This window comes from Diadema antillarum, unplaced genomic scaffold (assembly GCF_040938485.1).
Source record: "Diadema antillarum isolate AM-2024a unplaced genomic scaffold, OU_Dant_1.0 seq00000303_RagTag, whole genome shotgun sequence".
Classification (NCBI taxonomy): Eukaryota; Metazoa; Echinodermata; class Echinoidea; order Diadematoida; family Diadematidae; genus Diadema; species Diadema antillarum.
This window is the reverse complement of record NW_027271326.1, coordinates 151,840-223,928: the sequence shown is the minus strand read 5'-3', so window position 1 is coordinate 223,928 and position 72,089 is coordinate 151,840. Positions and strand designations below refer to the sequence as shown.

At 37.8% G+C, this 72,089-nt stretch overlaps 1 protein-coding gene across 1 annotated transcript; it reads right to left on the bottom strand.

Annotated features, from left to right (window-relative positions):
• Window positions 1-46,044: 46,044 nt before the first annotated feature.
• LOC139730355 (peroxisome proliferator-activated receptor gamma-like) lies at window positions 46,045-61,151 on the bottom strand. Its single transcript, XM_071641220.1, has 7 exons — window positions 60,916-61,151; window positions 59,521-59,597; window positions 50,384-50,537; window positions 49,252-49,451; window positions 47,946-48,220; window positions 47,265-47,431; window positions 46,045-46,408 (listed from the first exon to the last, which is right to left on the bottom strand). Exons 1-7 carry the CDS (start codon window positions 60,992-60,994, stop codon window positions 46,122-46,124), a joined length of 1,239 nt encoding a protein of 412 aa, XP_071497321.1. The 5' UTR covers window positions 60,995-61,151; the 3' UTR covers window positions 46,045-46,121.
• Window positions 61,152-72,089: the final 10,938 nt, after the last annotated feature.

Here is a 72,089-nt window from a genome sequence, read left to right as displayed (position 1 = left end):
TTGACTCTATCAATTTTAAAGGTCAATCTTTACGTATGCGATGTTTATATAGATATATTGTATGTATATACATATGAATTAATATATTATATGTATACACATATGTGCACACACACACACACATACACACACACACACATATATATATATATATATATATATATTACATATTGTGTATGTGTGTGTGTGTGTGTGTGATATGAGGAAAGAGAAAACGGTGCGTAGCTTCGAAATTATCATTCCTCATATTGTTCCTCTCTTTTTTCTTTAAAGTGTACGAGTTGACAAATTGGTATCCGTCTATATGTATAAATAAATAAATAGATAAATAAATAAATAAATAAATAAGTACAGGGATTATTTATATATATATATATATATATATATATATATATATATATATATGTATATTATCAAATGTCTTAATTCATTGAACCATTATTTTTCACGTCTTTGCCGGTGGTAGAAACATTCGATTAGATTGAAGAAAAGCAGACAATTTATTTGACGTCCGTGCCTCCTGATGTTGTTTTTGTCTGCATTTATAGTATTGGAAATATATCACTGGTGAAAAAACCCACAAAAACGAAAACAAAACATTGGAGAACAATATCATCGGGATAACAATGCTATTCTTTATCTGTAATAACTTGTGCAGTTGCTCTCTCTCTCTCAATGCCATTTCATTATACTGTTTCTGTTGTTCTGTGAATTCTTCCTCTTGATTGATTTGCACTGTAATGAGATTACATTTTCATATTCGCCTGGAAATGTTTGCGATCAGTTCGCAAAATATCATGTGCAATAATCTGCGTAAGGGCGGCAAGAATGATTTTCAATATATAAACCATTAGATGAATAATGACATATGGCAACGTTCAAAGCAAGCACGATTAACGCTAATCAACGGAAAAGGATATACCTAAATAGCTTTTGTCTGTTTTTTTACGCAGTTCGTTTTTCTTGTAAATTGCCTTTGTTGGATTAGTGATTTGCTCTGTGGTTATTTCTTTTATTGCAGACAGGACGATTTGCATTTGCTTATCAAACTATTTTGATGATGCGTGCCAATTTGATCATCGAGCTTCAATCATAATGGCGGGCTGTTGTGTAATAGATTTTATTGTTTGGTTGCGGTACGGCATCTGCTCGCATGAACCTATACTGTCGTGTGAACTGCATTTCTTGTTTGATTGTGCAGGCAACCCCAGCGTCAAGTTGAACTTCGATAAGTAAACCAGTGGAAGCGAGTCCTCCCACGAGACCGACACCCACGAGTGCAACATTGAAAAAGAAAAAAAAAAGGTATATGAGTTGTACAGCTCACGAGTCATGCAGCTCATGAGCTCGACACTAGGCAAATAAGGCCCACAAGTCCGACACTAGGCAAAAAAAAAAGGTCCATGACTCCTACTCTAGGCAAAAAAAAAAAGGTCCATGACTCCTACTCTAGGCAAATAAGGCCCACGACATCGACATTACATCACGGGGCTAAATGTGTCGGTATTGTGGGCCTCTTTTGCTTAGTGTCGAATTCGCGGGCCTTATTTGCCTACTGTCGGATTCATGGGCCTTATTTGCTTTGTGTCAAGCTCATGGACTGTATGACTCGTGGGCTGTATGACTCATGGGATGTATGGCTCGTGGGTGTCGAACCCGTGACGTGCACCCAGTGGAAGTCATCGAACTCATCAACGATTTTCTTTGCATTCAAAGAAGAACGCAGTAGTTTCCTAATCAAGTTCCTGCAAATCTGAAGTATCCTAATTTTGAGAGGTAGATTTCAAACATAGATTTCTTCATCACAGATAGTGTACGCTTGGAGTAATAGAATTCCTAGATGTTTTTATGTCTGTCTTTCGTAAATCGGTCTATAATTTGAAAATAAAAATACTAAAATAAAAATATCGTCAAGATATTCATTTATTCATTTGTTTTATTTCATTCTTCAGGTAAAATAACATCATAACAAACATTCATATAACCTAATTATGTACATCAAATATATAAATACACTATAGGTACAGATATGACAACGTTGACAAATTATTTAATCAAACATATTATACAGTAAAACAATAGTGTGCATTACAATAAAGAAAAGTGGCATAGGATGTATCAGTAAAAGCCTATATGTGGCTTGACAGGTAGATACACCCATTATGGCATAAACATGATTTAAAACATAAATTAACTCATGTGTGTTTGTCTGTGTGCGTGTGTGCGTGTGTGTGTATGTATAAAGGATGTTTAACAGAGGGTTGAGTCAAACATAAACAGACAAAAAAGATAAAACTTATACTTGGTTTTAGATGAGTTCCGGAATCGGATGCTGCGTAACGATGGAGGTAGCGAATTCCACATAATTGGCCCAATACACCGAATTGATTTATAAAGGTAGTGGGAAGTTAATCTAGATTGGTAAAAGAGTTGTCTACATCTGTTATCGTGATTATGTACATCCAGGTTCAAAGAAATCATTTCCATCCATTGGAAAAATAACGTTACATAATCATACAAATGCCTAATTTAGTAATATTATACACATTTAGAGTGTCTAAATTATAGAATAAAGGCAAGAATGGAACATGAAAATTGGTATCTGAACAGATACGCAGGGCCCTTCTTTTTTTCTTTTTTTTTTTGAAGACGATGCAGTTTGGAGAATTTTGACGGATATGTGACAAGACAAAGAAACCATACTCATCCATTAAATCTGAGTTCACCTAGTCAAAAGTTTTGAAATTGAATCATCCAACAGAAAACAAAAAAGACACTGATAAAGTATGTTTTTTTTAATATAAAATCAATATTTACTTACTTTTAAATCAACAAGATTACCATTACAGAAGCTCTGCCTGTAATTTCAAACGGGCGTTTTAAGAAACGAGCCCCGGAGTAAGGAAAAACAGAAGAAAGACCTTTTTCAAGTTTAAGGTAATCTGCTTCGTTTGGTTTGCGGTCTAGTACATGATTTGGAAAAAGTTTTTCTTTTTTTCGATGACATCTTTCAGGTATAAAATCGATGCGTCCTCTGGGTCCTGCATTCGATCACATTCCTCTGACGCAAAGCCGAACGCTGCTAGCCGTCACGTAAGCATTTTGGCAGTAATAGTACCTAGCAGGTGTATGCTTTCAATAATGCTGAAAGCACGGGACGCGCTTTACGCTTCCACATGCACCCACACAGCTGAGACAAAGACGTACAGAATTAGAGAAATTATGAAATTCTCCGCTCTTATTTGCAACTTTCATTACCGATGGTGTGCGGTTACGTGCGGGCAAGCCTCCTGGGTTCGATGCTAGAGGTTTCTTGCGTCGTCTTTGAAGTTGATGATTAAGACGTGCGTTTACCTGCGAAACGATTCGGCACCTATGTTGTGTTTCGAAAGCAAAGAACTCAGCTTTTCCTATTTTCTTTTTTTTTTCCTTTCTCTATCTCTTCCTTTTTCCTTTCTTATTGTTTTTGTTTTTTTACTAGGCGCGGTTTTTGCATTGTTATACTATACAGTACTTACAGCTGACTATTGTGAATTTACAGCAGTAAGGACACTCTAATTATACTTTTTATTGTAAGTGTGTCACAGATGAAAATATTTTCAAGCAACATTTTTTTATTTCTTTGAATTGAATTCATTTCATTTCCCTGAATAAATACATCTTGCCTCACAGACATGTATAGCAAAATGATATGCACAAGATAACAAAGTACAGTGTGTGTTGTTTTTTTTCCATGAACTGAAAAAAAATAAAAGATACGGATTTGTAAAGTAGGTAATAAAACAAATATAAAGCTTAGCTATAACGAAGAATAAACAATGCAATACTAATGTTATGTTTGTGACGACCAATGGAAAAAAGAGGATGTCAGAAGAAAAGTGGATAGACTTGAAGAGGCATAATGTATGAAGTGTGCATTTTGTTAACGATTTTTCCCTAGATCATATCGTTTGGAGTGTTTACAGTCAAACTTCTCCTGATAGGCGGATGGTAACAGCCACTCAAACAGATTGCATATTTTCAAATGAAGCGTTTTTACGCGTGCAAGCTGGATTCGTATATCTTTTCGAAGTTGTGCCTGCTTCTTTTGTTTTGTTTTTGTATACTCTAGGGCTCTGTGTTGGTAATGAAGGATCATATTTTGTGAGCAGGTCCTTTGTAGTGTTGTCCTTGAAAATGCATTTACAAGATTGAGTGATGATGTGGAGATTTTATTTCATTCCTGTCCAAGGCGTGATAAGAATTTAGAATTTAGAATTTTGAAGAGAATTGACTGATATCCTTCCTCCCCCCCCCCCCCCCTCCCCGCACCCGGTATCATTTCGTATTCTGTCATTACAAAGAAGAGTATGGAACGTCCTACTTGATACTAAATAATACTTGGTGTTCCAAAAAACATTTCCCACTTTTGATTCTTAATAACTCAAAACCCATAAATCAGATAATACTGTCATTAATATGAGTGATAGCTGGATAGTGTACAATTTTGTTGAAGGTGGTTTAAATATGAAAGCATAAATCAGTTTCATGAAATCCATAATTAATTTCACAGTTAGGTTCCAGATTTTGCTCTATTTTCAACCCTCTGTACAAAACCTTCACTTTGCACAGGGGTCAATGGGTGTGTATGGGAGTGTGTGGTTAACACCCTGACAATGGTCCTGAAGAATGGCTAGGGTTTGAATGCTTAATTATTTATTCATGAGAAATTCCACTGTCACAACTAGTCTTTATTCAGCCTCTGGCAGTATCTGTGTAAAGTCAAACGCCTGCTGATACTGTCGTTGAGTCGCGACAGTGCTCTTCCTACTTCTGAGAAACGAAAATACAATGAATACCTTCTGTTCTGTTGTGTTAACATGGAGACAGGAAGCAAAGAAAATCAATTAGTGCATACATTTGTGTATATGGAGCCTTAAATAAATCTACTGTAAAACAAATCGCCCCAATAAAAAAAAAATGCTGCTGAACTCTTTACCAAAAATGATCTCTTTTTATCAAAAAAGCGACAAATTTGTCAGACGATTAGTATATAGGCATGTGTATTAAAATTAAGAACTTTAGATCATTCATGCTTATTTATATGTGAAGCAAAATTTGAAAATGATTGCCAGCTCGAATGAAATGTGGTGTTTGCAAACACATGGAAACATGCGCTTACATTTTCCATGTGCATGCATTTTACTCTTTACCGTGCATGAATTCAAACTAGCAGGGCAATCCACATGAATTAATTATTATTGATTAAGCATTCATGTGAATGGGAGCACGAGACTGACGCCTAGTCAACAGGTGGTTCAGGCATGTCCATTGTTCAGGGCCATTGTCAGCACACACTCACATACACATCATTGGTTCCTGTGCAAAGTTCAATTGTTGTACAGAGGGTTAAAATTTGACCAAAATCTGAAACCCTACTTCAAAATCAATCTTAGATTTAATGAAACTGATTTATGCTTTCACATTCAAATTACCTTCAACAAAATTGTACACTATTCAGCTATTACTCATATCCATGACAGTTTTATCGAATGAATAGTTTTTGAAATATTAATGATCAAAAGTGGAAAATGTTTTTTGAAACACCTAGTATCTATAAGATTATCTTAAATTGTTTTACGAAATTGGAGATGAAGGTCGAAGGCAATAGTAGTTCTCATTAGTAAAGGTATATTTTAATCTTAGATTCTTAGATTGCTTCTGTATTTTTGAACAGAATCAAAAATTTCGGCCAGAGAGGAAATCGTCATTGATGTGAAATTATGGGATAGGTAAAGCCAAATATCTTTTGGTATAGGAGACATTTCACGCATCGCATATAATAACTTATGTATTTATAGTTTTCGTTTCTTTGTTCCTATCAACTCTGACAATGTTTTTACCGATCAAGGCAACGGGTGCACGTCACGAAGACCGACATCCATGAGTCATACAGCCCATGAGTTCGACACTATATAAGGTAACAAGTCCAACGAGACTGGCACATTAAGCCCCGTGTTGTATCTGTCGAACTCGTGGGCTGTTTTTACCTAGTGTTGAACTCGTGGGCTGTATGACCCGTTGGTGTCGGTCTTGTGGGATGACCCCGTTTTCCTATAGCACACTAAAATCTCTTAAATAAATCATGTCTGGAATACTTCTTGCTGTTTTGTTGACATTTCCGATATGTCCTATTTCGAATGAATTCAGAAATTCATTGTTTAGGTTGTGTTATTTTGTTTCTCATTGAACCTGTTGCTTCTTTAAGAAGCAGAAAGTCGACCATTGCCTTCAGAGGCTCTATGGCAGCCTAAATGTTATCAAAGAGAGAACATTACACAGGTGGTCTTTAATACTTTACGTGTGTCCTTGCCTCATAACAGTGGGTCCAATTGTATACTTGTTTATTATATGAAATGAAATGCATTAATTGATTGAACTATGTACAAGAAAAATACTTTACTGTCATTACATTTTTGTTGGACACTAAATAAATGAAATGAATGAATGAATAGTAGAATTGTATCGTCAACAGTAACCTCCCGACCGCCTAATAAAGATTAACAAGATATACGAATTGTAAATCATTGTTATTTAGCAAGAATACAGATATGACTCCGGGTGCATGTCACAGGACCGACACCCTTGAGTCTAACAGCCCACGAGTCATACAGCTCACAAGTCATGCAGCCCATGAATTATACAGCTCACGAGTCATACAGCCCATCAGTTCGACACTAAGCTTACAAGGCCCACGAGACCGACACATGAAGCGCCGTGTTGTATCTGTCGAACTCGTGGGCTGTTTTTACCTAGTGTCGAACTCATGGGCTTTATTTGCCTAGTGTCGAACTGATGGGCTGTATGACTCGTGAGTTGTATGACTCGTGGATGTTGGTCTAGTGGGATGACCCCATAACTCCGATCCTTGGTAGTCTTCATTGGTTGCCGATAAGGTCTCATATCATGTTTAAGGTTCTGACCTTTGTATTCAAATGTTTTTCATGGAAATGCCCCTGCATACCTCAGCGGACTCATCAAGTCATAATTATCCTGATCGTAATTTACGTTCAAAATCAACGAATCTCCTCCCGAACGAATGCCAGACATTTGGTGACAGGGCATACGGAAAATGGCACCATCATTATGGAACAATCTCCCCCTCAGCATCAGATGTATTACAGATTTTGATAAATTCCAATTTGTGTTAAAAACTCATCTTTTTGATAATTGTTAAATATATGTGAATATAGAACTGTTTGGATGATTTTGTTTCCATGTGTATACGCATAAGCACTATTCTATGGTATTATTGATTGTACGTTCTAAGAACTGATGATGATGATGATGATGATGATGATGATGATGGTGACGAGGATTATCATCATTAATATAATTGTTTATAGCGTGTTCACATTGCTTGTACATTATGTGACTTTATGTAAAACCAGATTTGTTTTGGTGCACAATCTGCTACCGTACAGCGCTGTATGAAACTGTCTCGCCGATGTCCATTATTTAAATCACATGGAAGTTGGTTTACAACATCTCGTTGGCAATGGTTGCTTTTCAAGGGCATTTGTGTGTAATAATGATGATGATGATGATGATGATGATGATGATGATAATGATAATAATGATAACAATAACAATAATAATAACAATGATACATTTATATGGTACAGTTTTCCATATCTCTATATTTATGTACAAGTTCAAATGCTCTTTACTATTTGATTCATAATGAAACTAGTGAGTTTTTAGATGTTTCTTAAAGATGATGAGAGATTGCTGGTTGCGGAAAGTTTGGGGTAGTTGATTCCACAGTTTGGGAGCAGCAGATGAAAATACTTTATCACCAATTTAGTGTGGCCATCCAGATCCTGGAAGTGGGATGGTTCAGTGTGATACCTTGTGAGGAGCGAAGGGTGTATTGGGATGGATGACGGATGGTTTTGGGTTAGGATAAGTAAGGAGATATACGCATAAATAGGGAGATATAAGCATAGCTCTCGACTCTTTCATTGAAAAGTAGTAAACGTCACAAACGAAGTCGCACTCGATACTCTGGCTTTATTTTGTTGTACGTCTATCTTAATGAACGGCTGTGTTGAGGGTGCTGAAGGGGAACTTGATTCGCACTCTAACAGCATGATCAGACTCGTGTAATGTTCACTGCTTAAATGCTAAAGAACATGACACCGCCTATGGTTTAAGGCGTAATTATATCGGCTGATTGACATTTTTTATTCTTCAAACTCAATCTTTCAGCAAGAGCAGAAACAAGAGCAACAAACACACCCAATACGCACATACATGCACACAAATTAACAATTTCTGCATAGTAAGAGGAAACTCACTTCAGAGAGACGCACGCTTACGTGCACACAGAGATGCATTGCGTGACAGTTTCCGTGATTTTTCGTTACCGCTAAAACTTCTGATGTACGCCCACTTCAGTTATACTGTTGTAGTATCACCTGTCAGTTGTAATGTAGTCGCCTGCCGTGTGTGGTGGTGACGGTTTGTGTTTTAATACCGGTAAGAACGAACTGAGGTTTTGCGTGCCAGCGGTTGGTATGCTTAAAGGAAAAGTTTTAGTGTTGGAACCGCTGGATGAGGAGACTACTAGAGTTTATAACGTCATATTATGTATCACATAATATATGGTAACAATAATATAAAGAAGATATAAAGGGAATTCCACAAAAATGTGTCTTTTCATGAAAATTACGCATTCCATCAAGTTGATACTGACATGTTTTACGGGTAATAATTATTCCCCCTGCTCTCTGAAAGCGGTTAGGCAAGCGTTCTTTCGTTATGTTAGGAGAGTGAAAGCATGCTGAATTTTCTTTATATTTTCTTTAATACGGTTAATTGTTGTCCACACAAGTAGTCTCCTCATCCAGCGGTTCCAACACAAAAACTGTAAAAATTCATAACTTTTGCATCGATTGTCCTATTTTCCTCAAACTCACTGGCGTAGCCAGGGGGGGGGGGGGGCGATGGGGGCGGTCGCCCCCCCCCCCCCCCCTAAGATTTTGACCGGGGATTTTGGGAGGCGGAAAAAAATGCGTGTATACCGTATGCATGCACATGAAGCGGGTCTCCTTTGCAACCTTTCATCAAATAAGATATATTTTTTTTTAATATTTCACTCAAAGTGTGCACCAGATCGTTGAATTTCAATTCAAAATATGCAAAATCTCTCGTGCTTGGGAGGGGGTATCCCCCTCCCAAACCCTCCCCCTCTGTGCCTCTTTCCCTAGCCAAGTACACTTTTTAGATTTACAAAAAATTCTGAATAATTCTGAGTGCACAAGACTTATCACTTATATTCCGAAAACTGAAAAACTGAAGGTTCCCTCATGTATCTTAAGGGGAATTTCCCCTTTTAATCGACCCTTTCCTCCCTCAGCCCCCCCCCCCCCCAAAAAAAAAAATCAGTTTTTTTTTTCTTTTGGTGATTTCTCAAATGTTGATTCCATCAAATATGCGTATACGAGATATCTCAATTTCAACCTTAAAAAGATAAAAGCTCCATCGGAAGGGAAGGGCGGAGATAACACTCGCCCACGCCTTCTCCCTGCTCGCCTCCCCCCCCCCCCCCCCCGGCCATGCAAAGAAGTAGACTGTGGCTATACCCAGATCGCTTTATTTCAATTCTAAAAACGCAAAAGCTCCGCGAGCGGGAAGGGGAATCCCCCTTCTAGACTTTATACATACGCACAGATGGTGCACATTCGGAATAAGAGCTAAATTCCGTGATTTTAACACTTCGATGAAAAAGTATTGCACCAAAAATTATTTGATCGCTGAATTTCAGGTCTGAAAACGCAAAATCACCTTCGTGTGGGAGGGGATATGCCCCTATCTACACCCTCGTGTGCATGCTTTTTCTGTTTGATTGCTGAACAGACAGCGTTCATGATATTCAGTGTAAGAATTAATGCAAGAAGACTAGTGTATCTAAATTATACCATTTTATAGGCAAATTGTTCAATAATAATCTACACTAAAATATACTGCAACCTTAAACAAATGGGACTGTTTCAACTCGTTAAAACACGCAAAAACATGCATCAAATTGCACCATTTGCAACATCAAAATGCAAAAAGTTCTCGCCGTGGGAGGGGGGACACCCCCTCCCACACCCTCCCCTACCCCCTCGCTCGCTCCGCTCGCTCGGGTTCAGTCGCGTTCATGATATTCAGTGAAGAGAATTAATACAACAAGTGTATCTAAATTATACCATTTTATAGGCAAATTGTTCAATAATAATCTACACTAAAATATACTGCTACCTTAAACAAGTGGGACTGTTTCACGTCGATAAAACGCACAAAAACATGCATCAAATTGCACCATTTGCAACATCAAAATGCAAAAAGTTCTTACTGTGGGAGGGGGACACCCCCCTCCCACACCCTCCCCTACCCCCTCGCTCGCTCCGCTCGCTCGGGTTCAGTCGCGTTCATGATATTCAGTGAAAAGAATCAATACAAGAAGTGTATCTAAATCATACCATTTTATCGGCAATTGTTCAATAATAATCTACATCAAAATAAACTGCTACCATAAACAAGTGCGACTGTTTCACGTCGATAAAACGCGCAAAAACATGCATCAAATTGCATCATTTACAACATCAAAATGCAAAAAGTTCTTACTGTGGGAGGGGGGACACCCCCCTCCCACACCCTCCCCTACCCCCTCGCTCGCTCCGCTCGCTCGGGTTCAGTCGCGTTCATGATACAGTGAAAGGAATCAATACAAGAAGTGTATCTAAATTATACCATTTTATAGGCAAATTGTTCAATAATAATCGACATCAAAATAAATTGCTACCATAAACATGTGGGACTGTTTCACGTCGATAAAACGCGCAAAAACATGCATCAAATTGCACCATTTACAACATCCAAATGCAAAAAGTTCTTACCGTGGGAGGGGGGACACCCCCCTCCCACACCCTCCCCCCCCCCCCCTCGCTCGCTCCGCTCGCTCGGGCTCGGTCGCTTCGCTCCCTCGCAGACTAACCGCCCCCCCTAAGATGAAATCCTGGCTACGCCGCTGCCAAACTTTCACTAATGTGTCCTACTAATGTTGCTGCTTTCACTCAATCCACATTTCCCTTTGGGTTTAGGTTTCCTTTAATGAATAATATCCCTACATATTAATGCAGTACGTTAATAGTAGAATGTCACATGATACAAAGACATGTAAACAAGCAACGCATTCACCAACGTGCAATATAAATTGTGTTTATGATAATTTGACAGAAGAAATGGAGACAAAATGTGTCATGGAAGAAAAATACACGCACACACACAAACACACACACACACACACACACACACACACACACACACACACACACAGCAGACATTGACACGTTGATAATGTTTCACTGTTACAACATTAAACCAACTCATGTCAGATACGTGCTATGTGCACAGGCCGATTTCTATATATAGCACACAACCCAAGACCAATGTCCTAGCTTTCTTAATGGATACGAGTACTGTTTTTAGCATTACCTATACTAGATATCCTTTGCTCTGTGACGATACAACCGCATCTTAATAGGACCTACGTGCGTACGTCAATTGCTCATATGTAAAATATCCCGAACCCCCTCTCACGCCCCCTTCTCGAACCAATGGGGCACTGACCGCCAAAAGAAAACCCTCAAAAGGTAGATGTCTTCAAACATGAAGAATGATGAAATCAAATCAAAATTCTATACTCTGATTTCTGGAAAGTTTGTTGAATCATATTCTAAACTAAAGTTGTATGCAAGATGACATTAGGTGGGGTGGTACCATTCATTATTGCATACAAAAATGAAGCCGTAACTATCTTTTTAAGCTCGTTCATGATATTTTCTCTCATCACCACCCCTCCCCAACCCCACTCCCCCCCCCCCAAAAAAAAAAGTATCGAAGTACGCCTAAGATTGCCAGAGGAACATTACTTCATTAACCATATAGGAGAGTGAAGGCTGTTATATTTGATTAGATTCGCCGTTCTGGGCTTTATCTCATTTTGGAAAATACATCAGCACTGTTGTAAAACAAGAAACATCCTTGAAAATATTTTTTGGCAGCTACTACAATAGAAATTTTCGAATAGAAATAATAATAAAGTTACGAGAATGCTTTCGTAAAATATGCCTCAGGCAATCAGGGTATGAAGTAGTAATCGGCTGATGATGAACAGCAGGAAAAAGGGCGTGAGGATACTACAATGCAATACAAACGTAATCAGTATTGAGCCTCGGCGCATTTTACTGTTTTATGTGCATGCAATGAAAGCATAGATTGGCGGGGAAAAAAGACACACAACTCCGTGTCTACACACATGAAAGGCGAGCAGAACATCTCAGGAGAGACAAAAAGAACAAAATTATCCGGTTTATTGTATAGCAAGATTTTTTTTTCCGTTTCTTTTTAGTCTAGCCTGAATCGTGAAACGCATTATGAATAATATGAAGAGTTTATTAATTTTGCAAAAGGAGTTAGATCCACTTTTAGTACTTTAGAGAAAAATAGGTTTATTTGTGAGAATTTGTACACAAGTGTATGGAAAATCTACATCTAATTTTGCAATAATTTCTATTCAAATGGTCGTATGCAGTTGAAATTTTCACTGTAGCTAACTCAAATGGAATTCTGTGCAGTGATGGTAATAACTCAATTTTCATCAAAAATGGATCTAACCCCTTTTGCAAATGAGCTCTTCATATATCTATTTTCTTGCATGTTGAAAGTCGATTGATCTACGTATGAAGACATCGGGTAGTAAGCAGACCAAGAAAAGAAACTACACTTTTGCTTGCTTACGTGTTTTCGTTGTGACAGTGATAATTGCATGTTTTGTGTGTCATGTGCCAAAGCATAGTACGTACATAGTACGGCTAGTATACGTCTTGTTAATTCATTTTATTTCTCATTCCCTGCCCACACGACACCCTCAAGATGGCATGTGCTACAAAAGTACAAGTTTTTGTCACATCTATAAACAGAGCACAAATCACACGTCTACTAAATTATTAACGGATCGTGAAACAAGTTTCTCATGAATATGAGAACTTTGAGGAATGTTTGGTTACACAAATACTTACAACAAGATGTCAAATCTTCAGATGAACATGATATTGTATGCAACGCTTACAATGGAGGTCCTCTGCGTTATAGAATTTATTTATGTATATTTATATTCATATTTGATTTTAGGTACATATCATAAAAGCATTCGAGTTAGTTTTTATAACGATTATATTATGGGGTATGTGCAACATAACAAGCCTATTCTGGCTTTCTACGCGCATACCATTTTCTGGTTAACCACATACACAGTGTCAACGAGCTTTTGTTTTTATTGTACCTATATTCTATCTGTTTTCCTTTTTTTTCGTTTGTATTTCTGCACCTTTGCACAATGTGCTCATATTTACATGTATTTTTTATCTATACTGTATATTGATTCGGAAATAAAGATTGAATTGATTTACATTTACACTTATATGTTCTATATAATAGTTACGTAGTATGTAAACATCACAAATCAAAGACACGGAAAATAAAATACCTTGATGTTTCTTCGTAATGACGACGGTGTCTACATCCCCAAGATGAAGAAATATTGATTTCTATCCCTCGACGTTTCGAAAACTGTCCTGTTAACGAGTCATCCATCCGAGGTTAATAAACGGTGACGTGACTACAGCGGAGGGATGTTGGTAGAATTTCGCACATTATTTCTGTCCAAAAGAGGTGTGTATTTAGTGCATCTCTCCCCATTTGTGAGATTCCATTAAAAAGTACGACTGCTTCTTCTGCGATTCTCCCAGAAATTCATATCATCCAAGGAAACCGCGTTCAACATCCGTTCACCTCCTAGGTAACAGCAGCCGTAAAAGTGTCGATACAAAGATGCTGGAATGGGCGAGAAATTAGAGGCAGGAAGTTCGCAAAGATGGCTGCGAACCTGTGTGTGTCTAATTCTACTCCCAAAACTTCTCAGCTTTAGCCACCTAATTACTTTACAAAGCCGGTACTTTCTTTTTCACAGAAACTAACGCTGAAGTACGCCGTAACTATCGCAAGTGATGCTCAGGTTACACGTTTGCACATGAAGCTGCTAACATTCAGTGTGACCGAATGTCTTATACGTCTCTACTACTTAGATTCCCGAGAAAATTGGCGAAAAACTAATGTTTAATATCTTTCATACCGAGAAAACGGTTCAGGTTCAGGTCAATCGTGCCCCAGACCCAGACCAGAAGCAAGGCCGCTTGTGGTTCGAAACATCACACGCTGGGCGAAATGTCTTCTAGAATTTGATACGTTCTTCTGTTCTGTCACTTGTGATTATATTTGAATCGCCATTTTGTTTTCATGCGCCAAAAATAAACTGTCATCTCTTTTTTTTTTAAAGGAAGAGGAGGAAAAGGGAAGCCTGACCGGAATGTTTGTGAGGTTGCGACAGGACACCTCAAGAGAACTATGAGGTTGGTCCACAATTTGACACCTTTGGGGGAGAGAGGGTGGGATGTTCAGCCACTTCTCACGTTCTCCATGTTTCAAAGCTGAAAAGCTGAGCACAGAAGAGGTTGCTGGTTCAAGGTAACGTGGTTTGTCCTTCGGCGATCCAAGAATATACATTGTCACCAAAGAGTTATTTGAGTAATGTCTCACAGAAAACATTCCAAAAACATTCAAGTGACATATCATAAACTTATTGCAACCAATACTTCTTTCTGACACTGCATTTTGCCGAACGTTAATGTGCGATGGAAGATCATTCAAAAAAGGTCCGGTGGACGGAACTTTGTACCTCCCATCGCAGTAGAATAGTTTAACACATTATGTATCATGATGATAGTGTTACAAGTTCATGTAAAGGGGTCGTCCCACGAGCCCGACGCCCACGAGTCATACGGTCCACAAGTTCGTCATTGAAAACAAAAATGTCATTCAGTCATACAACCCACGAGTCACACAGCCCATGAGCTTGACACTGGTGAAATAAGGTCCACGAGTCTATAACAGAGGCAAACAATTATGCCCACCAATCCGACACCCCCCCCCCCCCCCGACACTGCGTACATTAAGTCCCATGATATAATGAGTTTTGGACTCGTGAGCCTTGTTTGCATAGCATTGGACTCATAGGCCTTTTATGCCAAGTGGCGCGCTCACGGGCCTTGCTTGCTTATTGACCCTTATTTTCCCTAGTGTAGAGCTCATGAGCTGTGTGACTCGTGGGCTTTATGACTCGTGGACGTTGGTCTCGTGGGAGTCGGACTCGTGACGTGCTCCACTTGTAACACCATGGAGTGATTTTTTTTTATGTACTCTATTTCTTAAAGCCTACTTGCATCTGAACGGGTAATGCACTTTAGCTAGGTTATCATTTAAGTAAATGAACTAATGTGCCACCAAAATAAACGACTGAGCGTCCATTAAAAGAAAGAAATCCCTCTGAAAGCACTGGTTCATTCTGTCATATTCCAATATTTGCAGAGTACCAGGTGTGGGAATAATATATCTCAGTCATGTGTGACAAAAATACAAATAACTCTTCTCGTTTCCGTTGTAGGAAAATGATCATCATAGATCTTCCTTAAGCGTTCCACTGTCCTCCGGGAGATGCAAGTCTCGTCAAGACAAAAGACAAAAGTTGAAGAATGGAATCAGAATAGCAGGTGATTAAATGTCAACTAAAAACACAACTGTCGTATCAGACCGCAGTGCTTCTCGTGGAGAGCCCCCCCCCCCCCCCCCATCACCCTCCGCTATCTCCTCTCCGACATTTGGAAGAAAAGAGTGATTATGCCCATACGACTGAATGCTACACCATTCTTTTATCTTCTTCTCCTACAGGGAAGGGGAGTGATTATTTGATACTAACATGGTATCCGGTTGCCAAATGTCAGATCATATCCGGTTACACTTTGAGTGAACTAACCAGGGAGTATGCGTCTTTCTACAGCAGCTTCGAAAGAAACGTGTATTAAAGACCACTACTCGGACCAAGATATGAACCAAACTGAATGTAATTGGTATACTAGTGGTTGACTGTTATGCATTCTCACTTCAGAAATTGCATGTTGTGGGGCTTATACAGGGATAATAATAGTTTACGAAACAGGTGCAATGATCGGGTGATGTTCGTTATTCAGAAACACGCAAATTATGAGGCCTCCATCCATTTCAAGCTTAATCGCTTATGATGGTGGTCTCCTGCATTCAATGATCTCCGTTGCTTACTGAAAAATACTGTATATCTTATTTTATGTTTCTGTGTATCTACATTGCTCAATGCAATCACCTATGTGTATCTATTTAATAATAATAATAATAATAATAATAATAATTGTTTTGGATATAAACTCCAAATTTTATTGTCCAAGAATGGAAATTCATTTTGCCCAATTGATCGTGGGCCCGGCAGCCACTGAGCAGCGCCAGATCGACGTTGCTCTAACCTTTTCAACTGTTGAACGGCAAACAAGGTAGCAGCAACTCCCATCTTTTAACGTCTTTTGGTATGACGCGGCCGGGGTTTGAACCCACGACCTCCCGATTGTGAGGGCAGCCGCTCTACTCACTGAGCCAACACATCTGTTATCGATTTATTTCACTGCACTTGTTATTCTTTGTCTTTGTACTTTTTGAAGTTTGCATTCAAATTCCATCTGATTGAATGCAGAAATAAAAGCAAACAAACAAACAAACAAATTACCTTATATCAAGATGTTCGTTAATCCAAACTTGAAAAAAGTGCGTTAATTTGAACACTTATGGCGTTATTCCAGAGGTTAATCTAATATCATTATTTCGAAGGTACTCCATTCCGAATATGAAATACGGTTCGTTATTCCGAAGACTCCTTAATTCGAAAATAAAACAAGGTTTGTTATCCCAAAGGTTAGTTAATCCCAAAAAGAAAAAATGGGGTTCATATAAATATTCCGGAGGTTCGTTTATCCGAAAATGAAAAGAAGGTGCGTGCTAATTAATCTTTTAAATTACACACCTTACTTCATTTTCGAAATTACGAACCTTTGAAATAAGGGATCTTCGGATTAACGGACCTTCGGATAACGAACTGTAACCCGATAATCTTTGTCTTTCCTTCTGCTAGAATTCCTTTGGCTTGAGCAATTGTTGCTGCATTTCATCATTCGAGGTTATAAACGTAGCCCCACTCATGGAACTAGCACGACAGTATGTGGGGGCGCTATGGCATAGTGGATAAGACTCCCGACTCCCAATCGGAGGACCCGAGTTCGAATCCCGCCCAGTGCTTACGTCCTTGGACAAGATGTTTTTATCCACTATGTCCCTCTCAACCCAGGTGTATAAATGGGTACCTGGCAAGGACGAGGGTAATAATGATAGCAGGGCCCTCTGGAGAGCAGTGGCAACCATAAATAGTTTCGCCTTGGTAAATAAGACACTATTTTATTATTATTATTATTATTATTATTATTATTATTATTATTATTATTATTATTATTATTATTATTATTGTTTTTACTATTACTATTATCATTACTACGCAGTAAAGTACATAGTGCGTACACATTAAGCATGTTAAACATCTCATTTTGTCACCATTTTTAATCATACAACGACTGTTTGTGTTTTAACGGGATGGTATAGTTTTGGTCGAGACCTATCGTTAGGTTTACAGTTGGCAGCAGAATTATTCAACCCCTTGCATTATGGACACTCTGGCAAATTGAATAACATTACAATAACTAAATCATATGAAGTGGTAAACAGATAGTTTATTATAAATGCTTACCCGATCAATAGTCTTTGATTTGCATATCAGAAACTTGGATCATTCAGGCATGAAGAGATACGGTCCAGTGAGCACATCATAGTCATTTCAGACCTTTCTGTGATCACTGAAGCATGACTCGTTATGGTCTGATAATCACGATTAATTTGTTTTGATTTTATGGAATTTTGAATAATATCTTGCCATTCTATACACAACTCTTAGCATTTCAATGGGTTATATTCATTTTGACATGACTTAAACTTTGAATTATTAATATCATGGCTCAACCTCTGTACAAACTCTATGGTGGCAACTTTCACTAGCAATTAGTTCATTGAAATATCTTTGTACAATGAAAAATACCAATTGAAATATTAAGAATCCTACATCAAATTCAGTCATATTGTGTCACCTATCAAAACATTGAGTGAACAAACCATGTTCAACGAAGCATTTCACGTTACGCTTCAGTGATCACCGAAAGGACTGAAAATGACCATAATGTGCTCACTGGACCATATCTCTTTATGCGTAAATGATCAAAGTGTGTATTTATACGCAAATCAAAGGCTACTGATTTGTTATTTACTTGTAACAAACTATCTGATCACCACTTGTATGATTTAGTAATAATCTGCAGTTATAATGTAATTCATTATGCCAGTGTCCAAAATGCAAGAGAGGGGTTGAGTAATATTGCTGCCAACTGTATAACATTTTTTTGTGTGTGTGTGTGTGAGATAATGAGAAACTTCTTATGAAATATGAAAGAGCATGTAATTTCAAAAAGGATTCAGCGTTTATTTCATGAAAATTGGTCTTGAAATGGCTGAGATATCCAAAAAAGCGATCCTAATGAAATTGATAGGCCACGACTTTTATTAGCATCTCTTTGTTTTACGTTGTTTTTAGATATCTTAGTCATTTCAAAACCAATTTCATCAAATAAACGTTTGATTCCCCTTAAAATTGTATGCTCTTTAACATTTTCATAGAGTGGTTTCTGAACATCTCGCAAAACGTTACAAGCTAAATCCTCACCTTAACCAGTACTGTACAGTCCCTTTCGAATGTTAATCGTACTGAAATGGCCACGATACAAAGGTATTGAAAAGCAGTGTCGCTTTATAAGCTATTTGAAAATTTGACAAAGAGTGTCGTACTCAGTCGTTTTATTTGGAGTTTAAAGAACGAGAAATAAACAACAACAGTATGAGAGTCTCAGTGGACAATGGTAATGTGTTAAGGTGTGGTGGGAAAAGGAAATGAACGTCGCTGAATGTTGAGTTAACAACATTTTTATGTTGTTAGGGAAGATCATGAAGCTTTTATGCTTCATTCCCTCCTCTGGCTCACGTTGTTTTCCGCTCCATTTGCACACGAATCCTAAATGCATTTCAGGGCAAGTACGGGGGTATAAATACGACTTGGATTACACAGAAAGGTAGATTTTTTCACTGACCCTGTGAATTTGAGGTTGAACTTCATTGCGAAAGAAGTCCTCTCCCTTTTCCAGAGATTCTTTAATGGACGTGTGCATATTGCATGTCCTCTTCCCTTTCCTCGTTAAGTTGATTCGGTAAATGTTCACGTTAAAACAGTTGATCCAAGAGCGACAAACATTAGGCGAGCGTTACCCAAAGGAATTATGTGGTTGGATGTTTACTCGCTTACAGGGGACGTGCAATGTCTCCTCTTCCTCTCCGTTGCGTCACGGAGAGTGATGTCGATGTCCTTTCTTATAAAACGCGTGCGTGTGTGTGCGTGTGTGTGCGTTTGTGTGTGTGTTTGCCTGCGTGTGTCTGTCTGTGTGTGAAAAACAAACACAAATATTGAGAAGGCTCGGTGCACAAATACTAGCCACGAACTAATGCACAAAATTGCCGGAAGAAGTGGAAGAGATGGGAAGTATATAGGACGAACGCTAGCGAGGAAGTACGTACAGACACGCGCGCACACACACACATGCACACACACACACATACGCATACTCACGCGCACACATTTTGTTTTGTTTTGGTTTTTTTTTTGCCTTTTTCCCCTTTCTAACAATTTTTCATCTATCCTCTATTGCGAAAGATAGATACCCAGACTGTTCAAGCATATAGATGAAGGTCTAGAATAGACAAGAAATCATTCATGCTTTTGATAATTTCAATTCAAAACCAGGTGGATAGAATAAGCTCTGAAAAAAAAAATAAATCTGCCTCTTACCATGACATTGTGTTTTCCTACAACTTTAGGAACGTTTGCACTAGTAGGCGATAATACTTGTGTGTCTGAAATTATTCTATGCAAGGATTCAGAATTAGCCCCCCCCCCCCCCAAAAAAAAAAAAAAAATGATTATAACAACACGCTCACATATGCATCATTTGAATCATAACATTTTTTTAGCAATGCGTTCAGCCCCTTGCGTAATTCATGTTGCAATTCGATTATCAAGTGCCATTGTAGTGCACAAATCTATAGAGCAAATACTCCGTATACACCGTCTTATCTACTGGATGCTTTGTCATCGCCTAAATATTCAATTCAATTCAATTCAATTTATTGATTTCATAAAAGCAATACAGCTAATATTTTGTACAATAGTCAAATATCGAGGAACCACGAAAAAGCCAGTGGCTTGAAGATTGTGATATTCTATACAAAAGTACATTAAAAAACAGATTGACATGAAAATACAAAAATGTCACATGATAACACTGGATACTTAACGAAAGATAAAAAAATACACATAAAAACAAACAGAACATACATAAACAATGATGAATGCAACACAAATCAGAATGTCATGAATGTATAATTCTCCAATACCTCAATGAAACATAATTAATCATTAGATTCAAAGAGATATTGTTTTAATTTCAACTTAAAAAGGTTGAAACTCATAATGCACTTAAGGTTATATTCCAATGAATTCCATATTTTTGCACTTTTATATTGCAGTGAATTCCTATATTCATCTTAAATCGGCATAATGGCAAAACAAATTTTTTGTTTATAACGTGTATTAAAATTATGACTCATAGAATGCGTTTTAAAATAAACATTAAAAGATACACGGCACTATCGATTGTTCATTTTGTTTCCCCCATTTTATAAGTATACATATTCCCTTCTCTATATTCATGATATATATTGACATTTTTACTCTCAGAAGAATATTAAGTGATATTGCATGCTTTCTTATTGTACCCTTCCCTTGTTTTGTTCATTTTATTTTGTTTTGGTTTTACTTTTCCCGTTGATTGCTTAAATTTTTGCATAAAAATCCATACTCATTAGAAATCAAAAACCTCCACAAACACTCAAAAATTCCCAATTTATCGTCAGACTGGTCTAACAAATTTGAAACCAATCATTAGTATACTTATAGTGCAACCGCATCTTGATTCATTTTATTTTGTTTTTCTCCAATCTCAATTTGATTATATATAGGCTCAGTATACTCTTTTGATCTTTGTTTTGGTTCAACATTATCCAAACTTTTGGCATCAAACATAATGGTTGATATTACTCACCATGTGTAGCAGAGGGAGACTATTAATAATATCGACTCAGATTGGACTTCAACAACAATTCACGCACTCACGCCACTATGATTACGTCAGTGCTTTGGTCTCCGCGTTGTGAGAGGCACGCGTATTCTCCAGTGTGTGCGATCGCAAACGAGATATTTCGAGATCTCGGGCAAGGTTTACATCCTCAGGACTACCTTTAGATTCAGCCACAAAGCTAAAACTGACCATATGCTCATTTACATATGTCTGTCATTTCTCATGTTTTCATTTATTTTCATTTATTCATACATTTTTTTCTATTTAATGATTTATCTTTCTATTTAATCATGTACTTGCTAAAGGCGGTTGGTAATGCTACTGGGTGCTAGCTTTGCTGCAGTATACATCGCACGCGACATTTTCGACATCGTCAGTATTCGCGCATCATCAGTTCGTGAATCAGACATCGGTGACAATGTGCCGAAATTATGGGTGAAAAATCATATCTGTTTTTTTCCCGGTCTTTTCCAACTGGGTATTACATCACCATATCATTAATTATTGAACGAATAACAACAGCAAAAACGAAAGCAACACCTAAATCAATTTTGTGAGGTGAAAACAGCAATGTTGTACAATTGCCAATATCCTCTCAGCTGATTTAATTCAAAGATTTAAGAACAAACCAGATATGCATCATTTCAAGAATAATTTCATGCTCATGCCGAAATCAAAATGTTAATGCTATAATGGCTAGAGGTGAACAGAGACTTGAATTTAATTCCACTAAGTGGATTCAATCAAATAGATTGTCTCTCAATTTAGATGAAAACCAGTTTTATATCATTTCGTTATTCTGTGGAATACTTGTCTGGTGGTATAAACATGAAATATGATTCTTTGACACAAGTGTTATCGTGATAATTCTCAGGTTTTTATATTTGCCATTCTAATTGATACATTCTAGTTTTATCGGAAACATCCCATCTTATCTTGTTTTTAAAATTTTCAGCAGTCTTCCTGTTCATTTAAGAATCATCAGCGACGTTTAAGATTTCACGAAAGACATTATTGGGTTTTTAATAGCGCAAATTCTTTAGAGTGTTTGTATTTATGTGTACACGAATCTGCTGCTTTCTTTATTCTATGTTTGCAAATATTTGTAACTATTTTGGTTGCATTGATTTTTCTAAATGTTTTGGAATTTATCTAGTAACTTATTCAGTGGATGTTGTATGCTTGTCAATTTGAGATAATTTTCCAATTTCGCTATGTGATTACATTCTTTTGTTCAATGTGAATCACAGTCTTGTTGCTATACAGCTGTCCAGCTGAAATCAGGCTCTTGCTATATTATGAAAAGTTTGAATTCCAAGCTTATTTTCCCTTATTTGAATTACAGTAGACTCGCCTGTGGTAAAATCACAAGTGAATTCCACTTTAAAACTACAAAAACTGGCAGTCCGTTTATACAATCAATCATGCGGGTTTTTTTATTCTATGCGAACGATTTTTCCTCGAAAATAGATCCCTGTAGCTTGCTGACTTTCTGTCAAATAACCAAGCCACATTCATATATCAATCATCCGCTAACGATTTGCCAAACACATCTGTGCCTATGTTTCAGAAGAGAAATAAACAAACATGTGCAATACAGGCTCATCCCACGAGACAAAAAGATTAATTCTATCTTTCATATATTCGAACACTTTTAGCCCCCCCCCCCCCCCCGAAAAAAAAAAACATTTATTATGTTTAGCGGACCGAACCTTTTAAGCTGGCATTTCCGTTGATATATCTGAAATCTCTCCCCCCCCCCCCCCCGTTCATATTTAGCAAAAATATTCACATCCTTTATTTTCTCACTGGAACCCGCAGTTCCAAGCTCTGTTTCTATGGTTCCTGCATATTTCATATCTTGTTTAGATTATTCTCACGCGGACCTCGTAAGGTAGACACATTTTCAATGATCATAATCTATTGCATATTTATGTTTTGTTTATTGTTCGTTTCATCATTCTACTACTTCAATATATGAAAAAATATGTAAATATGTAAATTGTTTAATAAGTAGACACATTCTCTAAATTATTGCAATCTATTGCATATTTTTACACTTTTGTCGTAGTTTTAATTGCTTTATAATTGTACTACAGTCAAGCCTGCATTAGCGGCCATCTCTATATAACGGCCACCTAGAAATAATCCTCTCCGAGAGAAAAACCACGTTAACGACCTTGTCTTTTGCGGCCACCTGTCTGTAACTGCCACTTTTTTGTCTCCCTTGGTGGCCGTTGTATAGACAAGACCGGTTAGTTTGTCTGTATTTAAACGTATGGTGAAATCTGTATATAAAAAGGTGGCATATCTGTCCATCACGTCTTGGGAAAAAGATTGTTGCAGTTTCAGTAATCAAAGCAATTCCTGAAAAAAGAAATAATAAAGGAAACAATAATAGCACGTTGGCTAATAGAAGTTGACCTCGCTGTGCCATTCAAATTCTCCGTAGAGAGCATTCGACAAAAAACAGACAAGGAAGAATCGCATTGACAGTTTAAAAACTCACATCGATAGAAAGTTGCTTCAATGCCAACCTCAGACAATAAACATCAGTAAACACAGATGACCAAGACCATGATAAAGCAAGGACAGCAAGAGAGAAGAGAGAGAGAGAGAGAGAAAGGGATAGAGTAAACTGGAGAGGGAGACGGAGAGAGAGAGGGGGTGAGGAGATTATCCGGAAGTCATCACAGCATGCCTCTTCACTTTTGCCGCCATTTTGTTTTTGCTGCGCCGGCCGCCCACCTCTTTCTCTCGTCGAGGATTCTTGGGTGGACAGGCGACTAGTAAAACAGCTCGCCTTTCCTTGACCCGGTTTGCGAGACAACAAGACGGGGGCCACGTGTTCGAAAGCATTTTATCCCAAAGTCTGTGCGTACGTAATAAAGAAAAAGAAAAAGAAAGTTATGCTGGAGCAAACAGCACACAACTGTTGGCAAGGCCCCTTGAAACCCAGTTCATACCTAAAACTTTACTTCATGAAAACAACACATTACTAATACTTTTTTTGTTTCAAAGAATATTTTATTCTTCATCATTGGGAAACATAGTATACAAACAAGTTTATACAAAATTCTCTGGACTAATTTCATAATCATTTTCATCAATGGATACAAAATTTATACCGAAACTTAATATCAATGTAATACCTTTTGATACACTCTGATACATTATTTTCACAATCCATATACACAATCCATATACACATCTCTTCTTTTCTATTTTTACACTACTAATCCCTCGTTCCCTTTTTGATTTTATTCCTTCATTACATGAATACACCAATGATATCGATTGATATCATATTTTCTTCATCATTATTGTGTCAATCATTTACATGTATATGTGTGTATAACTATTTTTGTATTTCATAATTCACTTTTCTTACTGCGCCTTGAGCACATTCGTCATGTGGAATTGGCGCATTAAAAGTACCGTATATTATCGATCGTTATTATTATCATTATTATTATTAGTAGTAGTAGTACTATCATTATCATTTTTATTAGTAGTAGTATCATGATTACTATTATTATCACTATCACTATTACTATTACTCAATTCTACCGTTATCATTTTCTTTAATGAAAAATCAGGGAATGAGCAACAAATCTAATTAAAATAAAGAAAATCTTGTCACGCATCTGTGTAGATGTCATTAAGCTCATTAGACGTCATTCCTTACTACCACAAAGCAGTATTAAAAATTGTTATGAACTATGATTATCATTCACAAAAAACCACAGACAAAAGATAACACAAATATTTCAGGTGAGATATCAGTTATCTTTTGCACTTTGTCAGATATTCAATTCAATTCAAGTCAATTCAATTCATTTGTTTTCATTCTTCTTTTTCCAACAAAACATAACACATGATAAATCTGGAATTATATCATAAACATAAACATTCGACTTTGCAAAAGATAAATGATATTCTTTCCATAATTTACAGTTGCGTCGAATTCTAGCTCGTCATTTTCATATATACGCAAAATATAACTTCCAAGAGGCTTTGTAGATCTAGGTTTACGTGTATTTTGATTGGTATTCCTGGAGGATTCGAAACACCTTAATCAACGCACCTGTCAAATGTGAGCTTATTGCAGTCTGATTTGCGCTCTATGGGGAAAGAAAGGAATATCAAAGGAGCTTGCTTACAATTCACCTGGCACTTTGCTTCTTCTTTCGTCAAAACACGTTAATCAATGCAGCTGTCAAAATGAGCTTATTTTGCACATGAAAATATTTTCACACTAATGCATACGTACAGCATGTATACGTGTGTGATTATCCCTGCAGGTTTATAAAGTAAGCATTTTATATTCCATGATATGAGTTCTAAACGTATTATCTTTATTTCCTTGTCCATAAGTGTAGATTAGTTTAGAAACCTTGTTCTGGTCTTACTGAGTCATTTCCCCAAGACGAAGACACTTCAAACTCACCTAGCAGAGTTCCAAGTAAGGAAGACGAGTATAACAGGAAACGGGAGCTGTTCGTTATTCCGAAGGTTCGCTATTCCGAAGGTTCGTTATTCCGAAGGGTCGTTAATCCGAAACACGGAAATTCCCTAATACCTACAGGTTCGTTAATCCGAAAATGAAAAAGGGTTCGTTAATCCGAAAATTTGTGGCATAACTCCGAAGGTTCGTTATTCCGAAGATTGGTTAGTTCGAAAATGAAATTCGGAACAATGAACCTTCGGAATAACGAATCTTAGGAATAAAGAGCCTTCGGAATAACGACCCTTCGGAATAACGAGCTGTAACCAGAGGAAACAGGCAAATTCATGTCATTAACTATTGTATGTGAATGGGTGCCTGAGCCTCGGATTCTATCGATTTGCTGCATCCCGGTGGGAGCATCAGGCAATAGGATTTTCTTATTGACTTTGAAGTTCGAGCTGGCCCATCGCAGATGACGACTTGAGCGGATGGGGAGTTCCAATAAATGCCAAAAGTGAGTGCGGCTGGATTCAATTTTTTTTTCGCCCCCTTTAAAACCCCCCTCGCATTGTCGCGAAGCCGACTGTACGGTCTTCGCTAAAACAGGTGTGTTTCTTTCCCCCACCCCCCTTTTTTTTCATGAAAGACAAACTCTATCGGTGAGGACGGAGAAATATTACAGCGAGCTGTGTGATTCGGCTAAAAGGATAAGGACAATCCGGATTGGAGCTTGAAGGGAGGGATGGAGAGAGGAAAGTGTCAGTGATAAGAGAGTGATAGGTGATGGAACTGAGCCAAAACGAAAACACGACAGGTAACAAGATGATGCCTAAAAACTGATTGGACCGTCAAACAGGGGGATGAGCGCCCGGGGAACGTGGACGCCTGGCCTGGCGGACGTCGAGACGTGATGAAATGGCGTCAGTTTGGGCGCCACCAGTATCAAAATTTGATTTCCGTTTATTGGATCTATAATTACATGAAATGGGTTTGGGGAGAGAAAAGTAGCATTTAGGTAGTGAGTGAAAAGACCACACAGCTCAGAATCAAGAAGAGGTATTGTGCATATCTTTCTTTGATATTATGTACACACACACACACACACACACACACACACACACACATATACACACACACACACACACACACACACACATACATATATACATATTTATATATATATATATATATATATATATGTGTATAAATATATATATATATATATATATATATATGTATAAATATATATATATATATATATATATATATATATACACACATAAATATATATACACGCAATTGTCAACAGCATTCTCACCGAAGTGTGAATTTTCTTCAATTTGTCTCCCTCAACAAATAAAATCTGTAAGATCGCAAACTACTGATCTGTAATTTAACAAACATGTTTAAAAAAAAAGGAAACACGGAAGAAATTCACTGACAAACAAATCACACCTCAGCCTTCACCCCTCTGATTAATATTCTCTTGCCAGCATTCCCATTGTCACTTAAAATGTCGTCAATCCAAAGTCAGCATTCTAATTTCATGCTTAAGATTGAGCATTACCGGGTATGTTTCATTCGAGATGCAAGGAATATGTATTCTTTCACACCTATGCCTATAATCATGTCGTATACTTTATATATTATATACATTTACATATGTATATATATATATATATATATATATATATATATATATATACATATCATATGTATTATACATATATATATATATACCTCTTGCACTTTTCCGAAAAGGAGGAACAGTGAGAGGAATAATGATGTCGAAGCTACGCACCGTTTTCTCCTTCCTTTCTCATATGTATATATATATATATATATATATATATATATATGAAGAGTTTGTTTGCAAAAACCGATAAGTCCATTTTTGAAGATTTTGAAGAAGGGTCTCTGTCATAAAGTACAATTTAATACCTTTTAAATGATATATTGGTCACTACATATGGCGGTACATTTTTAAAGTTATGGTCAAAAGAAGCAAACATTTTCTTATTATTCTCTATTTTTCTTGACCTTTAATCGCAAATATCTCCATTTGGCAAATATGGACTTATCGGTTTTTGCGAACAAACCCTTCATATATGTATATAATATATACATATATATATATATACATATATATATATATATATAATATATATATATATATATATATATATATATATATGCCTATACATATAAATGGATTTATATATATGTATAATGCAAATCTCTTTGGGAAAAATTATGTTTATGATAAAATACAGCATCAGCAAAATCTTTCAGGTGAGCAATTTGTAAATTCTTTGAAGTAGCAAGAAATCGATTGACATTTGGTAAATGTTGTTGTTGAGGAATGCGTTCTAGCATCAACTACTAAAAAAAACAGACATTCATAATGATTATAACCTGAAATGGTTGAGATAATGAGCTTTGAAAACTGGTTGGCACTGAAAGTAATACATGATTTATATACGACAACGTCCGAACAAAGGGGAAATAAATGTTGCTGTTGCCGTTGTTGTTTTTAGTTCCGTATAGAATATAACATTTATAAAATCATACAAAGGCCAATACTCATATAGTAGGAAGAAACGAAGGATTTTCCATCCAGCCGTATTGATAATTACAGAATATTAGAACCAAAGATACAAAGTGATACACTGTTTATGCGGTCTGCAAACATGAAAAAGAAAATCCTCAGTGAAAGCAGTTACAGATACAATACAAACGTCTGCAAGAATATAACACATTAGAGGAATAGGAAAAGAAAACCAAATAAAACACGAAAAAAGCAGAAGAAAAGGAGGACAAAAAAAAATCGATTCTACGTTTATTACAACATTGTCTGGTTTTTTTTTTAAAGGTTCTATCTAGATAATCAGATAATAGAATCTAAAAGGGTCTTAAAGGGATGGTATGATATTGGTCGAGATGAGGATTGGGCTTTTAACTTTTTGCGAAATACCAACAAACCACTTGATAGTACAGAACATGTTCTAAGTTCTAAGTTGAATTCGAAGTTTATTTGATGAAAATCGGTTTTGGAATGCCTGAGACATGTAAGAACAAAGTAAAACATAGCAATCGTAATAAAAGTTGGGTCCCACCTTTTATTAGAATTCCTCCGGTTTGGATACCTCAGCCATTTCAAAACCAATTTTCATCAAGTAAACGTTGAACTGCTCTTGGAATTACATGATATTTCATATTTCAAAAGAAGTTTCTCATTATCTCAACAAAAATATCAGAAACCTGAAATTAGGTCTCAACCAAAACTATACAATCCTTTTAAAGTTGGTACATCACAAATTGCATTTATAACCAAGGGGGAGTATTTACTGCGCATACTCTTTGTCTATAATGAATATGCAAATGCACGCGCAATGGACGCGCTAGACAAAAGTGCAACAGGTCGTAAAGATAGTTGAACGTTTCGCACAATTGAAGTACAGTTAGAAGAAGAAGCGACATTATATCAACGCCAAAAAAAAAAAAAAATAGATCAAGAGAGCTGGAGAGAAACGGGACTGAGGCAGAAAGGCTCGGAGATAAAGATGCACGATGTAGGTCTGACAATAACAGAGGGACACCACACTCATTTCCCCCGAACTTCTCGGTTGCGCAGTAGGACGAACTTTGTCTAATAGGTCGTGGGATCGTTTAATTAAACCGACACGCGGCGCAAAGTATCGCGTGGTCTCCCGGAGGGTGTGGCCCCTTCCGTTGGAGAGCGGGATCGAAGTCGATGCTGGGATTTCCAAGGCAGAAAAAGGAGAAAGGAGACTGTCTTTTTTCGTTTAATTGGCTTCGAAGTTCAGGAATATGTGAACGGTCACTCGATGTGACCTCCTTGCAGCCGCTTTTTCATTTCTTGTCCTTCTTTTCATTGCTTGAAAAGAAGTGATATATCTATTAAACTTCACGTTTAGCATAAAAAGCGCATTAGATAAAAGATCACTGGATGTTCGAATTTCTGTCAAATCATTTTCGTTTTTAGCATGACTTTGATTTGGTCATGACATGATGCTCATACTTTCCTCTCCTGCGCGGGTATATCATCCATGACTAGTCCAGTTGTCTAGTTGTACATTTATAGTTGTTTCGTCAGCAGGTTGCCGTTGTTGTCAGGAGTAATGTTGTAAAAGTCATGTGCGAAGGAGGCTGATTTGCAATGTCAAGTACTACCGCAAGCCAGCATAAAACACCACAATGCGTCGACAAACCGACAACTCTGTAATATTATGTGATGGCACGTCGCAAGACATTAGCTCACTCTAGATCTGTTTTTCAAGAAGTGTTTGCTTGGTGGGTTTTTTTTGTCTATGTAACAGGTCAACTCAAAACAACAGTTTAAATCCAGAATATCACACAAAAGAGGGGTCTTCGCGAAAACATTGATATCAGCTTGTAAAGAGGAATATTTTGTTAGGGAAGCATGGTTCGCTGGCAAGATGCATGGCAGTTCGTTACGCGAAATACTTGCTTCATCCCAGTGGGAAATTAAATGCAAACATGTCGAAATTATAACAATACTGAGCTCGTTCTTGGTTTTTTTTTTTCTATCTCAAGTTCTTCTCAGGGTTATTGATGTAAGTGCCTCAAGAGAGTAGAACCCATGATGATATGCACCCCTACGTGTTCTCTACACCAAGCTCAGCATAGCTCGTGAAGAAAAAAAAAATCGTGACCCAAGAGCAACGTAAAATGGCTGCCAATCATTTCCCTACAACCGAGGGATCCGACAGAGAAGAAAAAACCGCGAATTTTGGCTCCAACTCGCTGGAGAGCTGCTGCTTGCAGTTTGATTGCTTTAACGAAGAATTCAAGCGCATCCTTTTGACAGTGAGAAGGGAGAGATATGACAGAATGAGAATATGGATAAAAGAATGAGAAAAGCTTGTCACTATGTGTTGGGTGTGTTTCTTCCTCGTCTACGCCATAATCATACTGACACCTACGGTATCTGACGGCTGGGTGTCTGCACGACGACGAGGTAACAGTGAAAAACACGCGACAACTTTGCAATTTTGATTCGTAGGCTGATACGGAGTGCCTGGGGCTCGTATTCACTGCAATAAGACAAAAAGACAAGACAAATCCTTTGCTTTAAATCAAACACTTAGCCCAAACGACACTCAAGGGAACATATATGTCCAAGTATTTGGCTATATTGAAGTATTAGTAAACTAATTACTTTGATTAAGTACACACTTAAGTAATTCTGGCACTTTGCTGCAGGGTAGGCGCAACCGGGGGAGGGGCCTACTTTTTGGCAGAAAACATAGGGTTTTACCACTTGCCCCCCCCCCCCCCCCCCTACACACACACACCTTCTTCTTTTTTTTTTGCAGAAAATATAGGGTTCAACTTTTTGTTGATTATCTTTGCTTGTCAGCAGCCGGCGTTGTTAGAGGAGTGACATTAAAAACTGTGAAGCTTGTCAGCCCTCCGTTGGATGGCCGCCTTGGACAAGTTTGACTGTATTAAATTGAATACCGGCCAGGTATCCATAGTATCACTACTGTCATATAAATAGATCCATTGTGTTGTTCTGTGAAATTTGAAGCAACGCAAAGTGATACTTGCGTGTTGGGTAAAAATCAATACCTCAAAGAGGAGAAAAAAAATCAATAAATAATAATATCATAATGATAGATAGAATGCACACACACACACACACACACACACACACGCACACACACACACACACACACACACAAACACATGAATATTTACATGGTTTTTTTTTCTTTCTATTTAAATGTAATTTAGCTAAACTGTATTGACACAACATCCTGGTATTGACGTGCGGAAAGTATAATCGTAAATCAGATTGCTATGTAACAGAATACATATGAGATGGTACAATGGATGAATGATAATTATCAGGTACATGTACGTATATGAAATATGAAAATATATGAAATAATTACGTGCTCTGCTGTACATTACCTAAAGAGTAAACTACAAGTAATAAATGAGAATAGTAAGAGATTCAATGTCGATTACTACATAATTGGGCCCGTGGAGTCCGTTCATTGTTTGACATGAACATTTCGTTCGGATTTTGTTATCATACATGTCATTATATATTTTGTGTGGATCGTCATAAGGTATGAAAAGCTTGACTGGGACGTCCTGTAGTGATAACTTACACATCATTATGTAAATAAACATCATTTAAAAAAGTATATTATACACATTCAATGGATTCATAGATAGGGAAATGAGAGGAGAGAGAAAGAAAGAAAGATAGAGTGGAAAAATAAGAAGAGGGGCACTCTATACATCATGGTGGTTAAAGGTATACGAGATAGATAATTCTGGCGACATGGAAAGAATTGCTAGTACACTATACTATGGGTGCTGTTCGTTATTCCGAAGGTTCGCTATTCCGAAGGTTCGTTATTCCGAAGGGTCGTTAATCCGAAACACACAAATTCCCTATACCTAGAGGTTCGTTAATCCGAAAATGAAAAGGGTTCGTTAATCCGAACATTTGTGGCGTTATTCCGAAGGTTCCTTATTCCGAAGAATCGTTAATCCGAAAATGAAATTCGGAACAATGAACCTTCGGAATAACGAATCTTCGGACTAAAGAGCCTTCGGAATAACGAACCTTCGGAATAACGAACCTTCGGAATAACGAGCTGTAACCCTATACTATGTGGGTGATGTACCTATAGCAAAATAAACCTGTGAACCTGGGGGTGCAGGTAAGAACCATGCAAATGGTATTGCTTAAACATAGGCGTGGGATTTAGGAAGCCTTTTACAGTATTTTTTTTTTTTTGTAGTTTATCTGTCTTGTACCATCTACTCAGTGTCAGTCAGTGAACTTCCGGGGAAATCCACTAATTGACGATAGTGTCCAAGGGGAGACTCTTGATTTATAACTTCCTTTCCATCCCTTAACAAAACCCGATTGATCGTGACCCCAAACTTGCGACCCCTAGATTTGCACACGCCAGTGTTTGCTTCCCGCTCCCTCCTGTTTTCATTATACATATTATGTGCTCTGCACCTCTTCTTCCGACGTTTAGCATGACTGTACACATTTTTTTCTCACTCCCTAATTCTGCGTATTTATTTATTTTGTGCATCTATATAGGGGTAATGCAATCTCTCTGCCTTCCTCTAAATTCCTTGAAATTTGTATCGAGAGATACGCGAGTTGATTCGTCCTGGCTTCCAAGAAACCAAGCAACCTCTCTATCTCTCGAGGGTATGTGATTATTTAGCATACATGCAAAACAACCCGTAATTAATTCGCTGCTTCCGCTCTCTCTCTCTTGCGTGGGTCAAGAATGGCCCTGCCGTGCATGGTTATCATCTCTAGAGAGCGAAACCAACGGTGATCATGCTTCTTTTTTTTTCTTTTTTTTTTGAGAGAGAGAGAGAGCGAGACCCAGCCACCATGGATCACCGCTGAGAACCGCAAACTCCCAACTTCTATATGCAACCACTCTGAATACATTACAAACCATTATTTCTTTCGAATTGAAGATACTGCATCTTAAAACCACTGTTTTAAATCTGTAAGAGTTTGGACTATCAAGTACAAGTTTCTCATCTGTTGAAATTCTTCATTTCATTATAACGTCTACATAAATTTGTATCAAATTTTGATTGACTCATGTTCACCAAAGCAAAGCGTTGTCTCAGACGCTAAAAGCCTGATTAGCTGTTTTGATAATATGTATCTCTTTTCTGACAGTGCAAACAAGACATGAATCCTTCGTTATTCGTCATGTGTAAGCCGAATATGTCAACATCATCCTTTAAAACAAAATATACAGAATAATCTGCTTTATTGGGCATGTTGAAAGATAAATGTTCCACGGTTTGTATGCTACTTGCAAATAGAGAGGAAAAGGGATTCCAGCCTGTGTTTGAATATTTTAACTATAGAATAATTTGAAATAATTTTCTTGATGCCTATAGTGTATTCGTGATCATTCAGAGACCTTTATTCATCAAAATCTCACACAGTAAAATGGTTGATTGGGAGGTTTTTGAATTATGATACTATCTGTGACCCATTTCACGTCTTTACAGCATATCAGATCACTGAAAGTTCCGTTTTGGTGTTTCTTTCCCTTAGGCGTATGCACAAACAAGGGGGCACAAACAAGGGAGCTAAAATCACGGCGACATCTAATTCTTTGACTGCCGAAACTATCAGAAATTCAAGAAACTAATCAAATTTCTCAAATCCTTCTGGGTCTTCCAATTGTTTTTTTTTCTCTTTCTATCTCTCTGATTTTTCCCCTTTCTTTTATATCTTTGATTTCTTTACTGTTAGGAAAATCTCCTCCCCTGCTTGCAAATCGGAACACCTGCTGCTTAATTACTGGGGGCGAGGCTGCGGTCCTTTCCCGATCGAATTGTCATTTTACCCCTCACTAGCTTCTCATCTCGCCTTGGGTTCGGGGCTTCTTCTTGTCTTCCAGCCGAGGATGAAATCCGTTTCCTCCTAATAACAAAGCTGAGAGAAAGTTCCGCCGTCTCCAATTCCTGTTGGAGGTTACTACGGGTTAATATTACCCGCGTCGGATAGTGTAGTAGGGTTTTTCCTCGTGGCATTTCGTCCCAAGACTGGTATTCGCTGTCTTTCATACGTCAAACAGTGGTTTCCTTGTTGGTTTGAATTATCTATCCCATCAACACTGTAGTTCTGACTGCGTCAAACATTATCAGATATATATATATATATATATATATATATATATATATATATATAGATATAGATATTTATCATAGGTATTCACCTTTGTTCATTATGCGATATATTCCTCTTACACTATTAAGAAAGAGTTTATTGAGATTTTTTTCTTAAAGGTAGATATTAGACCACGACGGTCACATAATTCTCATGAGGGTAGTATGTTGTCATTACCATCATTTCATTCCAATGCATGCAGACTACTGAATACACCTTTTTCATCCGCGATACAAAGTCATGACACTTTACTACAATCCCGAGAAATATTCCTGTGCATGGACCAAAATACTTGCACTTGACAACCCGTTTTCCTGAAGCGATATTGCGTAGAAAATCTCAAGACAGCACAGAACTGAGTATTACTAGAGAAAGCTGAGAAATGTGCCGAAACATATAGCAAAATGATAAGTATACCCCACTCACGGGATCTCGATATACAAATTCAATATCTACGATAATTTTATACCTCGCTCACGGAATCTTGGTGTACGAATTTCAAATCTAAAATTTAGTTCGTAATTCGGCGACAAATAGGCCAACTGACACAAAATACCCGGTGTATCACTCAACTCACTTCGACTCTTTGAAAACACATTTATCTTATACTGTATTTTGTTGCCACATCCTGTATCTGTAGTCTACAGAAACATAACAAAGGAGATTGAAACTCAAATATATCTATTGATTGAGAGAATTGCAGCAACGTTACAGAACATACCAGTGAAAGTTTGAAGAAGATCGGACAATCCTTTAAAAAGGGATTTTTTTTTTTTTTTTAGTTTTGGTACAGTCATTTGCTGGATGAGAAGACTACTACAGTTTGTAACGTCACATACACTTGTATGAGGAACGATATAAAGGAATTAATGATAAAGAAAATTCAAAATATTTTCACTTTTTAGCAGAAAGAAAAAGCGTACTTGCCTTATTTCCGGGGAAATTATATTACATTTAACTAATATGTTAGTATAATATGTTGAGGGAATATTTACTTTAGGTTAAAGAAAAATGAAATTTTATTGATTTTTCTTTATCTTCCTTACATCGTTCTTCATATATGACGTCACGAACTGTAGTAGTTTATCATCCAGTGATGGCTGTACTAAAATTGCAAAAATTCATAACTTTTGAACGGATTGTCCGATTTTCCTCAAACTTTCACTTATGTGTTCTACTAATATTGCTGCATTCACTCAATCCACGTGTATATAATTTGGGTTCGTTTCCCTTTAAAGTTCGCTATAATGTCTGTCAGTCTCCCCCCGCCTCCCTCCCCCCCCCCCCCCATCACCCTCTCCCATTCTCTGTCCTACTCCCCAACCCTCTGAATTTTACCCCTCCCCCCCCAAAAAAAAAAAAAAATAAATAAATAAATAAATAATAAAAAAATAAAAAAATAATAATAATGATAATAATAAATGAATGAATAAAGAAATGCATAAATGAATAAAAAATTTAAAAAAATAAAAATGAATAAAAAATAAAAAATAAAAAATGAAAATAAAAATAACAAAATAAAAAAAATAATAAAAATCGTGTTCGCACGCACTTGTCTTTCTGCTTCGAGGATCTGTTAGATTGTTGCTCAGGAAATAAAACCCTAGACTATCAGTCCAAATCCTAAGGTCCTTGGTCTTTAGTTTGGTTGCGACATATAGCTATACAATACTAGAAGGCATTTTTTTTTAAGTTTAGTACCTATACCAGTTTACCTAGGAGGATAATGAACGTCCTCCGTCCAATCTGCGGTTGCTTGCATCTAGAAAGCATTAAGATGTTTCCTTATAGTGGCAACGTAACACACAGGATTCCAGTAGCTGAGCTGATCATGTAGAAGGTGATCTGAAGATGTTTTACAAGCATCTTCAGATAGATGATACGTAATATACATCCATACATTTATGGGGGTCATCCTACGAGCTCGACATCCACGAGTCATACAGCCCGCGAGCAAGATATTTAAAAAAATGTCCATGAGTCATACAGCTCACTAGTTATACAGCCCAAGAGCTCGACACTAGGCAAAAAAAAGGCCCACTAGCTCGACATAAGGTCAACGAGCTCCATACAGGGAAAATAAGGCCCATGAGACTGATACTATGCAAATAAGGCCCACAACCTCGACACTAGGCGAAAAGGGCCCACGAGACCGACACTGCGTGTACGTAAAGCCCGTGAAGTAATGTTGGTCTCTGGGGCATTTTTTCCTAGTGTTGAGCTCGCGTGCTTCATTTGCATCGTGTCGAGCTCATGGGCCTTGTTCACTCAGTGTCTAGCTCGTGGGCTATATGACTCCTTAGCTGTATGACTCGTGAGCTGTATGACTCGTGAGCTGTATGACTCGTGGGCTGTATGACTCGTGGGCTGTATGACTCGTGGGCTGTATGACTCGTGAGCTGTATGACTCGTGGGCTGTATGACTCGTGAGCTGTATGATTCGTGAGCTGTATGACTCTAGCTAGGGTGTCTAGCTCACGGCCTATGTGCACCCCATTTATCCACATAAAATAGGCCTATGCAAATTATTTAAGAAGACAAATTCTGCGCGTGAGATTCTAAATGAGATCCAGTAACACAAAAACAATGTTGACATTCAAATTCAGATATCCAATGTCTGTTTGTTTGTTTCTGTCTGTCTGTCTGTCTGTCTTTCTTTCTTTCTTTGTTTTAGCTTATGTCTTCGCTCTGTCTGTGTGGGTGGGATGTTTGTATTTGCGTTAGAATGCTTCGGTTAGCGGGATGACATTAACAGCCAATCGCCTGCATGAGAGAAGCATAGCACACATCATTCCAACAGGTGTGCTGAAATGTCAACTATCCATAGCCCATCATCAACCCACTGGGTGCCACATCATATTGCTTGCTCATTAGGTTTGTGTGTGAAGTTCGTTCACATCAAGGCTGCGTTTATCAACTCTCCCCTGTTTAAACGGCTTTCAAAAGCCGTTTCCAAAGCCCTTTTGAAAGCCGTTTCCAAAGCCCTTTTGACTGCGTTTATCAACTTTCCCCTGTTTAAACGGCTTTCGAAAGCCATTTCCAAAACCCTGTACTATTAATGCGCCGCTTGTTTTCTAAGAAGGGACGGCGAAAAGCAATTACCATCATAAAGACATATCTTCCTTTGAGAGTGACGAGTCATGATGCAATGCCACATGAATCAATTGTCTTCCTATCTGTGAGGCAACTCCAGTTTAGCACATTCTTCAAATATTTCTGAGTGGCGGCATGAGACTTTGGCTGCGTTTATCAACTTTCCCCTGTTTAAACGGCTTCAAAAGCCGTTTCCAAAGCCCTTTCGAAAGCCGTTTCCAAAGCCCTTTAGAAACGGCTTCCAAAATAGTTGCTTTTATCAACTCTTCGCGAACACGATAACTGGCCTGTCACTGCACAGCTGCATTGCCCAATTCGACCCGAGGAGAAGAGGTCATATAAGGCGTGTATTGTTCGTAACTGCAGTACAATACTACAAATCCGTTTCAAAACAGCTTTGCGTTTATCAACTTCAAACGGCTTTTACAATCAGGTTTTTGAAAACCTGTTTAGGAAACCTGTTCAGAAAGCCTCAAATTTGCGGCTTTCGAAAAGGTTTCCGAAAGGGCTTTCAAAACAGCTTTGCGTTTATCAACTCGTAAAAATTCCTTGAAAGCTGTTTGAAAAACCTGTTTCTTCCGAGAAAAGGAGAGTTGATAAACGCACCCTTTCGAAAAGGCTTTCCGAAAGGGCTTTCAAAACAGCTTTGCATTTATCAACTCTTAAAAATTCCTTGAAAGCTGTTTGGAAAACCTGTTTCTGCCGAGAAAAGGAGTTGATAAACGCACCCTTTGACTCATTGGCGCAGGAAGGCGTAAAGAACTTGAACAGTTTCGCCAGATAAGCGTTTTTCCCGTCTCGCCTTTGAGGTAAATCTCAAAGACTTTAGCATTCTTCTCTTGCTCAATATGTAAAAGTACCCGTCCAGGCAGGATCATACAAATAACGCACATTGTACAATTGTATAGACAGTTTTGGTATAGAATATAATCGAGAATATAATCGACTCGATAGTAACTCTGGAATACTCTGAATTGGGTCTAGGGCAATTACCCCCTGGGCAATTACCCCGGACCCTGACCCTGACCCTGAACCTCACCCTAACCCTAATCCTAATCCTGCGCTTAATGCCAACCCTATTAAAGACTAACCCTATAACACTATAATCTTTACTCTAACCTTATCACTAACTAATATTTAGCCAAGGGGTAATTGCTCCCTGGGGGTAATTGCCCTGATATACGGTCTGAAACAAAAGAGGCGATAATATCGGTCATTATAGTACCGGTCACCAGCACAATTTTATGCCCGTTAGGCATGTTAGGCGAAATGAAAGACTGGTCACGTGATTGTTCTCAGCAAATTCATCTTTCGATTAGCATCCATATCACCATTTCAGTTTTTATTAAGGGTATTATACACATCGATATGTATAATGTCTATATGTATGTAGACCCCAATATGATTATTACCTTCACCATGTACACAGACACAGCAGCTGAAACGTACGTCACCGCATTCACTTTTCCCCACCTTGCAGACATACTGACAGTATAATTCAGCCAGCTGATACGTGTGAATATATATGCTTACACTTTTGCATATCAATAAAAGATACATTTTTATATCATAGGAGTACAATAAGGCACGTTCTGCGAGTGAGTTTTTAGCAGAAGATTCTGCATTATTGTATAAACGCGTTGATTTTCGCTATACGAGCCCTTCCCCTCCTTCGTATCAAAAGTCTATAGTTCGCTACAAAGTTGATGAAATTATGAATTTCTTCTCGAATGCGTCGGAGGTGATATGAATTAGCCAGGGGTTCGTTTGCGCACTGCCGGAGCATCGCTGTTATATAGAAATGAATGTGATGAGCGCAACTCATATCCGTGTGACGAGCGCAACTCATATCCGTGGCAGTGCCCAGGGGTGAGATGGAAAATTGCATTACGGGAACTCGGGTGTAGGTCATGTGATTCAACGGTAGTGTCAGGTGACAAACCTCTAGTGTCACCTGACTGAGTAACAAAGCGCTCCAGTCCTACGGCATACTGTAGTCTAGTTATAAAAACCACACCACATAACGCTACCATTGCTGCCACGTGTCCCTGTTGTGTTGAAGTTCGCAAAATCACGACTACTGCTCGTTACCTAGGAGGCTGTCAAATTATGATTGATCGCAGAAAGCTCATGTGCCATATCAAGTGTCTGCAACGAAACACTGTCATGCAACTATTTAGAATATTCAGACCTATTGCAACTGCGAGTGTTGTATTCCATTGAAGCTCTATTACCGTAAGAAAAAGGGAAGTCCCCAAATGGAGCATAATTTCCTATTTCTTGAGTGTTATAATAACATAGAATCCTAAGCATTGGGTAGCGACTGAGACCTACAGGTGAAAACACTAATCAGATCAACTGCTCCATTACCACAGTCTGCACATTCAAGAGTTGCTCTCGAGTATGTGACCGATTTTTCAGGATATCGTCCCTGTAGGTACGTCTCCCCATGCATACGATTACATCTTTAGTAGGCCTACATTGTGTCACCAGCACTGCTCTCTATGACAGCTCGAAACAGTGATGATAATAATTATGTATAAATTGAATCAGATTTCTCAGTTCAAAAGAAATGAGTGTTAATGTGTTGATTTTCCTAAATATCGAGGAAGATTGTTTTGAATAAGAAAACAAAGACACATACAAAATCACATACGACTATGACCTATTTTTTTTTTGTGTGTGTGTGTGTGTCTATGTGTTTTGTTCGTTGATCGTGTTTAGTTTTGTTTTAGTTCTTTATTTTCTTTTACCACCAAAAAAATTCGTTATATTGACTGGGAGGTAGGTTGGAGTTTATTCGCTACGTTCAGCCGAACACTAGAAAATAATACCATGAATACCGAAAGTCTCTTCCCAACTCCCTAATTATTCAGTATTCATGCACTTAATACACATGTGTCAGGAAATACGCTTTAAAGGAGACCTCCAGAGGATTTTCAGATTTTTAAATTTTAACAAATATAAATTAGTTATACTGAGTACAGAACGAGTGTAAGAATTTATGATGATTGGGATGAAGAATACGAATGTTTTCGAAATTTGATGACAAATTGCAATGAACAAGGATGATGACATGGCAGCCTCACCATAAGAATGCATGAGTTGGGGCTCAAGGAAGCAGAATAAAAGAAGAAGGCATGCGTAGATTATGCACAAATGAACGTGCAAGCAAGAAGCAAGCGGAATTGTAATGGAATTGCTCTGCTACATTATTGAAATATGTGAGCCTCCTATGTCATCATCATTGTTCAGTGTAATTTGTTAAAGGTTTTTAGAAATATTGTTTCTCCGCTCAAGAACCACAGGAAATTCCATTAATCTAAACATGAAGCTGTCGATTTATGTACTACATGATGTCAAACTATGAAAATCGTCTGGAATGCCCCTTATTACCGAAGGGAGGGAAATACTGGTGGCCGGACAACATGTCACACATTCTGACAACAAAACAAATCACCACCACCAATGATATCAAACTTAAAGTAACATGAACTTTATTCTTCCCTCGCCTCAAACAGCATCGTCCCAGTCTCGATCCATCTTTTCTCCAACATTATAATTATTTGCTGAACAGGCCACACCCACTTTGTACAAATGCTATTCATGACACCCTCTAATGTAATTATGACGTCGCTATTGCCATGTCAGCGTGACCTATTGATGAGACCTTTGCCATGACCCGTTATGCCAGAGCTTAAAACTCTACCAGGTAGCCCACACACGCAGGCTCCCTCCAGCCAACTGCCAGTATTTGATCTATTCCTGTAAATGACATGTGACATTGAACCCGAGAAATTCAACTTGAATCTGCTACAGCCTCCAGTAAACCATAACCATACAAAATTGGGGGGGGGGGCACTTTGACATGCCCATACCCGTTGAGGACGAGTTCCGAGAATACTCGAGCAGGTGTCAATGGAAAATGTGTTTTATAACAAAATCAGTCCGTCCTCAACGCATAATATAGTATGCATATAATTTGCAATTCCATTTCATTTCATATTTTCCATTTCATCGTTTGAATGAAAATGTGTCGCTTTAATTATTTAAACCAACATGCAAAATTTCGCCTGTACCGGACAATCGGTCTCTGAGATGTTTGGGGGGAGGGGGGGGGGGAGGAATCAAATTAACCCCCTCCCCCAGGGGCGGATCCAGGAATTCCGTAAAGAGGGGGCGTGTTTACAAAATTAAAGGGGGAGCGCACGCATCCCTCCTCCATTTTTTTTCTTTTTATTTATTTTGTTTCAACAAAAAATAAAGGGGGGGGGCGTGCGTCGGTTGCGGTCCTCCCTGGATCCGCCCCTGCCCCCCCCCCCCGTAAAAATATGGTCTGAAATAGCCCTGAATGATGGTTAAGGACAATTGAAAAACGCCCTCTTGAACCCTTTCTGTGCCAATGAATGAAATATGCGCACGTTTCACACACATACAGTATCTATGGAAAATTAATAAGAAATTAATGTGACGCGCAGATGGTTAAGGCCCTAGGGGTACTCTAGAGGTATATAATGCATCTGCCCGTTCTGCACATTTAAATGGGATGGCTGGTAACTGATCAGTGGGAATCAGTGGGAATGCAGCTGGGGGATGATTGTTCGAATCCTTGTGGGATTCATTTAAGAGTACATTATATATCTATTGTTGTGTTAAAATTATTTGCTTCAGAATGGTGTCATATTCAAGTAATGTGCGGTTCAATGTTTCCAGGTTAGCATGCCTGTACAGTGTCGGGGCATTAAAACTGCACAATACTTGAATATGAGACCATTCTGAAGCAAATGATTTTCACACAACAATAGATATATAATGTACTCTTAAATGAATCCCACAAGGATTGGAACAATCATTCCCCAGCATTCCCACTGATTCCCACTGATCAGTTACTAGCCATCCCCAAAGTTCAAGACCTAGATATAAAATCATGCATCTTCTAGTTGTTGGTCACTTAGTTTGTTTGTTTGGCTGATTCCACCATTCCCGCTTTACTTGCAGCATATTTCTTTATTCCTTTAGTTTAATAGTTCCTACCATTTTCCTTGTTTGTCTTTAAAAAAAATTGAAAATTAAGTAACACGTTGGATTTTTGGCTATCATTGGGAGTTGCACCTTACGACTCTGTAGTAGTATTGCATAGTATAGATGTGCAAATTATAACTCGCGTGGGACAGATCTATTGAGAGTGATTCATTCAAACTTCCTAAGGGTATGAAATACTTTGAAAGAAATGTTATCATTTTGATTAAAGCTCCCGGACACAGCAATTCAACAGCTGTTACATTCTCTTTAAAAAAAGCACAAAAAAGTGTGTCAGGTTCAAATGAGAACTTACTTCAGCTTTATCACTACATAGTGGGAATCTTTGAGTTTCTTTTTTTTTTTAATAGTTATGCAAGTCCTACATTGCAGAACGATTCTAAAATATTGAGAGAAGTTTTGTATAAAGCGGTTGGTTGTGACTGAGGTCATTATAGAAAGAGCGCCCTCTATGTTAGGAGTTCCTTCCGCAACGCCAGTTAATAAACAAATCAAGCTCACTGGACCCACCCCCCCCCCCCCCCACACACACACACATACAAACTCACTTACTATTTCGTTTTTGTCAGAGAGGTTGCCGCGCTATCCTTTCTTGTCAAAAATTCTGCATCCCAATGCCACTCAGAAACCCCCAGCGGCAAAAAACACTGTCAAACATTTAATAATAATAATAATAATAAGGTCTTATTTACCCAGGGTAGCCTCTTCAGTGTTGCCACTGCTCTACCAGAGGGCCCTGCTATTATTATTACCCTAGCGTTGCCAGGTACCCATTTATACACCTGGGTCAAGAGGGACATTGTGGGTAAAAACACCTTGTCCAAGGATGTAAGCACTGGGCGGGATTCGAACTTACGGTCCTCCGTTCGGGAGTCGGGAGTCTTATCCACTATCAACACATTTCCAATTCATGTAAAGTTTACAAAATTACACCTTTATAATTTATGTGTTTGAGCTCATTGTTTATTTCTCTCACTCTCGGACTAACCTCCCCCCCCCCCCTTCCTCTCTCTCTCTCTCTCTCTCTCTTCACCTCCTCCTCCTCCTTTATGCTGTGTAACGATGCGTATTGTCCATGTCGGATTTTGTCTGTGTGTGTCCCTTTTGTTTTGTTGCTTTTCTTTTCCTTTTCTGCTTCTCTGCCTGATGTACGTCAGATTTGTTTGTTTTCTGTTGTTGCTGCTGCTATTTGTTTTTATTTTTGTTTCTTTCTTCTTATTCTTCTTCTTTATTTTTATCTTTATTTTTGTTATTATTATTATTATTTATTCATTTTTTTATTTATTTTTTATTTATTTTTTTTTTTTGGGGGGGGGGGGTCTGTTTATCAGTCTGTATACAAGCGTGTGCATTAGTTACTAGATTTCTGTTCAGATTCTCCTCTCCTTTGTCAGTAGGGAGTCTGATAAAGGAATGAATTCCGAAGAAGTTTTTTATCGGATTTTCAGAATTTATCTGAAATTTGCAGAACACACAAGACTTCATTAACTATGTTTGCAAGTGATGTGTATATATTTGAAGAGTTTAAAGGCAAAACAAAATAATTATATCTATTTTCATCAAGTGGGTGTATTTTATATCGAAGCCGCTGAAAACCAGAGAAAATATTTAAAATATTTGTGATAATTCTGATATCTTCAAAAATATTTTTCTATGTAAAGACCACAGTATAATTGTAATGATTGACTTTTTTCTCTATCAATGACAATGACCTTACATTTGCTGTAAAAGAGCCTTGAAAATGGCGTTTATCTGTTTTTGCATTCAAACCCATTTCTTATTTTTGGTCTCGTTTTCATATTATTCTTTCACGCATTACAGAGATAATCATCAAACACAAAACGCACTTTGTAAAAGCAATATTGTTTGCTGTTTATACAATGTATGTGTGTTATTTGTATTTCTTGTATGTGTCTGTGAATATCTACGTGTTATTAGAAAATAGAGACTTCCGTATTCGATCTGGATAACGCTGGATTTTCTTTAACATAAACTTTCGAAAACAACATGAGTCGCTTTTGAAGGAGGATTTGACATTCAACGCAACAATAAACAACGCAATCAAAGACATGCTGGCTGACGTTTACAAGTAACTTTTATTAGGAGCATATTCCTTGAAAAATTAGCAAACAGTTCAAGTACGTTGGCCTTTAATAGTCATTACTATATAGACCTATTCGGTTTGGGTGTTGTAGTTGTTTTTCACGTTAATGTCTATTTCAGCTTTAAATGGGGACTTCAGAATGCCTATCAACAGATGATCAATGCACTGACATGCCAATGCACCTGACTCATTGCATAACCCATTGGAAGCCTCCCAGTTATCGTGACCAACATAAGTTTCAAAGTCAAAAAACCCCTCATAGGTCTATATCAAAGCACGGCAGAACATTCACTCAACTTCGTCGAGTGCTGGCGGGCTTCTAACACCCCTTTGCTTTGATCTTGCTTCTCTTGGACTACCCGAACTTGGTAGTTTTCACTCAGCCTGTATACCGTAATAACAGCAGGAAAAAAAATCAATTCACTTTCCATTACTAGTACAGCGAAGAAAGAACAGTTTGACAGAACATTCCCATTAATGAAAAAAGATGTTCCCTTTAACATAGTTGACATGAGTTGGTCATCATTGTAGCATGTAACTGCAGAAAATCATGAAGAACAAAATATCGTGAAATGGATGAAGATCACGACCTCTGTCTAGGCTAATATTGTTGTAGCATTATAAACCCATCTTGTACGTGATCCTCGATAGGCTATTAACCTTCAACTGGATCCACAAGATTTTCAGATGGTTGATCTTGCATTAGATATTGCATTGATAATAATGATATGAATAATGATAATGATAATAATGATAATAATAATAATAATAATAATAATAATAATAATAATAATGATAATAATAATAACAACGGTAATAATAATAATAATGATAATAACAATAATAACAATAATAATTACAATGCCAACAACAGTTATGATAATAAAATTTACGATAGTATTTAACCACATTTCGATAGCTGCGCGTATCGCCACAGATGCAGTTCCTGTGCACTTCGCAAATAGAAAAACAGATAAAAGAGAAATACACCCAAAGTGAACACAAAACCATATGTCAGTGCAACGCAGACTTGAAATAAATGTATTATTCACTTCTTTCAAAACCAGAATGAAATCAGGGATGGACTGTCTGATGTTTCTACGAAAGGAAAATAAACTGCTCTTCCCAAGGGCAGTCTAAATAATGAAGAAATTTAGAATTATCCCATCTTAAAGTGCTTTCCTTGCAACAGTCTTTAATTTGAATGTCCTGGCCTCGGCCTTCTCTCTTCCTCAGTCTATATATTTCTCTCTCTCTCTCCCTCTCTCTCTCATATTCGTCATCTATCTCCCTCTCTCTCTCCCTCTCTCTCTATCTTTCTCATTCACTCTCAATATCTGTCTTATTCTCTTTGCATCACGCTCTTTCTTGGTCGTCATCCGGGAGCAAAATTGGCCTGCCGTAGACCTCTCCTAACAGTGGGCTGATGTCCGCCGGGAGATGACCGTGACAACACACCTTGATGTGCTTCAGTCGCTCCACGTGGTCGGGGACGAGGCTGCGCAAGTGGACGGTAACGTCCATGACTTTGGAGAAGAGGTTGTGTCGCTCGGGGTGGTTACGCCGCAGCTCCCTGTAGAGGAGGTTGGCCAATTTCTCCTGATGTTGCTCTACAGTCTCTTTCTCTATCAGACCTTCGCGGTCTGAGAAAAGTAAAAAAAAAGAAAGAAAACAAGTAAAACTAACAAAAATCGGCAATTTACAGTCAAACTTGTCTATTGCGGCCACCCAGGGAGACGAAAAAAAAGAAGTGGTCGGTATAGACAGGTGGCCGCTATAGACAGGGTCGTTAACATGGCTTTCCTCTTGGAGGAGGATAGTTAGTAGCCGTAGGCCTACACGGCAGGTGGCCGCTATAGACATGTGACCGCGAAGGCAGGTTTGACTGTATTTTAAACAGCGTTAAACGATTTGACCGCATAATGATCGTATGAGGATTGCTAGATAACGACTATCGCAATTAGAGTTTGTTTTCCTGGAAACAACTTCATTTCCATCGAGCAGAATCAAAAGAGAAAGAAAGATACATGAAAAAAAGAGATGAATAATTGTTAATAATGATATTGTAAAAAAGAATCACGAAGCAGTGAGTACTCTGTTTACCAAAGGTCTTGTCTAGGAGTTTTTATCACGCATATCTTATGTCTAAGCGTCAAGCTGTTAAAAATGCAACTCTCTTTATAGTCAACGATCGAGGTCCCTGCTACTTGATATAGTTTTCATCTTTCCTGAATGAGGTTCATCTGATTGGTGATTTCATAGAAACATGTTCTTCTTTCACGATCACGAAAATTATTTTGTACCTTAGTGTGTAGGAGGCGAAAGTTCTCACTAAGGTACAAAATAATTATCGTGATTGTGAAAGAAGAACGTAATCTGTACCTTAGTGCGTAGGAGGCGAAAGCACTCACTAAGGAGCAAAGTAATTTTCGTGATTGCGAAAGAAGAATATATTTCTATATTTTTCATCTTTATGTGCCATTAATCGATAATACCCACCTGCTGAGTAGAGCAAGAAAGTGCAGTAAATTGCAATTTCACGTTCAGTCATCCTGAGGTCGTTGAAGATCTCGTAGAACATGAATTCGGCTTTGTACGTGGTCAGGTCACCGAATGGCGAATTCTCTGCCACGTCACGCCTCATGTACGTGTTGATTTCCGGAAATCTGAAATGTTGAGGATATCCGAGAAAAAAGCGAAAGTAAAGGCATTCTTCTACGAGTAGATCTAAGAGGAATGTTAAGGTTCTATTCCTGAAATAATGTTTTATTTTTTATGTGTTGATATTGTTTGTAAATCATGACCCTAAAATACATATTCTCGGGGTATTTCCGATCGTATTATGTAGACGTCCTTCGACTGCTTACGAGGATTTAACAGGCAGCAGCGACATTATGTAACACAGTAATACATGTATAATACATGCGATATTAGTTCACTCGCAGTTTAGCGGCTTAGTCGTGGTTGGTTTTGTGTTTTTTTTTATTGTTGTTTGTTTGTTGTTTGTACGGTGTGGTACTGTAGTCGAAGTTGAAGCGAAGCATGATTGACAATCAATAAAAGAGATTTTGAGTGAAAGTTAAGCATATAAAATATCGAAGAAGTGTATATAAAGTCCCGGCCTTTCGATTTGAGTGTAAAGAATTTTAAAAGAATTTGGAATGACAAACGGAGTCGTGCCTGAAAACCCCGTGGTAGTAACGTCCGGAGCACAGGGCTGCACACACTTCCAGAGCGGCCCCCTTGAACAGCGTCAGCTGGTCGGCTGAACGCAGCTGGCGGAACACGTCCCGCTGCTTTGCGAACGTGGCGAACTTCTCGATGGTGATCTCCATGTTGGTGAAGCACATGTGGGCCATCTCCGCCCGGTTGGTGATCTCGCGGGGCGGAGCTGCCAGATCCAGCTGCATCCCGTTCACCACAAAAGTTCCCTCAGGCATATAACCTTTGAATGGCTGATACACAAATTCAAATATTAGAACCTAGTTAGGTTGTCGGGGATATCCTTGGGCGATTAGCACAAAATGGTCACAGTTCGTTATTACTGAGGTTCGTCATTCCGAACGTTCCTTATTCCGAAGGCTTTACTTTTTATTCCGACGATTCGTTATTCAAGGGAGGCTTACCTCCCAGGTAAATATTCCGAAGGTTCGATAATTCGAAAAATGGGGAAAATGGTCCGTTTATTATATCCAAGGTTCCTTGATCCCGAAGCGTGATAAAGGTCGTACTTCGGAGAGATCGTTAGTTCGCACCTGGTTTTCATTTTCGGAACAACGAACCTCTGAAATAACGCCACAAATGTTCAAATTAACGAAATCTGTTTCATTTTCGGATTAACAAACATCGAGGTTATTATCATACATGAATGTGAAACGCGTGTTTCATAATTATGATTGCTTTGAAAAAAACGCAAACACATATCCAGAGTGTATAATAATGCTGTGCGACTTTGATCTATTCACATCAGCTGAAGTCATGGTCTCATGGAAGACCAAAAGTATGATAAAACAATAATCATCATTAAAATTCTGATGATGGGCTATATTCGCCATTATAAGTTGTCTGTGTTCTTTCGATGTGAAATATCTTAGATCATTTGTATTCAAATCTGATGATTTTTAACACTGAAATAAAAACAATCAAACAGGCATCAATGAATTGAAATTCGAAGGATCGGAAGTTGATATCAGGGGACGTATCAGGGCAATTACCCGCGACTAGGGCCCCAACTAAATACTTGTTATAGTGATAAAGTTAGAGCAAAGATTAAGGTTAGGGTTAGGTTTTAGGGTTTGAGTTTGGGTTAGGGTTAGGATTAAGTTAAGGATAAGGATTAGGATTAGGGTAAGGGTTAGGATTAGGTTGAGGATTAGGATTAGGTTAAGGATTAGGATTAGGATTAGGGTTAGGGTCAGGGGGAGGTTCCGGGGTAATTGACCAGGGGGTAACTGCCCTAGACCCAGGTTGAGATCGTACAACTCACTCTTGTGCACCGCTGCCAGAACTTGTCACGGTCCGCCTTCTGTGAGACGAGGACGAGATTGTTGAACTCGTCAGCCAGGCGATCAACGAAGAGACGATGTTGTCGGTCCTCCTCCGACTCGTCGGGGATGTGTTCCTTCTGATCCAGCTCGTCCTTCAGTTTTTGCACCTCGACCTTAGGAACTCGGCCCATACGGACAGCTGTTTGCCGTCCGAGAAACAGAAAGGAAGAAGACACTTACTGTATGTATATAGCTGAAATATCCTTTTCTCTCTAATAGAAAACGTCTAAATCGAGTACAGTGTATATGTATTATCAAAATATCTGTCAGAAATAATTCCATTATTTTTTTTTTCCTTGGCTTTACATTGTTTACAAAAAAAAACACAAAAAAACTTAGGTTGTAATCATAGACCTCTTGAGTATGAACTATGAAAAGCTGCCTTATTTCTGGGCTAGCATGCATTCCTTTAGCCTACATTACAGTCAGTGCTGTTAATGAATTAAAGCAGTGGTTCTCAAACTTGAATGAAAATTAAAACAGAGAAACTGAAAAAGACTTAATTTCCTTAGGAATACAAAATCAAGATGAAGATATGCCCTTGATCCTTGTTTCTTCTTTTTTTTCATTATTTCTTTATTTATTTTCAATTCTGTTCAGGCAATACAATTGTATGACAACGAAATTGGTGATCATTACAGTGAAAAAGACATTCATATACAACGACAACAAGTGAATGAAACTGATGATATGATCCTGAAGTAGTGTTGGCGTAAATTTCGCATTCTGTAGAAATTTGCAATTTAAACCATGGGGTGTACTTGAGCTTCTTGAAACAAATACAGATCGATGTTATAGGCCTACTGACCCTTCTACAGATCTCAACGCTTTGTATCGTGTTTTTCAAGTTTCTTTTTGTTGTGATTTAGAAAAATTCTCTCACAATGATTTTCAACAACCTCTGCCAGTATATCTTCTATATATTTTGATTTACCTGTTGGATTTCCCACCCCATCCTCAAATTAAGGATTGGAGCCCAACAGAACTATTTTTATTCATTAATGATGAGGGAAAGTCTTCTATGCATTGAGGAGAATTAGGGCGAGGTGTCTATTCAAAAGCGGATCAGACCTCCCGAGGACATCCCCAAAGCAAGGCACTTGTGGTATCTGCAGTACTGGCACTTGTTCCTGGACTCGATGTTGATGATACAGCCGTCATCCTGACCCCAGTATGGACAGGGCTTGTATTCAATCTTCAGGCGCTGTGTTCTCCGGAAAAATCCCTGTTTTAAGAACACACACATACACACACAAATCAAAAACACCAAGCAAATTATTCATTGAGTTAAAGTAAAACGTTTGCATTGAGTTAAAGTAAAACGTTTGCATTTCACCCTTCGTGATATTCGCCCCTGCAATGAATTAAAATTCGCTCTCAGTTCTGACTTTCTTACGAGGAAATTACTCTCACAAGCATCTGCTTCTATGTAGGTTCCCACCACACACAATTCTATATACCAGTATCCGTCATGAATGTCATGTACTTTCAATCGATTTTGTGCCATGTAAATGCTATTTGTACACACAGGACTTATAATTAATACTAATAATAATACTAATACTAATAATTAATACTTATAATTAATGTTACTTTACATTGTCATGGATGGATTTTTTTAAACACAACACTGTATGATTTGTGTGGAAACTTAATAAATGAAATGAAATGAAGTTAATTTGAGTCCATAATATCGAATCTACGGTGGCACAGGTCTGCAAAGACAGTTGTAAATGTGTACCAAAACATCAGTGATAATGGTAAATAACGAGCACATGTCAAAATAATTATATACAATGATATGACGGCCAGAAGTGTGACAAATATTGAAGAAAAGTATATATAATGTACATAACATTACAAAAACTTTAGTATTCTGAAGGCAGCTTTCAGAGAACATTCCCTTGATCTTGATTCAGTATAAATGCATTCATGCTGTCCACAAATATAAGAAATAATTTGTTTGTTGTGTTGGTTGTGTATTTCTTATCTCATTCTTAGGAAAGTCTAATCTCTTCCTCAAGAGATGTTTGGCTGTGTGCGAAAGCGCCGGAGTTTTTCAAATTAAGTTCACTGCTGATATTCTTCTTTTACGAACCCTGACGAAACCGAAAATTTGCTAAAAATTCGTTACGTTCGCAAACATTCGTCGCTCAGTGACCTACCCCCTAGGATGTTTCATAGGTCCAACCAATGAAATTATGGGTGACATCTTGGTGAACGTTTAACCTTACTATTATGAGACCACGAGCATGTTCATTGTCACTGTTATGCTTTCGTCTCGTAGTGAACATTCCTGGTGTACGATATGTTATTGACAGGGAAATCAATAAGACACCAGCTGGGATCAGTTTACACACCTTCACGCACATTGCAATAATAGAATGCACACCCGATATTCCACCACCTACTCACATGCATTCCGATCACAGTAAATTATATTATGTGTTGTCTTTATATTCTTTAAACATAATCTCATCGTAAAATGCTTACGGACAGTTGTCATTCCCATTAAACGAAGGAGTGGTAGGAAGTACACTGAAAGGTCCAGTGCTATAATTATATGCACACAACCTAATTTCTAAACTGTAGATATTAGTAGAGATGTAAAGGTATATTGTGGTTTGCTGTTTACTGTAATATCACCGCAATTATCTGTTGTCAGGTTGTGCAGCCATCTCCATTAGGCACGGAATACTTGCTTATCACCCATCTTCTTTTATACATTAACTAACAAATGCCATTCTCTGCGTTTGACTGTTATCAGCAATTTGTATGTCATGGACGCCATGTGCCACACTGATAAGAAAGGAATGCGTTCATCTCAGAACGTATCTATTATAAATGTGTCTTGTGTTTACGCAGATGTCCGTGCTCTTCTCGTCTAATAGCTAATGTGAGGTTTTCTCTCTGAATCCTAGATTCAGAGAGAAAACCTAATATTTTGTGCCTCTGTGTTTAAGTTTAAAAACAAAAATGGTTTTTTTGGTATCTGAAATGAAAATTATTAACAGAAATGTATTTCTTTTTTTTATTTGTTTTGGAAATATCCTGTGATCCGTCACAGCATATTGGAAAAAGACACATTTGATTCATAATGATGTAAATGTATGTATGGATTCTTTTTTTTTGTATGTTAATGTGCAATAGTTGTTTGATTGTGCACATCAGGCGTGTCAGGGCATCAGTGAAAGGAAGCAGATTTTAGCTGTGTGTATGTGGGGAGAAGTACAATGAGGATATATCCTCTGCCCGTCGGGAACAAGGAAAAGCTTTCAGACCGTACTCCTAAGTCTGCTTTTGGAATCATTAATTCTCTCCTCAACCGCAAGGACACTGTTTTACCAGCTCATGATTCACCAGTAGATTTGAGCAACCAGTTTGCATCCTTCTCTGCTGATAAGGTCAAAGATATTAGCTGTGACCTGAGTAACCAATGCAGTAACTTGGTCTTGAACCCCATGTACGCAGATCAGCAAACTCAACATGAATTTGATTTTTCTGAGGTAACTGCTATTGAACTTACACGGATAATCATGAAGAGTCCTTCTAAGACTTGCTGTCTTGATCCTTTACCTACATGGTTGCTGAAGAAGCATCTTCCGATTCTTGCTCCTTCTCTCACTGCTTTGGTAAATGTCTCTCTATCAACAGGAACCTTCCCAGACTCACTGAAGCAAGCTATTGTGATTCCAGTGATAAAGAAATCCTCATGTGACAAGGACATTCTCAAGAACTACAGACCAGTTTCCAATATCGAGTTCAGATCCAAGATCATCGAACGTGTAGTCACATCTCAGCTTGTTCAGTACATGGACGAGTCTCATCCCGCCGAGTCTTTTCAGTCGGCCTATAAGAGTAACCATAGCTGCGAGACAGCCCTCCTTAAAGTCCAAGATGATATCCATCGCAGCATTGACAAAAGGAAAGGGGTTATGCTGGTAATGCTTGACCTGTCAGCTGCGTTCGACACAATCGATCATGAAATTCTGCTCGATCGCTTACACAACACCTTTGGTATCAAAGGTTCAGCTCTACAGTGGATGGCTTCTTACCTCACAAACCGAAGGAGTCGTGTCTGCGTGTCTGGTCACTTATCTAGGGAGTGTACCTCAGTAGTTGGCATTCCACAAGGATCTGTAATTGGACCCCTATTGTTCACCATGTATACCAGTCCTCTTGGAAATCTTCTTCGTGCTGATTATGTATGCAGATGACGTGCAAGTCTATCTTGAGTTTGACCCCAGTGACCCTTCCAGTGTTAAACTCACTCTGAATGCACTGTCCAGATATCTGGGTAAAGCGCAGGAATGGATGACTCTGAACAAGCTGAAACTCAATGACGAGAAAACAGAGTTTCTTGTTCTTGCCTTCCAACGCCATCTTCAGCTTGTACAGGACATCAAACTTGCTCTTGGTACAACTCTCATCTCTCCATCTGATCATGTGCGCAATCTTGGAGTTATCTTTTCCTCTGGTGCAAATATGAGCATGCAGGTTTCACAGATCTTTAAGTTAGCTAACTACTACATCAGAAATCTGTGGAGGATCAGAAAATTTATTGATGCTTCTACTTGTCACGCAGCAGTCCGTGCATTGGTCTTACCGCGACTTGACTACTGTAATGCTCTTCTTGGTGGAATCAGTCAGGCTGATGCGGATCGCTTACAGAGAGTTCAGAATGCTGCCTCTAGACTAGTGTACCATGTTCGTTCACGTTCTCATGCCACTCCTCTTATACGTTAACTCCACTGGCTGCCAGTCAAAGCAAGAATATCCTTCAAGCTTCTCCTACTGGTCTACAAAGTAGTCAACAAAAGAGCTCAAGAGTACATTGGGGAGTGTCTGGTACGACACTCTCACTCTAGGCGCACTCGTCTTTCATCATCCGTTACCTTTACACAACCACACACGAAAAAATAGCCGGAGTTGCAGCTTTCTCTTCTTGTGCTCCTAGGCTGTGGAATAAGCTCCCTCCTCCTCTTAAATCTTCACCCACACTTGATCATTTCAAACAAAACTTGAAGACTTATTTATTTTGATGTCCCTCTATGTGCACTGGACTTATACTGTCACTGCCTGGTATTTTGTTTATATTTTATCTCCTATGGCGACCAGGGATGACATGTCATAGCGCTTTGCATCCAGTGGAAAAGGCGCTCTTAAATGTCTATTATTATTATCATTATTATTATTATCAAAGGAACATGTGCAATATGTGTTATAATGTATGGATTATGATGTTGGGATGGTTTGTAAAAAGTAAGGTGTTTCAAAATTTGTGATTATACCTCTTGCAGCAATTGACTTTTCCATAGTTTTCTGTGTATGTACACAATCATATTTTTCCCCTCTTCGCGCGTTCAACACATGACGCTAGTCTGTGTCGTGATGTATGTTTAGTTCCCTGAATATTTTTGAGTATTCATTTGATGTTTCATATGTAATGTAATTTGTTATTTATCTGTTGTCATTATGTGTTATGAATGTGTGACAAAATCAAATTTCCATGTCATGTTTTTATACATAATTTGGACAATACAGAAATGTAATGAAGATTGATATGACAAAATATGTTTAGCAAACAGTTCGTCACATAGCCTAAAGGGACAGTGCTGTACAGTGATGTTTGATATTAGGTTAAACGCCAATTGAATATAAATACATCAAGGTGTGAGGTTTTCATTCATATGAAACATATCCCTATCAATTCACTAATTTCATTAGATGATGTGAAGTACAACGTTGTATCCAGTCGATGTTTCCGAGTGTTTATAATCATATATATATATATATATATATATATATATATACGTGTATATATGTATGTGTGGGTGTGTGTGTGTGCGTGTGTGTGTATAGGGCTTTTTACACTTGTGTTTCTTAACCCCGGACTTTCTCTGACCCAGGACTATCGTTAGTCCCGTACCAATTTTTTCAGCTTTTTACACTGGCCAATTAGTCCCGTACTATCTCTTGTCCGGGGCTAAGGAGAAAACTGACCTTTTTACACTCGTATTTCTTAGCCCCGGACTTTCCAAACCACATGAATATTCATAATTACGCTGTGTACTGTACACGTACACGCACGCACCGGCAGCACTTGATTGCCTCGTTTCTGATTGGTCAGTGAGGGTCGGACTTCGTCTCCGTCGCTTAGCCCAGGATTATCTTTTCGTTCTGTTTACACTCACTTGCTTGGCACCGCAATTGCGGTGCTAGCACCGCAATTGCGGTGCTAACCCCTGCTATTTTGCAGGGCTAGATAGTACCGTACTATCGGTGGGGCTAGCCCACTTTGGCAAAAACGAGTGTAAACAGAAAGTGGGCTAAGGATAGTCCCGTACCAACGGTGGGGCTAAGGCCCCCCCCCCCCCCCTTAGCCCCACCGATAGTCCGGGGCTAAGCAAAAATTTACAAGTGTAAAAAAGCCCTTATGTGTAATTTGTATGTAGGTGGCTGTCCTCCAGTTGACAGCGGATGAAAATATTTACATAATATTATGCAATGGCAAGGGGTTTCGGTACATGATATCATTATCTTAAGATGTAATGTATTAATTAGGATCTTCACTTTTTTCGCCCCACGAAATAGATGGTGTGCAATCCGGGGCTCTATTGGCCTGATGGAGAGGCAAGCATGTTCAATAGCAAAATTGGGTGGATTTGTAGGGGCTATGTGATATAGTGGATAAGACTATTGACTTTCAAACTGAGCTCCGAATTCGAGTCCTGCAAAGTGCTTACGTCCTTGGACAAGAGTTTTGGGGTTTTTTTTATACCCATGGTGTCCTTCTTGACCCAGGTGTATAAATGGATAACTGGCAATGCTGGGGTAAAAATAAGGGCAGGGCCCTCTCTAGACTGGTACCATAGAGCATTGACAACACTGAAAAACCTATTCTGGATAAGTAAGAATAGATCATCATTATCATAGTTATTGATATCATTATCATTTTTTTTTTGTTATTATCAGCATTAGCATTTTTAGTATCATTATTATTATTATCATTACTATTATTATTATTATTATTATCATCATCATCATCATCATCCTATCGAAAAATGTCAATCATATGATGCCTGAAAATTAAAAAAAAAAAACACTAACACTCAGATGGCAATCAATTTTTCTTTCCATTTTGTCGATGGTATGCGCAAAGATGAAAGGTCCCTATCATCATAATGTTGACTGGCCTCAATCATAGAGAAGAATGACGGCTATGTTGTCCTTCCAGGGCCATAATGTACGCATATTCTGAAATCCCTCAGACCAATCAATATCAAAATCAATCTCACGCTTGTCACATACTGGGAAATTTCAAGGAAATTGAGAGGTCGTTTGGTGTAATTGTGTAGAATGCTACCTGCATAGCTCTACAAAAGACTAACCCCCTGCATAACAGATACTAGCTGTTTAAACTCTACAGGGATATCGGAGTCACGAAGAGAAGCGGGTGACATTTAAATATTAATTTCTCAGTTGCACGCTGTTTGAGTATATGATTCATCTTGTTGCTTGTTAATTATTACCACAGTTATCTGCTACTTGTCAATCTTGTTATTTGGTGCCTTAATCACAAACGAAGATCCTGCAAGGTTACATCAATTTGCCACCAAGAGTGTAAACGTCTCTGAAACGTATGCAAACTTTAATTGCCTATACATACAGAAAAGAAAAGTGTGTCAGTGAAATCACAAAAAAAAACTAATAATGAAAACACAAATAACATCTATGATTGGATCGTTAAAGCATATTTTGACCAAGTAGTAGAGTGTGTCATTCTGATGCAAGGAAGTGAATTAAGTTTCTGTGACTGTGGATGTGATTGTGGTGCCAAAACGTCCAGATATAGGAATTTCCATGCTCTTTTCCTTGAAGGGAATAATTATTCTTATCTTGAATGCATCTAAATTTGATGTTGATATATTTGCGGATGTGATTTAACCTTCCGAAATAACTTAAAGGTACAACAGCAAGAGGAAAGGCAAGCGAACCAATTGGTAATAAAGTTAAAGAACATATGCAATGCAAATTCATGTTGACTTGTGTTGACTTGTATTATACCCTGATACAGCTGAAGTATTAATATGATTAACAATCGACAATGAAATGCACGTTCCGTAAACCGAGCATAAATTTCAAGTTTCCGTATTGATAGCGTGATTAACAAACGGCGATGTTAAGCATGCAAGTTCTGCTCCGTCAAGAGGAAGGTGTATTTATTTTTCATAGCTCTGATTAGTCATAACATTGATATTTTAGCAATGATTGACAGATGACGTAATTGACAGAATCTAGATTTGGAAGTGTTTTGTGTGTGTGTGTGTGTGTGTGTGTGTGTGTGTGTGTGTGTGTGTGTGTGTGTGGACGTATCCAAGCAATCAAAAGAGAAGTTGTCGAAAAGAATTGCAAAAATAATATTACATATAATATTAGATATTTCTTTGCATGTGTCCTTTAACAAGACGCGCTGTGCGGAACTCCTTTATAGGTTAGTGATGGGAGCTGTACCCCCGACACATTTTGCAGTTAGAATGTGGAGTTGCTGGGGATCGCAGGTCAATTATCTAGCCCGGATTGAAGTCCAACAAACTCTCGGCACGGTGTATTGTTTGCTCTTTGAATCATGGCATATTTAACTTCTCCGCCAGAGTATTTACAGTTTCCACTGCAAAAGAGAGTCATACTTAATGCAGTTATTCAGGTCAAGCTGGAAAGAAATGTTGATTGTCTTTAGTTTTGTTATCAAGCAATGTTTTCCGTGTTCACTGACAGTATGCTTAACAGAATTAGAACCAGATTAATAGTTCTCCTCGTTGACGGATAAAATTTTTGTCTCCGTTGCCTTCATTGTGAAGATTTCATTCCATAACTCGTTTTCCTGGGAGAAGATTAAATTCATCATAGATTATGAAACAGATGATCTATGCATTTGTACCGCTTGCTAATCTTGTTTGAATTGAGAGCAAAATGTTGAAGAAAACTAATAAGACAAAGTATAAATCAACACGATAGGCCTTCTGACAAGAACAAAATGGCCCATCTATGGCAACGCACAGTCAAAAGAAAAATGGTGTTTGTTGAATTGTTTTGACTAGATTTTCTTCTCCAGTCTTAGGTTTTTTTCTAAAAAAAAAAACCCTCATGCTCGACAGGAGTATTCCAAGCTTTGAGATATCATGCGCGAGACGGAAAATCGTTATTCCTAGATCGCCTTCATAATGACGGCTATTTTTATTCAATATTTTGTGTCTTTTGGTTTTGTTCTTGATCAGAGAATAATCAAAGTAGTTGATGACAATCACAGTATCATGTATCGCCCATGTTCTAACATCAATGCGAACTAACGCCAACATAAATACAGCTAATAGGGGATATCAAAACCAAACAATGATAATGATAAAGAGCTATACTTTCAAGAGATCTTTGTCAAAAATAACCATTACAAAAGGAGAAGCATAGTAGTTGTGATTTATACTTGGGCTCTATAGCCACGGACAAAGATTCATTGATACCTGATAATCATTGGCAGAAATAATTTCTGAACTTTGAATTGACAAAGAAAATCATATTTTGGAAGATATTGTTTACAGCATCCTCAACAAAACCAATTTACATAATTAACTAATCAACATCATGCGATCGCACACAAAATTATGCTGTCGGCAGATTTTCCTGTATTATGCAGCCAACAAAAGACTGTATAAAAGTGTTAGCCTTAGGTTTAGGTATGTTAGAAATGTCTGTCCAAGTATTAATCTGATATACGCTCTATGAAAGTAATATCTCTTCCGGTATAACTGAAATGTAAACTTTCGTCACAACATGAATGTCTTTCATAAATGTTTACAGGCTGATTATTTCCTATAAGACTATAACAATTGAAGAAAAAAAAGAGTCTATGAATGATAATTCTACAACTCCCACCCCTATTAAACGCCCCTTATGGCACAGGGAAACATGGCTAAACCCTTTCAGTAATCTTATTTTCAATTTGTTCATTTGTTTTTGTCTGTTTGTATATCAAGACATCTCAAACATGGTGACTTTGTCTACCAACCCACATAGGGCCTATATACCCATTTCTTTGTCACTAACCTGCAGGTCGGAACAAAAATATATGAGTACATTTTCATTGAAATAAAACTGTTATCGGAATCAAATGTTTCATTTAAATTAGAGCAATTATTCTTTCAAACACGTACCTTGCAACCTTCACACGAATACACGCCGTAATGCATGCCCGACGCCTTGTCTCCGCAGATCTGGCACCGAATGATATCTGTTTGTGTTTGAGAAAATGTAATGATTTAGCAGTTCTATTAACTGGAAAGTCCAGAGACTTTTCATAATTTCACGTCACGTAGTACATTATATTGACAGTTCCATGCTGCGAAACCCATACTTTGAACCCCTCCCACCCCCTTCAAAAAAAACAAAACAAGGATGATGACATAGGAGGCTCACATATTTCAGAAATGTAGCAATGCTATATTCCACTACAAGTTTACCTGTGTAAGATTTATGCATGCCTTCATCTTTTCTTCTGCCTCCTTGAACGCTCACCCATACATTCTTATAGTGAAGTTGCCATGTCATAATCCTTGTTCATTGTGATTTGTTATAAATCTTTAATTAACATTCCTACTCCTCATCTCAGTCACCATGAATTCTGAAACTCTGTAGCCAGTATAACCAATTTATAGTTGTCCAAAATTTAAAAGTCTGAAAAATTATCTGGAGGTCTCCTTTAAGATAATATTTCTTTTAAGAGACATGGGGTTTTTGGCGGTGTTGTTGCTGATGTCACTTTGCTCAAAAAAAAAGTAAAGCAGACGATTTTAAACTCCTCCACAAACCATTACCGTTGCTGCTATATGCGATCGCGCTGTGCCAGGCCAAGATCACGTATTCGCCAAGTAAGCATCATCGAATTTGTTCCCCCAATCGAGATAATTACATCTGTGAGAGACAATTATTTTGCTGATACTTTCCCTTAAATCATCCGGTTTCGTAGTTTGTTTCACCAACATGGGAAGCTCACTCTTCTATGATGGATCAATGCAAATTTGCCTCTTGATAAAAAGTATTCTCATATTTTCTTGCATTATTTTCAATATTTATGTAACTATATTATGGTCTGTATGAGGACAAGTTGAAGTAAAATGCGGTCATGGTATGTGACGACACAATTATCTCTTGGCAACAGTTTTTTTTTTTCTCCAGAGTCGGATAAAATGGAGCTAAATTATTTTGCTCTGGGACCTCACTATGATGCTAGGGATTGGGCCTACGTATACATTCGACGTATGTGTTTAAGGTGTAGCGAAGAAGTCTGTATCAATATTCTGGTATAACCAGTATCAAATATTCAATCCATCCAATATGTGCCGTCTGTGAGAAAATAGAAAGGATCACAAGCCACAAGCTGTAAACCAAGACGAAGTTATATATCAAATGTTTGTAAGGGAATGGGTCAGGATGTATGGTCGCTGTACTTGAGTTTACTAGCTAAGAATGTGTGGAGACAACTATTGTAAGGGCTTGTCTGACGATTCACAGGCAACCACGTGACTTCAGTCGAAGCGAACAAGACTTACCCGAGTAGACGGGACCATCTCCCTTGTCGCTGTCTTTCTTCTTCCTAGCTCTTTTCTTGGTTGTGGTCTCTATTTCCATGGTGGGGGAACAGGATTGGCCATTCTGGGCAGAGCTGTCTGGCTCAATGTCGTTCCGGCTGCAATTATCTACGCTTTCTTCTCTATCAACACAGTCAGAATGAGTTATAACAGAAGATAATTTATGATATGCGAATCAACGATAAATTTACACTGCCTTATGCCAGAACCATGCCATCATATAATTCTATATTTTTTAATGGACCCCAAATTTGGAATGCTATTCCGGTTGAAATAAGACAGAGTTCATCGCTGAATGTGTTCAAAAGAAAATTAAGATTGCATGTTTTAAATCAGTATGCTGAAATTGTGTGATAAATTGTTCTCTTATGAAATATGTCAGAGTGTGTGTGTGTGTGTGTGTGTATGGGGACAGGACTTTTATATAAGGCATAGCCTTTCTGTCTTGTCTCCGAACACTTTCAAATGTATTGTACATTCGTAATTTTATACTGATGCTGATTGTGATCATTCTTTTCTTTGTTATAGTATGATGTTGCCAATTTTCTGTATTTTTCCTTTGTTTTTACTGAAAGTATTGAATAAATCGAAATCTAAATCGAAAATAATCAACACAATCAACACAAAATTCCTGGGTTCATGATTACACAAATATATTAAAGTATTTTCCTCATGTGTACATTGGTTGACTGAACAGGAATAGCAAAGTAATAAGCCCCATGATGTATTTGTTTTTGTTGTTGTTGCTTAGTGTCGAACTCATGGGCTGTAAATCATGGACTTTTTTTTAATGTCGAACTAGTGGGCCGTATGACTCGTGGGTGTCGGTCTCGTGGGATACGACCCCAAGAATTCATTCACTGTGATCTACAATGCAACTGCAAATGCAAATGTGATTTTAAAATGAAATATGAAAATGTTCTCTCCTTGGCGTTTTATGCCAGCATTTAAAAATTCCTTTTTAGGTTCGATGATCCCCTCCAGACAGTCGAATATATACTTACGTAATTGAAGGAAATTCTAACGTAGCTGAAACGGCGTCCGGCTGTGATGAGGTACATACGTCCATTTGACTTTCATTGGTTTCATCCATTTTCAGTTCTATGGCAAATCTCGACATATATCAAACATCAGCTTTGCATAACGGCGCTTGTGGTGTCTTTGAAATGTTACACAGTTGCAGTCAACATATTGGCTGTTTCATCCCTGTCACTATTTTCATTAGATAGATTCGCCCGCTACCCCGTGTTCCGAATCAATGTTCCATCGAGCTGACGCCTTCCGTTAACCTTCTGTGTGCCACGATCATTTCCTGTCCATAGGTACGTATGTGAAGTTTATGCACATTTGACTCACTGGCACAGGAAGGGTTAATTCGTCTCTTATGACGGAGTTGCCAGCCGAACGCTTCATCAACACTGTACTGGGTCTCGCAGGAGAGAGAAGGGCGGATGTGCGCTCAACGTCGTACTCAAAAGGCGCCGTTTAGCCTTGGTAGCGATATATTGTTGAAGCGCGCGTTCGACATTTAGAGGCAAATCTGCAACGATGGAAAATGAAAAACTAGAAAATTCACTGGTTACCATGATTGTCACGTACACGCTAAGTGTGGTGGTTGTTCGGCAGCGATAGTCAGACTACTTTGCCGTTGCCATGAGAGATGGAAATATGAAGAGATCTTTAAATTTGTCCAGTGGAATACAGAGATCTATATAAATGATATCGACATAATTATTATTAATAGCGTTTTGTATTGCTCTGTGTAAATAATTGATAGGAAAACGACACATCGACGAGTATATAGTATGTCTGAATATAGGCAATTCGATTAAAAGCGCATGAATATACTAGGTGTTACAAAAATATTTCTCACATATCAGATGACACTGACATTGATATGAGCAATAGCTGAATAGTGTACAATTTTGTTGGAGGTGATTTAAACATGATAGCATAAATCAGTTTCATTAAATACAAGATTTATTTTGAAGTTAGGTTTTAGATTTAGCTCTGTTTTCAACCCTCTGTACAAAATTTCAATTTTGCACAGGGGTCAATTGGTGTGCATGGTAATGTAAAGATAATAGTAACTTCAAATAGACTATTGGTATTGACAACATTATACATTTCTTGAGTTTTGTTCTTTTTTTATAAAAAAATAATATAAATGTATATACAATAGTAAAATTATCACCATTATTACCATTACAAGAATTCGAGACGGATTTAATTATAGAATTCATATTTGCCCCCTCCCTCGGGTTGATCTTGAATGAATCTTGTTTCTTTTGTCTGTCGACACGTTTCCACGAGCCAATGATATGACCTTCAAAAAGCCTGCAGAGCAACTGCGGCGATCTCTCCTCCTGACGAATGCTGTACGTACATAAAGCAGCGTCAGGTACCACGCTCTCTGGATCTGAACAACAACGTTATTTGAGGACTCTGTTTTTCCCCTTCTTATATCCCAATAGCATACAATGTCAATATCAGTCAGAAAAAGGAAGAACTAGGTCTAGTTCGACGGGGTATGACCTCGCACAGAGAATCAATTTTGATCAGCGCTCGGTAAATAACTTCTATTATTAACAGCGAGCATGCTGTGGGGCCGAGTTGTCTCAGTATTCATGCATTGTGTATGTACACAGACATACACACGCATACGCGTATATTATAAGATATAATGATATATATGAATATGTGTATTATATATATATATATATATATATATATATATATATATATATATATATACATACATACATATATATATATAAATTAGAGTGTGTGTGTATATTGTGTGAGGGGTTGATTTCAGGAACTTAAATTATCAATTAATGTGAGCTCGTTGAGACAACTGATTCGTCATGACAGAGTACTCCACACTCTGGTGTTCATAGTGTAGCAATCGTTGCTCTGGCTCATATTTCATTTGTGTCGTCATTATCACAATGAGTGTTTTTGCCCCTAGAATCTAGCAGGCGAGCATTTCACGTCATGGACAATGTGCCTCGTATTGATTCACCGAAAACAAACAGATACAAAACGCTCGGAGTCGGACTGTATATCATTTTAGTGTCGACGTATCGCCTATTCAGGCCACTTGAAGTTACCAAAACTAGCCACAAAATCTGCAAGGACTTAAAAATTTCCAACCGCAAAATCATAATTTTGCAAAATGGTATGTCTGCTTAAAATGTTGTATAACATCTTTTTTTTTCAAACGTCACAAATTGTGCATCGTGGAATAATAGAGTCACCTAACATCCTGTATGAAATCTTATTGGCATATACGTAAGAGTTAAATAAAAAAAAATGAAAAAAATTGTCCCAACTGTCTTGAAAATGCGCTCCTCTTTTTTATCACCAATAACGATATGATTTTTTTTTTTTTTTTTGGGGGGGGGGTCCGAACTAAGTTCCCCTCCCCAATCATCATCATAAAGAAGTTCCCAGTTTAAACATTCTGATGAGGAACGGACTGAACTACATAAATCTCTTTAATTCTATCTGACTATGAAATGATTTTATATTTTCAGGGTTGGAAAACTGACACACATAATGTAAAGATTTAACTTGTATAAATAGTGCACCAATTTATACCAAGTTTTCTGTTCGCACGACGTACGTCTCACAAAATACTTTAATAGGAAGGAAGTTCGACAGCTTTGTATGAGCCACACTATAAGTGTAAAGGTATTTGAGGTGGGTGTATGCATTCGACATATTTACTCAACAAAATATCACCTCATAAAGCTTAAAATAACCTAAACCACTAAACGGCAGCAATGCTATAAAAGCAATGTTTTCTAAAGGTCATTTTTGCGCTGACAGTCAATGTGGTACCACTAGTAATCTGATGTACTGTGACTGTATAAAAGCGTTAACGCTTCTAAATCATTTAAATGGACGGCAGCTCCTGAAAGTATATTCTTGAAACGTACTTACGGATTTTGCAGTTAGCGACAGCCTGGGGGTTGCACCACCTTGATCAGATAAGCAGCGTTTCTCATTTGACTGTGATACATGAAACATTTCCCCACGAATAACAAACGAATGGAGCTAATCCGCATTGCTACATTTATACTGCACCTGTTACGACTATCGGACATATCGATATATTAATGTGCTTGATACGGCAGTACGATGGAACGCTGTGCAACTCGGCGGAAAGAGACAGACAGTACGAGTGTAATGGTCTGTGTACATTTGGATGAAGCCGCGGTGTTTTGCAGTGGCGCCCTTCCAAAATACTGTGTGCATGCAAGCAAGTAGTGCTCTACCTCCCCCTCCATTCCCCTCCCCCCCCCCCCTCCCATCTTTCTCTCACTATCTCTGTATCTATCTACCTACCTACCTATCTATCTATCTATCTATCTATCAATCTATCTATCTATCTATCCATGTATCTATCTACCTATCTATACATATAACATGTATATAATATCCATGTATCTATCTACCTATCTATCTATCTATCTATCTATCTATCTATCTATCTATCTATCTATCCATCTATCTATCTATCTATTTGTCAATCTATCCCTATCTGTCTGTCTGACTATCTATGTATTTATTGGTCCACCTGCAGTAGGTAAATAGGTTGCCAAATTGCGTCACTTACCAGCGGATCATTTTACAGGGATTCACGCGAAAGTCAATACATATCATACACATAGCGTTGCTGCACAGATATGCCAATTGCGATGTCCTATGACCATTATAATCATATATGATGCCGTTTGGAACCTAACATCACGATGTATAATCAAGAGACAATATCCGGGGTCACTAGAACTAGGTTCTTGCAAATATAAATATATATATATATATATATATATATATATATATATATATATATATATATATATATGTATGTATATAATCATGTAGAATGACTCAGCGAAAACAGTGAGAATGAGAAAAGAAAATTAAAATCACTTATTAACATACCCTTGGCCCTCACGCATCATTCGCTTCTATTGATTATTGGTCTGTTTGTTCATGAAACTTAGCAAACATCTCGCCGTTAAGAGCAAAGTCCTGATCAACATAATTTTCTATAATAATAACATGAAGATGGCTGGGTCGAGTAACGATGGACAAATTGATTCCCCCTCCTCAATCTCTTTCTCTATCTGTCTATCTATCTATCTATCAATCAATCTATCTATCTATCTATCTATCTACCTATCTATCTATCTATCTATCTATAGCTATATCTATCTATCTATCTATCTATCAATCTGTGTTTCTATTAATCTATCAATCTCTCTATGTTTTTATTTATCTATCTATAACATTATCTATCTGCCTATCTATATGTCTATCTATCTACACCTATCCACCTATCTACCTATCTATCTATCTATCTATTTATTTATTCGTATATCTACACGACTGATGTATACCTCCATCTTGTTGTTGAGCTACTAACTCAATGTATGTAAACTAGAGATAGATGTTGATATAGACCTACAATTGTATTTGTAACTCAGTTTGTGTCTGTATTATGAATCCATTTTTTTCAGAGTGTTCAAAGTCAGTCCACATTTTGAGTGCAAACAATGCTCGCAGAAAGTATTTGATGATGGTGGTTTTCCCCCGAGAACGTAGCCTGAATATTGCGGGTAAGTCATGGTCAATGGTTATTTAAAGTTCTTTATTCCGAAGGTGTTATTTAAAAAAAGCTTAATACCGAGTGTTTTTTAATCCGAAAACGAAATAAGATTCGTCATACGGAAAGTTCGTTAATTCGAAAATAAAATGAGGCTCATCATTCTAAAGCTTCATTAATCCTGAAATATGATAATGTTCGTTATTCCGAAGGTTTGTTTTTTTTCCGAAAAAGTGGTTCGTCATACCGAAGGTTCGTTAGTACGCACTTGTTTTTCTGTCTTTTTTTTTTTTTTTGGGGGGGGGGGTTTGTTTGTTTGTTTGTTTTTCATTTTCGGATTAACGAACTCTAGGAATAGCGAACCTCATTTCATTTTTGGATATAAAATGAACCTTTGAAATAACGAACCCTATCTATTTCATTTTCAGATTAAGGAACATCTATAGAGTATGCTGAATTTGCGTTTTCCTGAATAATAAACCCTATGAATAACTAGGGAATAACTATAACATCACCCACGGTCACATGTGAAATGGACGAAGCGTAAAACAATGGCAGCGTGTCTGTGGCTGAATGAACAAAACTTATGCTGCCGAAATCTAAGCGCTGATGGAAAGACAGAATGATGTGGCAGGTATACCACATGCATGTATCTAATGTGACACTTCAATAAAGACGCAACAAAAGAATGTTGCATCAGAAGATGTCGTGAAACACCAGAGTACCAAAAGGAGGATGTGTTTTAACGTAGAACTACGCAACCATCAATCTATACCCCCCCCCCCATGTTGACTTGGAATGATCCTTCACAGAACACAGATGAACATCTCAGGGCCCCGTTTCATTAAAAATTTGATATGATAGCAACTTTTGCTTTAATGGCAATTGTCATGGTAACGACAAGAACCCAGCTTCCTGATTGGCTGCTGCTATTGAAAGTTGCCTTTCCCGCAAGAGTTGCCATCCTGACATCTTTTATGAAATGGGGCCCCCTTTGTTCGACACATCGTAGAAGTGTCTTTCAGATATTTGTGTTAATATGGTATACTGTTCTTAAGGGTTTCTTGGAAATTATGGTAAAGCAAACTGATTTTAGCAAGTGAATGAAGAAGTAATCACCAACCTCTTCGGATCGTCATCATCTGACGCAGAGCGAATATCTTTAGCTTTCTTCAATCCTTTTCAGCTATTTTTCAATCACCATGTCCTGACGGAGCAGCAAACTTTACGTTGTCGAAAGTTCTACGTTTCAAGCACAGCAACAACACCCGATAAAAAGCTAAAAACAGTAGCAGCTTTCACTTTTCTTAAAACTGTTTATCCAGAGCCGACTTGGTGTCATCGTGAAAGAATATTCTGAAAGTGAATTATAGTCGAAGGGAAATGTAATTTTTGCTGATTAAAAGTTTTGAGTACTAATGTAGTATACCTATTATGGTGGTTCAAGATATTGATTTTCCATGCACGGATCCCTTGCAAGTCACGACTATGCACTATAAACTACATGTACATGTATAAGTATAATGGCACGGGGTAACAATTCAATCAATCGCACATACTACCATAAAGATAAATTATGCCATCTTGCCCCTGCGAATATCAAACTACCGACGTAACTTCCCACATGAAGCCGAGCTTTCAGGCATAGCGACACGACATAATATTGCTCCTGCACCAGCTGTACTCCGGTTTTACTTTACTCCTAAGGACATACGTTTAGGGTTAGGGTGTACACACATTCTAAATCTCTCGTTTTTACATGCGTTCCACGATTCCAAAATACCTTACCTTGTAGGCCCAACTTGTACTGAACTTTTACTGTAATCTACAGAACAATTCATGACCAGTTAGTGTGAAAAGAAAGAGCTAAATTATACAAGCGCAAGATCACCATTTGACAATAATTGGATATAAGAATTAGGGAAGTTGTGAAATTGTGAAGCTTTCACAATACAGTGTGTTCTTGAATAGTCGATATGAATACGCAAACAAGCGGGTTGATGTTATCGCCTCACAACCTGCCGTGTAATTGTAGGCCTATAGTGTACATAAAATCTTGAAATTTTTTTATGTATGTCAAGGCTTAAATCCCAGTATATCGGACTGATCATTATTTTGAAATAATATTCATCTAGCTGTATAATACATTGTAATAATGTTTTACACTTTTATATAGCACAAGAACTGAATCTTCGTCATTTGTTGTTCTTCTTACTGTATACATGAGCAATGGGAAACTGTGAGGTGTAGGCATCACCAGTCCACTCATTTTGCACAAATTACATCAATATTGTTTGAGAACTATTTAGTATAATCATATTAGCAAATCTTCTAAACTTTATAACTTCATAGTTATACTTGTACTTTCATCCGATTTTAACAAGTTTGTTTTTTTAAGTGCTTGTAAAATGTTTGTCTTCTTTCGTTTGTTTGTTTGTTTGTGTGTTTGTTTGTTTGTTTTTTTTTCAATCAAGTTATGTCTGGTCCTGAATCTCAGCTGACAGCGCTACTTCGTTCTTCTCTGTTCTTCATTACCACAGATACATGTAACAGATAATGACTAATTCTGGTACCGGTTAAGTGTAATTTCTTTTCAAAATGAGAATCCTGCTTCTGCTAAAGGACAAGTTCCCTTTCATATATTATGTGGATTGAGTGAATGCAGCAATATTGGGAGAACACATCGGTGAAAGTTGTGGAGGAAATCTGAGATTCTGTTCAAAAGTTGTGAATTTTTAAAGTTTCTGCGCATTCACTCCTGGATGAAAAGACTAGTACAGTGTATGATGTCACATAGGTAGAACGATATAAGGAAAATATAAAGAGAATTTCACAAAATTGTACATGTATTTCTTGAAAAAAGAGCACATTCCCTCGACTTGCCACTGACGTAGCGTAATATTATTCCCCCTGCCTTCTGAAAGATACAAGTCAAGTGTTCTTTTATTATGTGAGAAAAGTGAAAATATGTTGAATTTTCTTTTTTAATAACGTTGTACACATATGACATAAGAATATGACATCACGAGCTGTAGTAGTCTTCTCATCCAGCAGCGACTGAGCAGAACTTCAAAAATTCATAACTTTTAAACAGATTGTCCAATTTTCCTCAAATTTGCACTGAAGTGTTCTACCAATGTTGTTGCATTCAATCAATCCACATGTCTATAAAGATGGACTTGTCCTTTCAAAACCTGCAGCACCTGTTGTCGAGTGTCACAAGATCAGGTCCCGATGTATTTTGTTTGTTTGTCTGTCTGTCTGTTTGTTCATTAATTACTTTTTCCCAGTCAAAACCACTATCATTAAACGTCGAATTAAGAGCACAGACTGTAATTGATTCACTCATTGCACAGACACACATATACAAATATATTTCAACCATAGGCAGTAGATATATACCCACAATATATTTACAGGCACTTAGGTTAGATACAAACTGTACAACAACAAGAAACTAAAATGCAGTATGTATTTTTCATTAACACACCAACAAATTGTGTTATAATTAATAACATGTTTTCTTGTCACGCATGCCTACCATCTATTATTCACATGGTGGCGATGGGTTAACAACGGTTACCATACTGACAATACTGATAACCAGTGGCCCAATGCATACATTCTGAAGAGATAATACAGAAACAAAAGAAACAGACAAACAAACAAATACGACATTTCAGCACGTATGAAAAAGAAAGAAAGAATAGACAAAGGATTGAAGGTATATACAATAAAGAAGATTCACAGAACATACGAGTACAGACAACAAAAGCACGGAAAAGATCTGAACAAAAGCAAAATCCTGATAAATGAAATTAAACTTGAGGTGCTGAAACACATTATCTAAAAAATAATTCACTAGAGAATCTCAACTCGTTTTATGGTTGAGGCATTGACAACGACAACTTATTATCATTATCAATTCATTGCACTTTGGTGTAAACTTGAATTAGCCACAAATCCATCATACTAAGATCTATGACTAAGACATTTGGTGGATAGGTTTAAGATATGTGTAAGATTCCATATACCAAATTTGGTCTTCATTATCTTAATCTTTTCCATGTTAGGACGAAAACTTTTCAGTCGCCCCTCGTACAACCTTACAAGGTTTTCTGTACCAAATGGCATTCAAAGTACACAGAAAGAGTTCGCCAAGGCAACCCCGTCAAACAAGCATACATAGTCGACCATTGCGTGGAAGTTTACAAGCTATTTCAACAAAAAGAACCATAAATATCAAAAACACAGACACACACCAACAAAAAAAAGCAAACAAACGAACGAACAAACAAAGTACAGGAAAGCTTCAAAAGCAGTTCTCTTCTCTGTATACTTGGCGTGCTTCAAAAGCAGTTCTCTTCTCTGTATACTTGGCATGCTTGAAGAAGGTATAATCACTCTTTGGAATTCTTTCTTTTTCAATTCTCTCAGTTTGACTTAAGTCTAATTGCAATCATAGCAGAAAATACTGATCTCAGTTCACATGTCGGGTCATCGAGCAACAGGTTTATTCCTTTAAACGGCTCTGCCACTGGTATGACATAGCACTGCATGTCCACTCCTTGATCTTGATGAACAAAGTGGGTAAAACACTTTGTCCAAAGGTAGACAAGATTCCAATTTATGGTGCTTCCTGTCATGTTTGTGGTTTACTTTTTTTTTCATAATAAAAGAACCAATGAAAAAAATGATCTGCACTTCTTGTTAGGTTATGTCACATACACAAAAGAAACTCTTACAGCTAGCAAAAATGCATCTGGCAAATTCAGAGCAAAATTTTGATTTCAGTTGCATCACCTCAATATGAAATTTAGCAGGAGCGTTGTCAGCTGTGTCTTCTTATGAATGAAGAAGGTAAACTTGATTTCATTTATGACATCATACACCATACATACGCCATTTGCAAAGTTTACTACACCCAACTCATAATGATACCCACATCCAGTAAAAGAAAAGAACACTGACATTCAAATGCAACATAGTACTTGTGAGATTCGATATACTTTTCAAGCTACGAGGACAAAAAGATGTGCAAACTCCCATGCTAAGACATACGTAAATATGTGTACAACATGTATACATTTCTCAAAAGAAGACAGGGCGATTGTCGGACATGCACTGTTCACTCAAACTCGAGTCATATAGATTAGATAGCAACTAGAAATGTCGCTATGGCGACTGGTATGCCTCCGCCATAATGCATGATTCTCCTAATAGGTCTATACTCAGTAGTACATGTGGACAATGTGTGATTACATTTTCACAAAATTGGCAAATTATTAAAATGACATGTTTGTCACAAATGTATTGAATGTTTACCTTCCTTGACCTATGTTTAATTGGATGAATAGGAGAGCATGTATTTGGGGATTTAAGAACTTTAACTTGACTTTGACCATTTCATAAGTTTATGCACTGAGTAATTTTCAAGGTATGGAGAAAAAGCGCAATTTCTGTATTGAACAGTAAATTGTTATCATTTTCATCTGGCCTTTGATTTATAAGAGAAGCA

What these genes read in the sequence shown, in the direction of transcription:
- LOC139730355 (XM_071641220.1), bottom strand. Translation starts at nt 60,994, where the DNA reads ATGGAAATAGAGACCACAACCAAGAAAAGAGCTAGGAAGAAGAAAGAC. An exon ending in TTTGGGGATGTCCTCGGGAG is followed by an intron (nt 49,452 to 50,383) that starts GTCTGATCCGCT and finishes GACGGCAAACAG; the next exon opens with CTGTCCGTATGGGCCGAGTT. An exon ending in TCTGGCAGCGGTGCACAAGA is followed by an intron (nt 48,221 to 49,251) that starts GTGAGTTGTACG and finishes TTTGTGTATCAG; the next exon opens with CCATTCAAAGGTTATATGCC.